Here is a 62752-nt window from a genome sequence, read left to right as displayed (position 1 = left end):
GATATAAGCCTATGGTCGTTGATCAACTTATTGCATGCAATCTCTGACTATGTATCTATCAATCCAATAAAACATTTAAACTCTCTCTTGGACATTAAATCAAACACTTTGAATACTATCTTTTCTCTTGTATTCCCTTTGACATGGTTGAGACATAAAATGCCTCTATAATATACAACAAAGTGTAATAATACATAACATGAATCAAGTGAAGGGAATAGCACATTAAAACCATTGAAACACCATACATATATTATCATGTGAGCACAAGAAATGAAATTCCACTTACAACACTTGCAACACTTGCTACTATACTCTTGGTACACAACCTACAACAATAAACCATAAATAGAACCATCAATAACCCAATAAACACAAACCCATAACATTTCATCCATAAAACCAACACCATCAACAAACCCATGATTTCCCCAACACCAAAATCCAACAATAAACTATACCACAAGCTTACCTTAGCTTCTAGAACCAACCAGAACCTTGATCTCACTTCAAAAACCCAAAAAATAGCTTGAATCAAAGAAAAGAAATGAAGAAATGAAGAAATGAAGAAACCTTAGTCTCCCAAGAGCTGAAGAATCGAGAATGAGGGGAAAGAATGAGAAAAATGAGACCAACTCATCCATTTAAACACTTAAAATCTCGAAACACGCTTCTACTGTTCATGCACCGCGGGTACGCTACATACCTCACCGCGGGTGCGGTGTGCCTTCGGCACCTCAACCAAATTTCTGAAATCGACGACCGCGGGTGCGGTACCTATCCCACCGCAGGTGCGGTGTCTCTTCGGCAATTCCACAAATTCTGCGATAAAGACCGCGGGTGCGCTGCACAAATCACCGCGGGTGCGGTCTGCTCTGGGCCAAAATAATTCTATGCAACGAAAATCGAATCGCAACGCTGATACAACACAACTACCCATTAACTAATATCAACAATACCACAAAACAATAATAACCAACAATACCATGACCCATAATCACAACTCTTAACATCTAAATCAAACTTAATCTTAACCAAATAATCCATAAATATACGAAATCTTAAACTGTTCCGTTCACCAGGCTTGGATATTACAATTCGAGTATCGAGTCACTTGGTATATCCTAAGTCGTCGAATGAATTTTGGGAGTTACACGTATACGATTTGGGACTAGTTTTGAGTTGTCTGTCAAGTTCAATTGCAGCGAACCCGAGAACAATCCAACGAAGTCTAAAAGTTTATAAGTATGATATCAGGTATGACGTGTCTTAAAAATATATTTTCGAGATATTTAACTGTTTTATGGCCACTCATTTTACGGGTTTGGAATCCGGGTATCGTGACCGGTGAACACGCCAAAATACGGGTTAGGAACCCAGAGTACACGTATCTGGCGAACTATCCAATAGATTCAGTTATATGTGTTATGATTGGACATCCAGACCCAGAACTTGGATGATCCTTGCAGGCCTAGTACTATGGTGTAGTTTGATCAAACGATTCATGTGTGCCACAAGTCGAAAATCAGATCTCAATATTATGAACAGTATATTCCAGCCTCACACAGTGTCATGCCAGTTATGTTCTCGTCATATTATGACATATTTATGTTGAGACTACAGTTTGTTCTCATGAAATTATTTTCATGTATAGAAGCCAAGTCATACATATTTATTTATTCAGTTTCAATTTACCATGTTTCAGATATGTTAAAATCACAGGATTTTTATTATGTATTATTTGTTATCCACGTATATGCATGTGGAGTCATTAGACTCACTATACTTGATTGATGCAGATGTTGTCGATGAGGAGGCTAGGGGCGGTGATCAGTGAGTGGTCTCGGACTGTGGCAGTTGAAAACCCGAGGGCCGCCAGTGTTGTATTTATTTATGTATTTTATAAACTTTAATTTGCAGTACTCTGATATTATTAAATTGGGTTGTGTATTGTAAAAATGCTTATTTATATTGCATGAGTGTATTTTATTTTTAGTAACGACTCGAGTTTGTATTAATAAGAAATTTTTATTTTTTCCGCAAATTTTTTTTTTTAAACAAAAGTCTGGGTCATTACAGTTTGTATCAGAGCGGTCGTTCTTAGGGTTTTGTCTACTTCCAGTCACGAGCAACTCATGAAATCACGCCTCAAGTCTGTAAGTTTACGACATTTATTTCATGCACGCTCGTGTTTTAACCAATACTAGCATGCTATTTAAATTTTCTTTCATGCATGATATTTACGTGTGGAATAATTGTGGAACAGTATGCCTCCTAGACACAATGGGGATCGTGAAATTCCTGAGGGAAGAGATCCACCACCACCTCCACCTCTAGATGCGAATACTAAGATGTTAGCTAGGATGAATAGGTTCTTCGCACAGTTTGCGGAGAATGATGCTGCAGCCAGGCAAGCTAGGCCCGAGGCTGTCTATGAGAGGTTCAGGAGGATGAAACCAAAAGAATTTTCTGGGACGACCGATCCCATGATTGCTGAGGGATGGATTAAATCCATCGAAGTTATATTTGCTTTTATGATGATGGATGATGATGATAAAGTCCGATGTGCAACTTTCTTATTTTCTGGTGATGCCCGTCTCTGATGGGAGAGCGCATCTATAGCCTTGGATTTGGCTACTCTGAATTGGGAAGGATTCAAGGAGGTATTTTTCCCCAAATACTTCACGGAGGATGTAAGTTCCAGGTTAACAAGGGAGTTCATGGTTCTGAGACAGGGAGACCTTACAGTTGCTGAATTTGTTCGAAGATTTGAGCGGGGGTGTAATTTTGTGCCCCTAATCGCTAATGATGCAAATGCCAAGATGCGGCATTTCTTGGATGGTCTACGACCTATCTTGCGCAGAGATGTTAGGGTTGCTGGCCCTACTACCTATGAAGTTGCTGTGTCCAGAGCTCTATCTGCAGAGCAGGATTTGAGGGACATTGAGAATGATCGACATGGGAAACGACCCTTCCAGGCGACGCAGTCGCAACAGCAGCACAGGAAGACATTTCAGGTGCCTCGAGGTCAGCAACAAAACAAAAGGCAATTTTTGGGGACATCTAAGGGTCCAGGACCACAGCAGCAAAGGACAAATAACCAGCCGTCCTATGATATTCCTCAATGTCCGAATTGCAAGCGCAGGCATACTGGAGAGTGCCGATGGGGATCAGGAAAATGTTACAAATGTGGTTCTACCGACCACATGTTCAAGGCATGCCCACGGAGGGGTCAGCCTACTCATGGCAGGGTGTTTACTATGGTTGCCGAGGAGGCAAACCCAGACACTACCCTTCTCACAGGTAACAGTTTATTTGAGCACTTAATCAGTATTGGGATTTTCTTGCTTGATTGAATTTTTGGTGATATTAGAATGCTGATTAATTGGGTAATTATCTGGTTGAAAATTTCAATTTATGGGAATTTTAGGATGTTAAATCTGGTGCAATGCTACTAATATTACAGGAAAGATATTTATATCTGGGGTAGCCTCGAAGATTCTGATAGATTCTGGAGCTACTCACTCTTTTATATCAGATGTGTTTGCAAGTCAGCTGAATGTAAAGTCCACTAGAATTGAAGTGAATTACTCTGTGTTAATTCCATCCGGAGAAGAAATATCGGCTAATAGTATGGTCAAAGACATAGATCTTGAAATGCAATGCCATCTAGTTTATGCTCATTTAATTTTGCTGCCAATGCCAAAATTCGATGTCATTTTAGGAATGGATTGGTTGACAAGGAACAGAGTTTCAATTGATTTTCGGCGAAGGACAGTCTTGGTAAGACCTATAGACAGGGAACCGTTTGTGTTTGAGCCTGATAGGTTCAGGAATCTACCTCTAATTATTTCATGTATTAAAGCGAGGAAACTCATTTTCAAGGGGTGTCAAGCTTTCTTGGCCAATATTATTTCAACTCCTGAAGTACCCAGCCAGTCTTTATCAGATGTTCCAGTGGTCAGGGATTTTACTGACGTGTTTCCAGATGACGTTGCTGGTATTCCACCGAAGAGAGAGGTGGAATTTTCTATTGATCTGTTTCCAGGTATTGTGCCAATTTCCAAGGCACCGTATCGATTAGCTCCCAAGGAAATGTCCGAACTCAAGCAACAAATACAAGATTTGTTGAGCAAAGATTTCATTCGTCTTAGTTTCTCACCATGAGGAGCACCAGTTCTCTTTGTAAAGAAGAAAGATGGGAGTTTAAGGCTGTGTATTGATTACCGAGAGTTGAACAAAGTGACGGTGAAGAACAAGTATGCATTACCAAGGATTGAAGATCTTTTTGATCAGCTTCAGGGAGAGTCAGTGTTTTCCAAGATAGATCTTCGTTCTGGATATCATTAGTTGAGGGTAAAGGATTCTGATATCTTCAAGACAGCTTTCAGGACTCGGTATGGGCATTACGAGTTCTTAGTGATGTCATTTGGAGTGACTAATGCTCCAGCGATCTTCATGGATCTCATGAATCGCGTGTTTCATCCGTATTTAGATAAGTTTGTCATAGTATTCATTAATGACATTCTTATCTATTCAAAAAGCTGTGAGGAACATAGTCAGCATTTGCGTACGGTGTTGCAAACTTTGCAAAGCCATAAATTGTACGCAAAGTTTAGCAAGTGCGAATTCTGGTTGGACAGAGTGACATTTTTGGGTCATATCATTTCAAGTAGTGGCATTGAAGTTGACCCGTCTAAAGTAGAAGTAGTGAAACAATGGGTTGTGCCTAAGAACGCGTCAGAAATTTGTAGTTTTCTTGGCTTGGCGGGTTATTACATGAAGTTTATTCAAGGTTTTTCTTCGATTGCAGTACCTCTTACTTCCTTGACTAAGAAAAATGCCAAGTTTTTGTGGAGCACCGAATGCCAGAAGAGGTTCGATACTTTGAAGCAAGCTCTTATTACAGCACCATTGTTAGTCATGCCATCAGGGCAAGGAAATTTTGTGTTGTATACCGATGCTTCCAAGCTCGGGTTGGGTGCAGTTCTGATGCATCATGACAGGGTAATTGCATATGCTTCTCGACAGTTGAAAGTGCATGAGAAGAACTACCCTACTCATGATCTTGAGTTAGCCGCTGTTGTCTTTGCTTTAAAAATTTGGAGGCATTATTTGTATGGTGAGAAATGTCAGATATTTACAGATCACAAGAGCCTCAAGTATTTCTTCACTCAAAAAGAATTGAATATGCGTCAGAGACGGTAGCTAGAGTTGGTAAAAGATTACGATTGTAACATTAGCAACCATCCGGGGAAAGCTAATATAGTTGCAGATGCTTTGAGCCAAAAAATAGTAGTCGTAGCACAGTTGACAGTACAGAGACCTCTTTACTTGGAGATGCAGAGGTTGAACCTGGAGGTTTGTTCTAGTGACAGAATTCCTAGATTATCCACACTGATCATTCAGTCTTCCTTGACCGATAGAATTCGTAATGGACAGTCTTCTGATGATCAGTTGCAAAAATGGAGACTGAGAGGTGAATCCAAGGGCAGAATTATCTATACAGTGGTTGATGGGATAATTAGATATAGAGGTAGAATGTGGGTGCCTAGTGTTGATTTGATCAGGAGTGATATTTTGTCTGAGGCACACATGTCTCCGTACTCAATTCATCCAGGGAGTACAAAGATGTATAAGTATATGCAATTGCTCTATTGGTGGCCAGGTATGAAAAGAGACATTCGACGATTTGTATCTGAATGTCTAACTTGTCAACAGGTTAAAGCAGAGCATCAAAGACCAGCAGGACCTCTCAAGCCACTTCCCATTCCCGAGTGGAAGTGGGAGAACATTACCATGGATTTTATAGTGGGATTGCCTAGATCAGTGAGGGAATCTAATGCCATTTGGGTGATAGTCGATCGACTTACGAAGTCTGCTCATTTTATACCGATTAAGATGACTTTTACCATGACACAATATGCAGAGTTATAAATCCGAGAAATAATCAGACTCCATGGGATCCCAGTTTCGATTGTGTCTGACAGAGACCTAATGTTCACATCATATTTTTGGAAGAGTTTGCATACAGCCATGGGAACCAAGCTACTCTTCAGTACAGCTTTCCACCCTCAGACAGATGGACAATCAGAGAGGGTGATTCAGATTTTGGAGGACTTACTACGTGCTTGTGTGATCGATTTCCATGGGAGTTGGGAATCGAAGTTGCTTCTAATAGAGTTCACCTACAACAACAGTTTTCAATCGTCGATAGGTATGGCTCCGTATGAATCTTTGTATGGGAGAAAATGCAGATCGCCAATTCATTGAGATGAAGTTGGCGAGAGGTCAGAGATTGGGACAGATATTGTTCAGCAGACTGCAAACATGGTAGTACAAATTCGAGACAGGATGAAGACTGCACAGAGTAGACAGAAGAGTTATCCTGACAGAAGGCGGAGAGATCTTGAATTTGCTGTAGAAGATCATGTGTTTGTAAAGATAGCACCTATGAAAGGTGTTATGAGATTTGGAAAGAAAGGCAAGTTGAGCCCGAGATTCATAGGGCCATTCGAGATACTCAACCGGGTGAGGATACTAGCTTATCGTGTAGCTCTACCGCCGAATCTGGCTGGAGTGCACAATGTGTTTCACGTTTCTATGTTAAGGAAATACATGGCGAATCCTTCACATGTTTTGAACTTTGAACCGTTGCAGCTTACTCCTAACCTGTCTTATGAGGAAAGACCTATTCAGATCTTAGGCAGACAGGAAAGGAAATTACGGAACAAAGTTATCAATCTGATCAAAGTCAAGTGGCTGCATCATTCAGATGAAGAAGCTACATGGGAGTCAGAAGCCGAGATGATAGCTCGTTACCCCGAGTTATTTGGTAAGTTATAATTTCGGGGACGAAATTCAATTTAAGGAGGGTAGATTGTAACGGCCCGAAAATTTAATAGTACACGTAAAAATCAAACATGATGTATTTATATTATTTTAAATTATGCATGCACCATATTTTAATTGTTATAAATATATTTATGCAATTACATATTATTTTATTCATATATATATTTAATTGTATTATTTGAGTTCCAGTTTTTCAGGCAAATACACGAGATCGGACCGAGGATAGGATATTTGAGATATTTATTTTTGAGCCAAATTCACTGCCCAAACATTATTTTAAGTTATGGAGTATTTTATTTTATGACAATTAGTATTTTATTTTCCCTTAATTGTTGTGCAAATTTTGTAAATTTAGGAATATTTTAAGTATCAGTTTTCAAGCCTCGAGTAGTCTAAAATTTTATTTGGACTACACCATATATTGATTTATTTGTTTAAACCTAATCAATATATTTAAATTATCCCTAAAATACCCTAAATCCACCCCACTTGCCTCAAATTTCAAGACTTTGGCCAAGTCTTCTCCGGAAGAAACTTCACATGCCAATCAATTCTCCTCCATTTCACCTCATTAATACCCTTCTCTCCTCAAGTGTTCTTGAGCTCCATTTCCATCGGTTCTACCATTTGAGATTAGCAAGAAGCTCCAAATTTATTCCTCGTGTCCGGATCATCGAGATTTGCGAGATTCTTTACATTTCAAGACCAAAGGCATGTATATTACGTTTCTTTTCTCATCAATCAAGTAACAGTTTGGATTTTCAAGCATTCATGTTTGTGAGAAACATTTTCATGCAAGTATGTTCAAGATTTATGTTCATGTCAAGATTATACAATTGTTTCTCACGTTTTCATGTTGTAGGCGACGTTGGATGGTTTCGGGCTAGCATAGCTGCTTATGATCATGTTCATATATGTTTTAGACCCATATTGGTATGTTGGTTGAGGATTTATAGCACTTGGGTGGTAAGAGTTGATAGCATGAGTTCATTGTGCAGTGGGTTTCTGGGTGTGTATTTTACTTTCACTATTTCGAAAACTGGTATCTATCCGTCCATTTTTTGAAAATTCTTTCAACACAAAAATTGTAGTTTATTGTGTTATCTTTGATTCAATATAAAATTCGTAATTTTTGAATAAGAAACGAGGGAGATATGATTTTTCTTGCTAAACCGCACAATCTGTCAGAAGAATATTTTTGACAGCAAGCTCTTGAAATCTGTTCTTTTGTATTTTTAAATACTGGTATCTATCCGTCCATTTTCTGAAAATTCTTTCAACACAAATATTGTAGTTTATTGTGTTATCTTTGATTCGATATAAAATTCTTAATTTTTTAATAAGAAATGAGGGAGATATGATTTTTCTGGCAAAACCGTACAATCTGTCCGAAGAATATTTTTGACGGCAAGCTCTTGAAATCTAATATTTTGTATTTTTAAATTCTGGTATCTATCCGTCCATTTTCTGAAAATTCTTTCAACTCAAAAACTGTAGTTTATTGTGTTATCTTTGATTCAATATAAAATTCGTAATTTTTCAATAAGAAACGAAAGAGTTATGATTTTTCTCGTAAAATCGCTCAAGCTGTCTTAATTGTGCGAGAATATCTTTGTTCAAGTTTTTGGTGTGTGTTCGAGTTTGAGATCAAATTCTGAGTGGTTTTGAGCAATGTCATGGTCTTAATAAGTGTCTTAGGGTCGAGTCTAAGTTTTTGTTCGAGGTTGATTCGAGTCGGTTTGTGTTTAGAAATTTTATTGTTTCCGTAAGCTGTAAAGTGCCATTTCTTGGGATTGGCTAGAGTCGTAAGCTTTCTTATTTTATTTTGGGTTGTTCGAAAGTGTTTGGGTCATGGTTTGGGTTTTTCGACAGTAAGTAACATGTTGTTTAAGGTTGATTCGAGTATCGAGTCACTTGGTATATCCTAAGTCGTCGAATGAATTTTGGGAGTTACACGTATACGATTTGGGACTAGTTTTGAGTTATCTGTGAAGTTCAATTGAAACGAACCCGAGAACAATCCAACGAAGTCTAAAAAGTTTATAAGTATGATATCAGGTATGACGTGTCTTAAAAGTATACTTTTGAGATATTTAACTGTTTCGTGGCCACTCATTTTACGGGTTTGGAATCCGGGTATCGTGACTGGTGAACACTCCAAAATACGTGTTAGGAACCCAGAGTACACGTATCTGGCGAACTATCCAATAGATTCAGTTATATGTGTTATGATTGGACATCCAGACCCAGAACTTGGATGATCCTTGCAGGCCTAGTACTATGGTGCAGTTTGATCAAACGATTCATGTGTGCCACAATTCAAAATCAGATCTCAATATTATGAACATTATATTCCAGCCTCACACAGTGTAATGCCAGTTATGTTCTCGTCATATTATGACATATTTATGTTGAGACTACAGTTTGTTCTCATGAAATTATTTTCATGTATAGAAGCCAAGTCATACATATTTATTTATTCAGTTTCAATTTACCATGTATCAGATATGTTAAAATCACAGGATTTTTATTACGTATTATTTGTTATCCACGTGTATGCATGTCGAGTCTTTAGACTCACTATACTTGATTGATGTAGATGTTGTTGATGAGGAGGCTAGGGGCGGTGATCAGTGAGTGGTCTCGGACTGTGGCAGTTGAAAACCCGAGGGCCGTCAGTGTTGTATTTATTTATGTATTTTATAAACTTGAATTTGCAGTACTATAATATTATTAAACTGGGTTGTGTATTGTAAAAATACTTATTTATATTGAATGAGTGTATTTTATTTTTAGTAACGACTCGAGTTTGTATTAATAAGAAATTTTTATTTCTTCCGCAAATTTTAAAAAAAAAAGTCTGGGTCGTTACAAATTTAGGTATAAATTTTAAAGTATCACATTTTAACTTCACAAATGACAAATCAAAAGTCACTCAATATTACTTGAAACTGTATTTTTTTTCTCAAAATAATCAAAATTGTGTCCTAAAAGGGTAAAAGCAAGTATATGTGATATCGACTTAGGTACCATTTGTACCAATTGGATACCACATTTTTAATTCACAAATCTCAACATCAAAGATCACTCAATATTAACTACAAACTACATATTTTGGCAGATTCAAATAATCAAATTTGAGTATTTAAAGGATGAAATCAAATATTTGTGGACTCGAATTATGTATTATTTTTATTTAGGTATCACATTTTTGTTTCATGAATGTCATCATAAATGTCACACAATATTAACTTCAAACTATATTTTGAAATCCCTAAAAAATTGGATATGAGTATTTGTGGAGTAAAATCAAGTATTTGTATATTCGAATTAGATACTTTCTATATCAATTTTAGTTTCACATTTTAACTTCACAAATGACATCATCAAAAGTCATTCAATATTACTTGAAACTGTATTTTTTACATCCCAAAATAATCAAAATTGAGCCTTAAAAGGATAAAATCAAATATATGTGGAATAAAATTAGGTATTGTTTGTACCAATTTAGGTATCACATTTTTGATTCACAAATCTCATCATCAAAGGTCACTCAATATTACTTTCAAACTATATATTTTGACATCTTCAAATAATCGAATTTGAGTTTTTAAAGGGTAAAATCAAATATTTGTGGACTCGAATTATGTCTTATTTGTATTAATTTCGGTATCATATTTTTACTGCACGAATGTCATCATCAGTGCCACTCAATATTACCTTCAAATTATATATTTTGACATAAAAAATTAATTGAATTTTAGTATTTATGGAGTAAAATCAAGTATCGGTATACTCGAATTATATACTCTTTGTACCAATTTAGATATCACATTTTAAGATATCTCATTTTAACTTCACAAATGACACATCAAAAGTCACTCAATATTATACTTGACACTGTATTTTTTATCTCAAAATAATCAAAATTGAGTCTTAAAAGAATAAAATCATGTATATGTGGGATCGAATTAAGTACTATTTGTACCAATTAGATACCATATTTTAAATTCACAAATCTTATCATCAAATGCCACTCAATATTACCTTCAAACTATATATTTTGGCATCTTCAAATAATCGAATTTGAGTATTTAAAGGGTAAAATCAAATATTTGTGTGCTCGAATTATGTACTTTTTTTAATCTAGGTATCACATTTTTGTTTCATGAACGTCATCATAAATTCCACTCAATATTAAATTCAAATTATATTTTGAAATCTTCGAATAATTGGATATGAGTATTTGTGGAGTAAAATCAAATATTTGTATATTCGAATTAGATACTTTCTATATCAATTTTAGCTTCACATTTTAACTTCACAAATGACATCATCAAAAGACCACTCAATATTACTTGAAACTGTATTTTTTTACATCTCAAAATAATCAAAATTGAGCCTTATAAGGATAAAATCAAGTATACGTGGAATAGAATTTGGAATTGTTTGTACCAATTTAGGTATCATATTTTTAATTCACAAATCTCATCATCAAAGGCCACTCAATATTAATTTCAAACTATATATTTTGACATCCTCAAATAATCGAATTTGAGTATTTAAAGGGTAAAAACAAGTATTTGTGGACTCGAATTGTGTCTTATATGTATTAATTTCGGCATCATATTTTTACTTCACGAATGTCATCATCAGTTCCACTCGATATTAACTTCCAACTATATTTGGACATCTCCAAATAATTGGATATGAATATTTATGGAGTAAAATCAAGAATTTGTAGACTCTAATTAAATACTTTTGTACCAATTTAAGTATCACATTTTAATTTCACAAATTAAAAAATCAAAAGTCACTCAATATTACTTGAAACTCAAGTATTTCTTACACATTTGAAGTATTCAAATAGCCAAATCAAAGATCTGGAACCCCAAAATAGGTACGTTGTCGGTCAAAATAAGCACCTTTTCTAATTCCATGATGAGTGAGAAACTATGTTTTTTTCAAAAATTAGATGATATGAAGAAGTCATCTTAAAGCATTTTCAATGAAAAGACCAACAATGACTGAATTTATGATGATAGCTCGAAAATCCAGTATTTTCTTACATATTTGGAATATTCAAAAAGGCAAATCAAGCATCTGGAACTCCAAAACTGGTACTTTGTAGTTCAAAATAAATACTTAATTTTATTTTAATGATGAGTGATGAACTATGTTTTTAAAAAACTAAAAATAAAATGACATGAATAAATCATCCTAATGCATTTTTGAAGAAAAGACAAAAAATGACTGAATTCGTGGTGATTACTTGAAAAAGTAATATTTTCTTAAACATTTGAAGTATTCAAAGAGCGAAATCAAGTATTTGAAACCGCATAATAAGTATTAATTTTGTAGATAAAGAAGACAAAATTATTTTGGTACATAAAATTATATATTTATTTAAATAATAAAAGGGCTAAAACGTAAATTTATCATTGTAGGGAGTTAAAACGAAGTTTGTAGTGTTGTCATGTAAGGTCCAAAATACGATAATATAATCCAACTGCATGCAAATCTAGGGAAAATAGAAAATCACTAATTAAATGATTTTAATGGCATGAATTAATTATGGTGTGCATGTTTACATGTGTAAAATATGATTGAATGTTAGAATGCATAAAACTGTATTTTAAAGGTTATTCGAGATGCGATCGAGAAACAGATGCCGGGGACCATATGAGAGAAATATTTTATTAAATAATTATTTTTAATTGTCTAATGTGTGGTATATTTTGAATGAAATTTTGGAAAATGAGGTGTTTTTATATTTGGAGTCGTATTTTAAAACAATAATCGATTTTCGATAAAAATAGGGAGTTTTTAAGAACTTGGCTATTATTTTCACAAATTTCCCTTAATAAATATTTTAAATATTAATTAATGGGCTCGATGGGCCTATTATACTTAATTAATGAGCCTAAACTTGCACATTGTGTTTTAATTAAAATAAAAGCCCTAAAACCCTACCCTCAAACCCCATAACCCACGCCCCCTCACCCTAAATCATACTAGGACTCTCTCATCAGCCAAGTTTCACACACCACACATAAATATTGAGAGGGAAGCCACAGTTTTTGAAGGAAATTCAGCATAGGGTTTTCTCTACGTCGACTTCCTCGCATCGCAAATTGTTCTCGTGCGTAATAAACGCAAAGGTACGCCTTAATCCTTCTTTTTTTTCATCTATCACATCATATTATGTGTTTGATGTATGATTGCATGGAAAATTATGTACCCTTTTGTGTATTTTCGTTTTGTCTAAACATGCTCAAAGAACTCATGCTTTCATGATTTGAAACTCAGGATTTTGTGGAATAGAGGGGTTGCCATGGTAAGGACATGAAAGAGGACTAATTTCAGGGTCTTTAAGGGGTTTTAGGAGCCACGGTTCAGGGAGGGGCAATACTAGGGGGACGACCGCAAGATGGGAGGGATTTTACACCACCTAGGTCACGGTTTTGGAGTGCTAGGAAGGAAGGATGCGTGGGGTGTAGTTCAAGCGAAGGGCTGGGCCGTGAGGGTCCTAGCCTTGGGCCAAGGTGGTACACACAAGGCTGGAGGGGCAGGAAAAGAGGAGGCGCACGACTAGGACTTTTCCTAGCCGCGGCCGCGTGGTTGGGACGAACCATGCACGTTTACATGCATGGGCCACAGGGGCTGGTATAAGGGGATCCTAAAGGGTTGTGTCTAGGTCCTAGGAGGGTTGGGCAGGGGCTGGTCCAATTGGTTAGGGTCTAGGTTCGAAGGATTTGGCATGTTATGAACTAGGGTTTCGAAAATAGGAGCAAAAAGGTTCAGTAGGTATTCTAGGCTGGTACAATAGTTTAATGGGCTTGAATTGGGTTGTATATGGTCCAATTATGTGTTAATAAGCTTTGGTTCAAATTCGGTAAATTTTGGTTAAGTCGAGTCCATACGAGTCAAAACCGAGATGTACGTCTAAGTTTAAATACGAATCGAGAAATTAGTCGAGAAGCTTAAGTTTACATCTAAGAAAAATTTATGGGTGTATTTTAAGGTGTTATGTTAAGTTTGGAATGATTTGGGTCCTCGTTTTAAGGTCTAAGGATAAATTGACAAAGTTAGGGTTCTAGGGGTAAAACGATCATTTTACACCTGAAAAATGTTATACGTCCTGACAATGCCCCGAATGCTGTAATTAATGTTAAAATGTTTATTTCAATGTTTATGGAATTTTAAGATGAAACCTTAATGCTAAAAGACATGTTGTATTCTTGGTTTAAAAGAAAATGATTTATATATAGCATGAATTTTTATAAGTGATGCAAATATAAAAAGTTGAAGGAGGTGAAATGGTGAATTGATTGTGACTAATACGATGATAAGGCCAAGGCTCAGTTGACAGGTGAGAGTATCGCTGATGTCCTCGTCGTCTGGTACCGTGGTAATACGTAGATGGATCCATCGACCTACAACTAATACGAAATTCACAATTGATGATCTGAATTCAATAAAAAGATAAACGTATACATATATGATGAAAGAGAAAAATCATATGATGAAAGGAAAAATGTTTAAGTTTATGCATGATCATGAAAAGCTATTTTCGTAAAAGTAGTTTCACTGTTGCTTGTGAATGTATATGTATTACTTGCTATTATGATTAAGGTTTACTGAGTCAATATACTCACTAGGTGTGATCTATGCAGGTGAGCTTGATATTGATGGAGGTATTGATGGTTGAACTAGCTGGACTGAAGGTGTACACAACCCGAGTACCGTCTCTAATTTTCCGCAAATAAAACAATGTTTATGATTTATGATTACTTAAAGATTTTTACGACTTATAGGTTTTTGAGATGATGTTAGAGTTAAGTCTATTTTTGAAAAAAAATGTTAACTTTAGGTTTGGCTGACGTTTATGATTTTATGTCTTGAATTACTTTCTTTTGGATTTTCGAACAATAATTGGTGAGTTTATTTTAAATGGAGTCAAAAATATTTATATAAATATATGTATAATGATTTCGGCCGAAAGGTGGGAAAAAAATTTCTAGTATATTTTTAAAAAAATGATTAGTGGATGTTTCAATAATCTTTACAACTTTAAATTTATATTAAAAACTTTACTTGCTTTTGTAATGTTTAGGAAATTCGAACAACGTAACCTGACTGCTTGCAATCTAGGGTTTTTCTAAAATATGTGTTTAATTATTTTTACAGCATTAAATGCTTGATTATTGCATGGATAGATGTTTTATTCCATGGTTTATTAAATTTCATGTATTAGGGCTTTTATTAGTATTTCGCGTTCGAACAAGGAACATAGACCAAAGATATTAAAGGAAAATTATTTTTTTAAAATAATTATTTTTAATTATTTAATATATGGTGTAACTAAAAGTGATTTTCTAAAATGGGTCTTGGTAGGGTATTTATACTCACCGGATCATATTTTTAACTGGTACGCAAGTTTTATCAAGTCGGATGATTTTTTCAGGGTTCGGGCATTATTTTCAAAAACATATCTAAACGATATTTTTCAGGAGTGTTTTTGGCCTTAATGAGATTATTTTAAGCATAATGGGCCTAAAATTCTACTTAATCTCATTAATTTTAATTAAAGGCCCATTATACTTATTATATTTTACCTAAACCTACATTCAAAACCCTAATCCTCCTACACTCACCTTCGGCCACCCCCTCCCACATTCTCCAGCAGCATTTTTGAAATACACTAGTAGCTAGCCTTCGAAATTCTCTCAAGTTTTTCAAAGAACTCCTTCCCCGTCTCTTTGGTACAAGTTTTACGCGAATATCTAATAGGTTTCTAGCTTATATACGCAAAGGCACACACTAAACCTTGTTTTTCTCATCATTCACATCATATATGCTGTTTTGTGTTTTTTTTCATGAGAAATTCATAGATCAATCGTGTGCATCGAATTTGTATGGTTTTTACATGAAATATGCTTATTATTCTTCATGTACCTCAAGTTTTCTATGGTTTTGTGAAAGGGGCTGCTAGGTCTAGGTTCTAAGAGGCTAAACACGTCAAGGTCTATGGAGGATAAGGCTGAAGGTGCATCGGTTCAGGTCTAGAGGAAGGGGGCCAATCATTTGAGTCCTAGGATGCACATATTGGCTAGATGGGGTTAAGTGAGAGGAGTAGCCTTGTATGGCTCATTCCATGGGATAGTGTGGGACTTGAGTGGTCCGTGACAAGGCCCTGGAGTGGTCCATGATCGGCTGGTAGCGTGAAAATGCATGGATCGAAGCTAGATGGTGGGTTATGGCAAGATGGTGGCTAGATCGGGTGTTTCATGGTGAACCGAGGGGTACGCGTGCATGGGGCTGAGAGCAGTGGCTAGGTTGGTCCAGGAGGGTCCAGTGGTGAGCTAGGAGAGGTTGGTTTGAGTCTAGTTCAGGTTGGTTGAGAGTAGGGTAGAATTTGGCTTCGAATTTTGCTTAGGGTTTTGGTCGCAAGGGGTGGCACCGCGGCGCTGCTCACATGGCACCGCAGCGCCTGATGTTCTGCCTTTGTAGTGCCGCAGCGCTGGTGTACGACGCCTAGGCGCTAGTCCAGTATATGAGGGGCATTAGTTTTTAGCGCTATTGTCTCTTTTTGGTATTGATAAGTCGTTCTGACTGAGTTTAGTGAGGGTTAAATTGAGTCATACAAGGCTTGATTAGGAGTCTTTGAAATATGGTTTAAGCTTGGTTGGATTCGGGTCGAAATTTTGAGGTCCATGGGTAAAATAGTCAATTAGGGTTTCCATGGGAAAAATAGTCATTTTGCACGTGGGTTGAGTTAGCCGTCCTAACAGTGCCCTGATAAAAAAATTGACATGTAAATGTACATGTAATCATGAACATGACTTTTTATGGAAATACGAAAAATATGTTGCATGATGGACTTGAAAGAAATTTACGTATATGCATGATTTTTACAAGTGATGAACATAATGATATGTTTTGAAGGATGGGAGTTGGTAGTGACTAAACGAACACAAACACGAACATGTAAAGCCAAGGCTCAGTGGATGTGTAATACTGTTGCTGATGTCCCCGTCGTCGGGTACCGCGGTTATACGTAAATGGATCCATCGACTAGAGCTGATACAAAAATCACAACTAATTATCTGAATACAAATAAGAAAAATGAACACGTATATGATTACATGACGAGATATGTTTAGACTATGTTTACGTTACGTTATGTTTACGCTCATGCTTTTAGGATCGTGAAGTTTATTTTAATTACAGTACCTTTCACTGTTGCATGTTATGTATATGTACTTGTTATAAAAATTCATGTGTGTTTAGTCTTTAGATTCATTAGGTGTGAATGATGCAGGTGAGCATGATGATGTGGAGACTGGAAGAGCTGAATACTGAGTAGACAGAGCTGGGTGTGAGTACGTGCTCCCGAGGACCTTGTATTTTTCCACACTTTATGTTTATGAGTCAGGGTTGATACATTATGTTTTTACTTTTCGCATCATTTTACAAGTTGAGGATTTGTCAGGATTTCGATTATTGCCTTGACGTTATTTTAAAACAGTAGTCTAGGGATTTGATGATATTTAGATTTTTATTTAACTATAGTATTTTTTTCAGTAGTTGAGTGACTTTTTTTAATGTAGGACTGAAAGATTTTTTTTGTGCATGGCTTAGATTATTTCGAAGAGAGCTTTTTCAAAAAAATTATAGCAGTATTTTAGTAGTGGTCGTTACAGTTGGTATCAGAGCAAGGGTCTTGTAAAGGGTTGTCCACCGCCAGCTTCAGAAGCTCAGTCGTCAATGTCACGCCCCGAGTCCGAAGCATTGGTGACATCCGGCATTGTTTAACAATTATATTGAAAACAATAAAGCCTCGTATCGAATCAAACCAGTCTTTTTCATAAATAGAGTATTGTCTTAGAATGACAAAGGAATAAACTTTTACATCAGAGTTTGCAGAAACTAAACAAAGGAAAAGAGTACAAATTCTCGATTTCCTGATCTTGAAATCCAATCACCATCCCCAAAACGCTTCTTGTTCTTCCTCGTTCACTTGCTCTTCATTTTTATCTGAAATTTGTAAGGGGTGAGTGTTTGGGAAACACTCAGCAAGTGGGGATCGATCGATTCCAAAGATACATATAGAATTTAATTCTTTAAAAATTTCTTTTAACATATTTTCAAAACTCAATATTCTTATCTTTACACAATAGAAACGAAACTAATAAAAGGCGGAACTTATCAAATGATTCAGAACAAAACAGAGGCAATTAATATCATTTCAGAACAGGAAAAACACACTGTTACTCATCTCATTTCCATTGTCAAATTGTCCCTAATATGTTAGTCCTCTAAGGGGTGAGGCCAGAACATGGTTTTATACCCACCAATGGGGGGCAGAACAGAACATGGTTTTATACCCACCAATGGGGGCCAGACAGAATTACAATTCTCGTCCCATTTCAAATTCGAATAATAACAGTGCAACATAATTCAGAAGTAACAGACAGCAGTTTTCAGACATTCAGATTTCAGAATTTTCCTACTGACACAGCGGAATCAAAGAATTCGAAGCACAGAACAAAACACATAATCGATCGAAATTTTAAACAGAACATACTATTATTTTCGAAAAAGGACACACCTTCATGCATGTGACATTATTTATATCAAAGTTTAAAATTAGAAAGAAGTTACGTAAACCAAAAGCCCACTTACCGTATTTTGAAGGAAATTTCTTGTTGAAAATTGGGCAACACTTCGACGCTATTTCAACAACTGTGATCTCTAATTGAGCAGCACTTCGATTATAACTTCAAGTAGACTGAGTCGTGATTTTGACAGCACTTCGACTTCGACTTCTCCTTGCCTTTGACGAATTTTGGAGAGTTTTGTGGAAGAAGGATTTTGTAGGGTGAGGAAAAAAAAAACCCGAATTTCTCTCTTGCTTTTGGGATGCCTTTTTCTCAATCAATGGGTAGTATTTATAGGCACACAAAAATCCTTCCCCCTAGCCCCATCATGGCCAAAATCTTGGTCTCCAAGATTGGCCATAATTGTACTACACTTTTCCATGCATTCTTCAATTCCCATGCTAGCCATTATTGCACTCCAAATTTCCATGTAAGCTTTAAGAGTCACCTTGATTTTCTAAAGGGTCACTTCTTGCATCATTATTATGTCCTAGCTCTTAGCTCCTCCCGCAGCTCCTTCATGGGTTAACTCAAAGGTTATTTCTTGCACATTTAATTTGTCCAAACTCTTGGCTCATCTTGTAGCTCCCTTATTGTTCTTGTTAGGACAAGATTGGTTGAGCTGCTTTCAGCTGACAAATTGAGTCCTTGAGCTGGGGTTTTATTCCTCCCGTGACAGTACTTCAGTGGATACAGTTACTTCCAGTTTGGCCTCCCGTTGAGTTATTCTCCGAGCTTTGAAGCTGTTTCTTCGAGTTAAATTTACTGAAATTTGATTTGTTTCGGATTGTAAAATCTCGGGTTCTCACATCCCTCCCTCCTTATTGAAAGTTTCGTCCTCAAAACTTGCATTAGCTTGATTTCTCGAATAGATGAGGGTATTGTGATCGCATCTTCTCTTCGAGTTCCCACGTTGCTTCCCTTTCAGTGTGATTTGACCACTGTACTTTGACATACGGTATTGTCCGGTTTCTCAACACTTGGTCTTTTGAGTCCACTATTCGGGTAGGGGCCTCTTCGTATTTGAGTTCTTCGTTGAGGTTTCCTTCAATCATCAGTGGTGCAACTTTGAGTATATGACTCGGATCTGGGACATACTTCCTCAGCTGAGAGATGTGGCAAACGTTATGTATCTTGGACATATCAGGTGGTAATGCTAATCGGTAGGCTAAGGTTCCTACCTTCTCCAGTATCTCAAACGGTCCCACATATCTCGGGTTCAATTTTCCGAATTTACTGAATCGCACTACTCCCTTCATAGGAGAGATCTTGACATAAGCCTTTTCGCCAATCTATAATTCAAACGGTCTTCTTCTCAGATCGGCCCAACTCTTTTGTCTATCTTGGGCTGCCTTAAGTCTTTCTTTGATCACAGCTACTTTGTTAACGGTTATTTACACAAGTTCTGGTCCTGTAACAGCTTTTTCTCCAACTTCGTCCCATTATAGAGGCGACCTACACTTTCTTCCATACAAAGCTTCATACGGAGCCATCCCGATACTACTATGATAGCTGTTGTTATAGGCGAATTCGATCAGGGGTAACTGTTCATTCCAATTTCCAGAGAAATCCAGGGCACATGCTCTCAGCATATCTTCGAGGGTTTGAATAGTCCTTTCACTTTGACCATCAGTCTGAGGATGATAAGCCGTGCTGAGAGTAAACTTGGTTCCCATAGCTTTTTGGAAACTTTTCCAAAATTTTAATACGAATCTTGGATCTCGGTCAGACAGTATACTTTCTGGAACTCCATGTAGTCTCACTATGTTGTCCATATACAAAGTGGCTAATTTATCCAAATTATAATTCATTCGTACTGGCAAGAAATGGGCAGACTTGGTCAATCTGTCAAAATTACCCAGATTCCATCATGACCTTGTCTTGATTTTGGTAGTACAACTATAAAGTCCATGGATATGTTATCCCATTTCCATGTTGGTATTTCCAATGGTTGTAAAAGTTCTCCAGGCCTTTGATGTTCTGCCTTGACTTGTTGACATGTTAGGGATTTTGAAACAAAAACAGCTATGTCTTTCTTCATTCCATTCCACCAGTAATTGTTCTTCAAGTCTTGGTACATTTTGGTGCTTCCTGGATATATTGAAAATCTTGACTTATGTGCTTCGGTCATTACTTCTTCTCGAATTCCATTGATATCGGGCACATACAACCGTCCTTCATCCAAAGGATACCGTTTTCGTCAATTTGAAACTCTGGAAGCTTTCCCTCTTAGATTTGTTCTTTAATATTAAGAATGGAGGTGTCTTGAACTTGCTTTAATTTGATGGTTTCTCGAAGTCCTGATTGTACTGACAGTGAGGATAAGTTTATCTTTCCAGGGTTCTTTCGACTCAATTCATCTGCCACTTTATTTGCCTTACCCGGGTGGTAATTAATTGACAAATCATAGTCTTTGAGAAGTTCCATCCATCTTCTCTGCCTCATATTTAATTCCTTTTGGGTGAAAATGTACTTGAGACTCTGGTGGTCAGTAAAAACTTCGCATATTACTCCATAGAGGTAATGCCTCCAGATTTTTAGTGCAAACACCACCGTAGCTAGTTCAAGGTCGTGAGTTGGGTAATTTTTCTCATACGACTTTAATTGTCGTGAGGCATAAGAAATTACCTGACCTTCTTGCATTAGTACACACCCTAGCCCTCCTTTTGAAGCGTCATTATAAACTGTGAAATCCTTGCCATCTTCAGGGAGAATTAATACCAGTGTAGTTGCAAGTTTTGTTTTCAAGGTTTCAAAACTCTTCTCACATGCTTCATTCCAAATGAACTTTGAGTTCTTCTGGGTAAGTTTTGTAAGAGGAATGGCAATTGACGAAAATCCTTCCACAAATTTTCTATAATAGCCAGCTAAACCAAGAAAAATTTTTACTTCAGTCACTGTCTTTGGTTGTGGCCAATCCTTGATTGCCTCTACTTTCTATGGGTCTACTGACACTCCAAGCTCGGAAATTATATGGCCTAAGAATGCCACACTCTTTAACCAAAATTCACACTTCTTGAATTTGGCATAGAGTTCTTTCTCACGTAGTGTTTGCAGAGTGAGACGTAGATGTTCTCTATGTTCTTCTTCACTTGGTGAGTATACCAAGATATTATCTATAAAAACAACCACAAATCTGTCGAGGTATGGTTTGAATACTTGATTCATCAGGTCTATGAATGCTGCAGGAGCATTTGTCAGACCAAAGGGCATTACTGTGAATTCGTAATGTCCATATCTTGTTCTAAAAGCAGTTTTAGGGATATCTTCTGCTTTGACCTTTAACTGATGATATCGTGATCTTAAATCAAGCTTTGAGAAAACTTTGGCTCCTTTTAGCTAATCGAAAAGATCATCTATTCTCGGGAGTGGGTACTTATTCTTTATGGTTATCTTGTTCAACTCCAGGTAATCAATACATAGCCTCATGCTCCCGTCCTTTTTCTTTACGAATATCACTGGAGCTCCCCACGGGGATACACTTGGGCGAATCTGCTTCTTGTCTAATAATTCCTGGAGTTACTCCTTTAACTCCTTTAATTCTGCTGGAGCCATTAGGTATGGTGCCTTTGAGATTGGTGCAGCACCAGAGACCAAATTGATTTCAAATTCTACTTCCCTATCGGGTATCTTCCCCGGTAATTCCTCAGGGAAAACATCTGGAAATTCTTGAACAATTGAAATATCGTCTAACTTTAGGATTTCTCCCACTTTGACCTCATTGATTACTGCTAGATAAATCTCTTCACCTCCTTTTATGGCCTTCCAGGCTTGTGAGGCAGATAGTAGAGATTTCCGTTATTTGGATTTCCCGTGGTATATGACTTCCTCTTTGTTCGAAGTCTGAAGTCTAATATCTTTCCCTTGACAGTCTACCATGGCATGGTTTTTAGCCAACCAGTCCATTCCAAGAATGATGTCAAACTCAACCATATTGAGTTGAATCAATTCCGCTTTGAAAGTTTGATTGCTGATACAAATTTTACAGTTTCGATGCACTTTGTGTGATTCAATTACTTTACTCGTCGGTGCCACTCTTAAGGGTTCACTAAGAGTATCATGTTTAAGTTTAAGCTTTTTAGCAAATCTTCAAGACACAAATGAATGTGTGGCACCACAATCAAACAAAGCATATGCAGGCATTTTATTGAGTAAAATGGTACCTGCCACCACTTGGTTGGTATTATCAGCTTCTTCTTGGGTTATCGCGTACACCCGAGCATTAGTCTTGTTTTCATGCTGTTTACTGGGCCCGTCCATTTGTCCTTGTTGTCTGGACAATCTTTAGTTCTATGACCCACCTTTCCGCACTTAAAACAAGCGCCTGTCTTCCGGTAACATTCTCCAACATGTTTCCGTTGACATGTATCACACCACTTTCCTTCAGTGTTACCAGCACTGCCAGAACTTCCTTTGAGAGACCCACCTGAATAATTTGGTTTCTTAAACTTGGGACCATTCTGAGTAGATTGATTGTTCATCGGCCTTTTGTTCTTGTTTTCTTCCTCGCGTCGCTTGATATCAGTTTCTACGCTCATTGAAGCGCCCATCAAATCCGCAAAGTTGTTTGGCTTGAATACTGCCAATGCTGACTAAATTCGACTGTTGAGTCCCTTCTTGAAACGATGCATTTTTAACGTTTCATCCGACATGATCGTTGGGACATAAGTTCCCAGATCGTTGAATCGTGAAGTGTACTCCATTACTGACATGTCTGGAGCCTGTTTGAAGCTGTCAAATTCACCCAACTTCTGTAGTCTAAATTCAGCTGGATAGTATTGCTTCAAAAACTCTCTTTTAAAAATCTGCCATGTGATTTCTTCCACTTCTATCAAAGATGGCGACACAGTTTCCCACCATTTCCTAGCTCGGTCTTCCAAAAATGGTGTTACAACCTCCACTCTCAGTTCTTCAGGTATCTCCAGTAAATGCAATTGTGTTTCGACGTTCTTGAGCCAGTTGTGACTGACTTCCGGGTCTGGGTTTTCATCGAAGGTTGGAACTCGATTCCTTCTTAGAGATTCATAAAGGTATTTAATTCCACGAGGTTGTGGTTCTTGAGGTGGTTGGATGGCGTTAGCTAATGGGTTCACGAATCCTTGCAACGTCGCAACTACGATAGTGGCTATTGTCACATATCTTCTTGGCTGAGGTTTACTCTCTGATGTGGTGGTGGATTTTCATTTTGATTGGCGCCACGAGGGTTACGGTTGTTTCGGGGTGGTCTGCCTGCCATATCCTATAAACATGTATTTTATTAATTTGTTTGCCACAAAGTATAATTAAAATAATTTCATTAAATTTTTGAAATTCATACAAGCAAAAGTTTCGAAACAAATGGTAAATAAAATAATTCTTAATACAATCAATGTCTAGTCTAGAGTCCTCTCTCTACTCGTCTATAACCTTTCCATCGCCTACTGCCTTGTTAATTTCTTCTTCCATCGGGTTTTCTTCTAGTTGCTCTACGAGTTCTTCCATGTTGATCACTTCATTTTGCAGGTGCTCAATGTAATTCTGCAGTTGTGTGTTGTGATGATCAAGGTTGTTTACTTGATCTTTTAGCTCATGTATTGTTGATTGGCTTACTTTCTCAGTGATTTCTTGATCTGCGATCTGTTCCTCCAGACGGCATTGTGTTTTGAGAAGGCTATCGTCCCGGATTTTGAGGGTAAAAATCCTATCCTGAGCTTTGTTTAACTCTTGCTTGGTGATTTCGTGTCGATGTTTCGACTCTAGATGATAAGCGACATAACTTCTTACGTCCTCGCGTAGTTTCTTCTCTTCCTCTCTGGCCTCACGAAGATCCTCCGTCATGCATACATTATTCCCGTCTAACTGGAAATTATCTCTTGCGAGTTTCTCATTTTTTTTTCTTTCAGTGTTTTAATTTCTGACTCCTTTTCCTGAAGTTGATTTTGAAGTTCATTTATAATGCGTTGAAGATCCATGTTGTTTTTCGATAAAAATAAAAACAATTTTAGACATAAAATACTCATCAAATTTTTAAATATGCAATAGAAAGATAATAGAAAGTTTCAAAATAATTTGGTACACAGAGTATTTTCTTAGTCACAAATTTTATTACAACCCAGATATTATAATGCTAATCTAATCGAACATCTCTCCGCCATCGCTGTCACTGGCGCTATCATCTCCGGCCACCTCCATCGGTGCTACCTCCTCTTCCTCCATGTTCTCTATCACCAAATGCAGGTAATTATTCTGATCTGGAAGTCTTTCCATAGTGCCATGAAGCTTCGAAATGTACCGATCCTGTCTGGTGTTGTACTTCTCCTGGCGCTGATGAGCCTGAGCAGCACGTTCTCGCTCTATCTCCACCCTCTCAAGCAAATCCCTGTTAAGTGAAGCTAAGCGCGCGATGCGGGTGGAATCGGTCGGTATCTGTAGGAGCTGGCTCTCAGCCAAGTACAAATGATGAGTCATCTATTGTACGTCAGTCTCAAGTACGTGTCTACTCTCAATAAGTTCCTGTTTCTCCAATTTTTCCCTAGCCAGTTGCGCTTTCAAAGTCGCAATCTCCCTATTCTGATTATCAATCGTGAGTTGGCGCATGCGAAGGGCAGCCTGAGCACGAGTACGAGGAGCAGCCGTTTCCTAGGATAAAGTCGAAGGCAAAGCATCAGAATCGTATCAAAGATAGAAAGGCACAAAATAGAAACAAAGTTGTCGTGGAAAAATTTTGATACTAAAAATTGCGAAGCTATTGAAGAGATACATTTTTGAAGGCTATTCGAAAGTTAGGAAGCAGACGAAAGTTGGATTTCAAGAACAGATGATAGTTGGACTCGAATTGGGATGCACTAAGCTTTTGCCAAAATTTGACTTCGTCAAATTTCGTCTGTCAAAATCCCAGCGGGATTATGAACCTGGCGGCTCTGATACCACTTAAATGTCATGCCCCGAGCCCGAAGCATTGGTGACATCCGGCATTGTTTAACAATTATATCGAAAACAATAAAGCCTCGTATCGAATCAAACCAGTCTTTTTCATAAATAGAGTATTGTCTTACAATGATAAAGGAATAAACTTTTACATCAGAGTTTGCAGAAACTAAACAAATGAAAAGAGTACAAATTCTCGATTTCCTGATCTTGAAATCCAATCACCATCCCCAAAACGCTTCTTGTTCTTCCTCGTTCACTTGCTCTTCCATTTTATCTGAAATTTGTAAGGGGTGAGTGTTTGGGAAACACTCAGCAAGTGGGGGTCGATCGATTCCAAAGATACATATAGAATTTAATTCTTTAAAAATTTCTTTTAACATACTTTCAAAACTCAATATTCTTATCTTTACACAACAGAAACGAAACGAATAAAAGGCGGAACTTATCAAATGAATCAGAACAAAACAGAGGCAATTCATATCATTTCAGAACAGGCAAAACACAGTGTTACTCATCTCATTTCCATGGTCAAATTGTCTCCAATATGTTAGTCCTCTAAGGGGTGAGGCTAGAACATGGTTGTAACAGATAGAAGTTTTCAGATATTCAGATTTCAGAATTTTCCTACTGACACAGCGGAATCAAGGAATTCGAAGCACAGAACAGAACACATAATCGATCGAAATTTTAAACAGAACATACTAGTATTTTCAAAAAAGGACACACCTTCATGCATGTCACATTATTTATATCAAAGTTTAAAATTAGAAAGAAGCTACGTAAACCAAAAGCCCACTTACCGTATTTTGAAGGAAATTTTTTGTTGAAAATTGGGCAGCACTTCGACGCTATTTCAACAACCGTGATCTCTAATTGAGCAGCACTTCGATTATAACTTCGAGTAGACTGAGTCTTGATTTTGACAGCACTTCGACTTCGACTTCTCCTGACCTTGGACGAATTTTGGAGAGTTTTGTGGAAGGGGGTGGCCGAAATTTTGTAGGGTGAGGGAAAAAAGAAAACCGAATTTCTCTCTTGCTTTTGGGATGCCTTTTTCTCAACCTAATGGGTAGTATTTATAGGCACACAAAAATCCTTCCCCCTAGCCCCATCATGGCCGAAATCTTGGTCTCCAAGATTGGCCATAATTGTACTTCACTTTTCCATGCATTCTTCAATTCCCATGCTAGCCATTATTGCACTCCAAATTTCCATGTAAGCTTTAAGAGTCACCTTGATTTTCTAAAGAGTGACTTCTTGCATCCTTATTATGTCCTAGCTCTTAGCTCCTCCCGCAGCTCCTTCATGGGTTAACTCAAAGGTTATTTCTTGCACATTTAATTTGTCCAAACTCTTGGCTCATCTTGTAGCTCGCTTTTTGTTCTTGTTAGGACAAGATTGGTTGAGCTGCTTTGAGCTGACGAATTGAGTCCTTAAGCTGGGGTTTTATTCCTCTCGTGACAGTACTTCAATGGATGCAGTTACTTCCAGCTTGGCCTCCCGTTGAGTTAATCTCCGAGCTTTGAAGCTGTTTCTTCGAGTTAAATTTACTGAAATTTGATTTGCTTCGGATTGTAAAATCTCGGGTTCTCACAGTCAAGCCTCAAGTCTGTAAGTTTGCATGTTTTAAATGTTTTGAATGATTTAATATTATCACCTGCATGTTTACATGACAATATTCTTACAGTGATTTACAGTATATGTTTAGCTGTTTACATGATTTAAGGACTAAATGTTTTGAAAACTAGATTAAATTGCATGATGGTTTACGTTTAGAATTTGGACTGTGTTCAGAGACGATGCCTCCCAGACGCGCACCTAGCTTTGACATGCAGGATTGTAATCCTGGAGGAGATAGAGGCTTTACACCACCACCACCACCTCCAGGAGACGCATCTACCCGAGTCCTTGAGAGTATTGCGAGATTGATGGAGCAGGCGCAGCAGTCTCCGAGACCCCAAACAGATATCTATGTGAAACGTACCTACTTCTAAATTCATTTAATTTACACTAGTTTTTTTTCTAAACTATGCATAATTAATTTATCATAAATAAACTAGCATAAATAATCAATAAATGAATTCCATAATATCCAAAATCATTCATGCGGAATAAGTAAATAAAGCGGTAAAAGTCTATATTCAACTCCATAAATTCTAGCATCTTAACTGTCTATAAATAAAAGCGATAATCCATAAAATTATCAAAAGTCTTTAACATATGCAGAATTTCTAGGTTCTCGGGTATGCACTGCGCTTCCCGGATTACTCGATAGTCCGCACCTCACGATTCAACATCGTCATCACCTGCAACCATTCTAACCCAGTGAATCTAATGACTCATCATGTTCAAACCTAATTTAGAAAATACGTAGATATACACTCACATGCATAAAAATTACTTTTATTAAAAATAGATTTTTCCATGCAATCATGAAACCTTCAAAATATGAAACTTTTTAAACCATGCATAGATATGAACATTTTCCTTTTAAAATTATCATTTTTAGGTGAAGTCCGATCCTCAAAAGTGACAACATTCATTTGATTAAACAATATATAAACCATAGTACTAGGCCCCCGGGTTCAACGTTCACTTATTCGATGATCTCACCGACTATCATAAATATAAATTCATCGTTCACTTGTTCAACGAATCCATTATCATTGAGATTCCCACCACCGTTTTCGACCGTTCACTAACTTTTTTCATTGCAAGTTCACCGTTCTCGTTTTCAACGGATCTATTTCTACTTTTACGTCACGATCAATTCACATTCCTCAAAAATATTTTCCTTTACTTTATCATTTCATAAAACATTTATAACTTTCCATATTCTTTAAAATTTCCAACAAGATGCTTTTCATCTTCATATAAGTCGAGATTGCTGAAAAAAGCAAATACATGCAAATACATTAAAACTTCTAAAAATAGCATATATCAATATACTTTAAAACTTCTAGAAATAGCATATATCATGCATATACTTTAAGAATTCTAAAAATAACATTTAACATGATTTGAAATTGTTTTAGAAAGTTGCAAACCGCCCTAGACTTTTCTCGAACCGACCGAACAAGATTCAACTATACTTACCCGGGCGACCTTAAACTTTGACTCAAGGAGACAACTCCATTTCAAAACATTAAAAACACCCAAAAATATACATTAGATTTCTGGAAATTCAATCTTAGGACATACGTTTCAAAAACGACTCGATTCGCTTACCGGATGGCTCATTTACCACCATTTTCACGTTTTTGGTTAAACAAATGACCAAACTACCCTTACGACTCGAACCAACCCGAGACCAGACCTTTATTAACATCCTAAGACTCAATAAAAGTTGTTGGAAGTCCCCAAGCCCAAGCCAAAACCGAAAACATGGATTTAAAATTTAACATAAGCTCAATTTGACTCTTTTTTGACACGTTCGAACAATTTACGACCCCGAACAGACCACGGCTCGAAATGACCTCAAACCAGGTGCTAAACCCATTTCTTAGACACTAAATAATACCATGTTATGGCCGTTTTGGACAAATAATAGACGCTCAAGGCTCCAAAACCTTCGCAACAGCATCCCATCGTATGGCTCTTTATGTGCAGCCGAGGAACAAATGCTCCAGCGGCCGTGGCTGCCCTTGGCTCGACTCTTGGCTCACACTAGACCCTCACCAGGACCCTAAGGCATGTCCCTAGCCCCTGTACCGGCCGTTGACACAACCCCTTAACCCATAGAATCATGACACACCAAAATAGCCCCCATGAGTGCAAGTTCTAGAGTTTCAGTTCCAGCCCTAAACCGACCTGTCCATGCCTTAGCCAAACCCATACTAGACCTTATTAGGACCCTTACCCTTACCTCAAGACCACGGACAGGACCCCATGCAGCCCCATGACCAATGGGGTCCCAAACCGCAGGACTTCCCCCTCTCAGCCTCGTGTGAATTGTGTGCAGGGACAGCAGCCCCTTGCCACTCCCTATATGACTATTGTCCCTTCCAAAACTTACCCTTATCGACTGGATCCTCACTTGCAACTAATTGTTTGCATCCCTCCTTCAACAATTCCTCAAAACGTCAAAAATTCTTTATGTAAACATGAGATACACATGTAGAAAGCTTAAAACCATAATCCTTACAAGTTTTTCACACAAAATCAAATTCATAAAATACTATGGATTGAATGGTGCAAAAAAAAAGGTTTGAAAACATGCCTTGATCTTTTATTCTTACGAAATACAGTAGACGTCGCGACGAGAGACGAACGAGATGCAAAACTTTCCTCCTTCCCTTGCTTCCTCTAAGTTTCGGCCACTTCTAGAGTTCTAGTGTGTGTCAGTGTGTGCTGATGGTGAGGGAGGCTTGGGGTTTTGGGGAGTGGTAGGGTAGGATTCTATTTAATTAATTTTAGTGGGCTTAAGTTTACTTAATGGGATCTAATTATTTAATTAAATGTTTGCTAATCTAGACCCAATTAAAGAATTAATTAAGTACTTAATTAATCTTACTAAAAATTCTCAACAATATTTAAAAATATTTGATGCTACTCGTTTCTAGTATCGCACGTCCGAAACTACTCATTTTCTTCATAAAAGTTCGTTACCGATTAAATTTGTCCCTTATTATAAATAGATTGCCGCTTTCCTAATTTGGACTAACTAAATATAGAGTTTCTATTTACAAATTTCTAAAAGTAGAAACTTTATCAAAATCGTCCTCGGTTCTCTCACATTTATCGTACCTCGCGTATTCGACTACAAAAAGTTCACATTCATAACGTTCAATAAAATAATCATTAAACCATGAAAATACTTAAACATGATTCTAGACCATTCTTTAAATAAAATCAAATAAAATTTTCATGCATGCATGTGGTTAGTGTGTTCGGGTTTTCTGGCGTTATACTATGAGCAGCTCAGAATGCACAACCCGAAGGAGTTTGGGGGTAATACTGATCCTTTTGTGGCGGAGGGTTGGATACGATCACTGGAGCTGTACTTCCAGTACTTGGATTCGAGAGATGGCGACATGGTCAGGTGCGCCACGTACATGTTGTGGGACGATGCATCCCTTTGGTGGGAGGGAGCCCCACACAGGGTGAATTCGGCTATCCTTTCATGGAATCACTTCAAAGAAATATTCTACAACAAGTATTTTTCAGCTGATGTCAGAGGACGCCTAACGCGAGAGTGTATGAGTCTCCGACAGAGAAATTTATCTGTGGTTGAGTTTATCAAGAGATTTGATAGGGGCTGTCACTTTTTGCCCCTTATTGCCAGGGATGCAGCGGAGAAGCTGAGGCACTTTATGGATGGCCTCAGACCCACTATTTGTCAGGAACTTATGTTGATGAGGCCGGCTACCTATGATTCCGTCACTGCCTGTACTTTTCAGGCAGAACAGGCCTTCTGGGATATTGACGCGGAGATGCAGATGAAGAGGCATCAGGCCCAGCAGAGCTTGCAGCCATAGAAGAAACAATTCACCGGGCCACCCAGGCATCAGGGGCAGCAAAAGCCCCAAGTTCAGTTCAAGAGGCCCGGACAGCAGAAGCCACCACAGACTTCAGGGGCTCCTAAGCCGGAGGAGGGACAGTCGTGCAAGCAGTGCAACCAGTTTCACTACGGTAGGTGTATGTGGAGGACCTTCAAGTGTTTCATTTGCAAGGAAAAAGGCTACAAGGCAACTGATTTCCCTAGGAACAAGGGCTCCATTACTAGCAGGGCCTACGTGATGCATGCCGTGGAGGCGGAGGCTGAGCCAGACTCGACACTGATCACCATTAACATTTTGCTTAAAATTTTTATTTCTCGACTCGATTTCTTGTAATATTATGTTGTTGTTAGAATTATTTTTGGGATTGAGAACTTATAATAAAATAGGTTGCATGTTCTAATAGGTGGGCTTAATAATTGAATTGACAAAATTAATAGTCGTAAGGGCCAAAATGTAATTACTGAAAAGTATAGGGACCTAATTGTAAAGATCAAAAGTTGGGGTATTGTTTTCCATTTTTTCAAAAATTTGGGATCAAATTATTAATTTTCGAAATTTTATAGCCTAAATTGAGTAAATTCGAATCTTTTTTGGGGCTAGACAATAATTTTTGAAATAAATGAGAAATTAAATCGAGGAAATTTCGAAACTTTAGGGGTGAGTTTGCAATTTCCGGAAGTTTCTATGGGCAAATTTGGTAAATTTTGAAGGAACACTAGGACTAAATTGGATATTTTCGAACATTTTGGGATACTTAATGATAGGAAAATTTCTTAAGTTTCAACACGATCAGAATTGATGGTATGTTTTGTCGCAGGAAGGTTATATATTTCATGTGTAGCCACGTATGCTTTGCTAGATTTAGGAGCTAACATTCATTTATATTCGAGTCATTTGTCAAGCGACTAGGAATCATACCAAAGGCTATGGATTTGGGATTCAGAGTTTTGATTCAGTACAGAGATCAGATGTTTACCTCATAGATAGTGATGAGATTGGAGCTTCGGTTATAGAAAAATGCGGTGCAGGCAGATTTGATTGTGCTACCGTTGCCGGAGTTTGACATTATTCTGGGTATGGACTGGTTTTCTTAGACCGGAGCTGCTATAGATTTTCGACAGAGGTCAGCATCTATCCGACCACCCAGCGGGAAGCCATTTATTTTTGAGGCAGCCAGACACCAGCAGATGCCACACATCATTTCTTGCATCTGTGCGAAGAAGCTTATGACGAGAGGCTGCCAAGCATTTCTGGCAAGTATTGTGCCAAGAACGAAGCAAGTCAGCCTTAGGCTAGAGGATGTCTACATGGTCAAGGATTTTCCCAGTGTTTTCCCGGACGATGTTTCGGGCATTCCATCAAACAGAGAGGTGGACTTTTCTATTGAGTTGATGCAGGGTACATTGTCGATTTTTAAGGCACCCTATCGTCTAGCACCTGCAGAAATGAAAGAACTGAAGGATCAAATATAGGACTTGCTAGACAAGAGTTTCATTCGCCCGAGTTTTTCTCCATGGGGCGCTCTGGTACTGTTTGGGAAAAAGAAAGACGGCAGCATGCTGCTCTACATTGATTACAGAGAATTGAACAGGGTCACAGTTAAGAATAAGTATCCTCTACCTAGGATTTAAGATCTATTTGATCAGCTTCAAGGGGCATCAGTGTTTTCGAAGATAGATCTCCGATCAGGATACCACCAGCTAAAGGTGAGAGAGTCTGATGTCCACAAGACGGCTTTCAGGACACGTTATGGGCACCATGAGTTTATGCTGATGCCATTCGGATTGACGAACGCGCCAGCGATCTTCATGGATATCATGAATAGCGTGTTTCATCTGTATTTGTATCAGTTTGTCATAGTTTTCATAGACGACATCCTGATCTATCCGAATAGCAAAGAAGAGCACAGTCAGAATTTGAGGATCGTGCTACAGGTTTTGCAGGACAGACGGTTGTATGCCAAGTTCAGCAAGTGTGCATTCTGGCTAGACAGAGTGGCATTCTTGGGCCACATCGTATCCCGAGATCGAGTGGAGGTTGATCTCAGTAAGGTCAAGGCAGTCCGAGGTTGGCCAGCGCCTAAGATTGTGACAGAGATCCGCAGATTCTTGGGGTTGGCTGGGTATTACAAGAAGTTTATTCAGGGATTTTCTTCAATTGTGGTGCCCATGACCGCTTTGAAGAAGAAGAATGCCTAATTCATTTGGGGATCAGAGTGCCAGGAGACTTTTGACAAGCTAAAGCAAGCGTTGACTTTAGCGCCAGTTCTAGCTATGTCATCAGGGCAAGGAGAGTTTGTGCTTTTCACGGATGCTTCGAAGCTCGGTTTGGGCGCAGTTTTGATGCAACATGACAGAGTTATAGCACACGCGTCCAGGAAATTGAAGGTCCATGAGAAGAATTATCCGACTCATGACCTCGAGCTAGCAACAGTGGTGTTCGCCTTGAAGATATGGAGGCACTATCTGTATGGAGAGAAGTGCAAGATTTTCACCGATCACAAGAGTCTGAAGTACTTCTTCACATAGAAAGAGCTGAATATGAGACAACGGAGGTGGCTGGAGCTAGTGAAGGATTATGACTGCGACATTAGCTACCATCCGGGTAAGGCTAATGTAGTCGCGGATGCCCTGAGCAGGAAGCATGCAGTGATCGCTCATTTATCGCTACAGAGACCGTTGTAGGCAGAGATTCAGAGGTTTGAGCTTCCAGTTTATGCCAAGGGCGATACCCCTAGCTTTTCTACCCTGACAGTACAGTCGACACTGAGGGACAGGAATCGAGCAGGGCTGACTTCTGACAAGAAGTTACAGAAGTGGAGACAGAGGGATAAATCTAAGGGCCTGAGGTTGTATACAGTTGAGGACAGCATAGTTAGATAATATGACCGACTGTGGGTTCCTAGCGGTGATTTACTGAGAGCAGATATCATGAGAGAGACTCAAAGCACCCCGTACTCCATTAATCCAGAGTACAAAGATGTAAAAGGATCTACAGACTCTATATTGGTGGCCCGGCATGAAGTGAGATATTTTTCGTTACGTATCAGAGCATCAAAGACCTGCAGAAAAGCTGAGACCGCTCCTTATTCCCGAGTGGGAATGGGAGAACATCATCAAGGATTTTGTGACAGGGCTACCGAGGGCAACTGGAGGATATAATGCTATTTGTTTGATAGTTGAACGGCTCACTAAGTTAGCATACTTTCTACTGGTCAAGATGATTTTCACCATGACTCAGTACAAAGAGCTGTATATCGGAAAGATAGTCAGACTGCATGGGATTTCAGTGTCCATTGTGAAGGCCTATAAATCCTTGCTTGAAAATTTGCGAAAAATTAAAAATTTTCTTTTTTAAATAATCAAAATGCCTCATTCATAAATAAACCGATAAACAAAGTTTGATATTCAAAATGGAAGGGGAAGAAAATATTTGTTTGCAAAAAAAAAAAATCAACGTTTTAAGAATATTCAACAACTGATAAAAATGTTTGCTAAAAATGGTAAGTGCTGCAAATGAGGTCCTCAGGTGCCGCTACTGCCGACCCAAGATGGCTCACTGGTCCCCGCCCTCGGCCCTAACCTCATCAGTACCTACAACAATCAAGTCTAGTGAGCCTAAAGACTCAGCATGCATATATCGTAGGTAACGAGTAAATACTAGTAAAATTTTGCATGGGATAAAATATCATGTCATGGGGCATACTGAAAATAACCTGTACTGAGCAATTATAATACGTGCATGACTGAATTAAAAATCATAGTAAAAATGTTGCTCCTTGGAGCCCTGTACTGAAATAACTGGTAATAATTTTCTGTTGAGATTATGGTCTACGCATGTGGCCCCTGCACTGAACTGAACTGATCGGTAACTGGCTACTGGGGGAGTATCAAACTGAACTGAACTGACCGGTCACTGGCGACCGGGTAGTACCAAACTGAACTGATCGGTCACTGGCGACCGAGTACAATAGTGCTCCCAAAATAGTGAATTGACCACAAGCAATATCGCATAAATCTCAAAAATAAGTATTTTCTATTTTCATGCACGTAATATAATTAAATTGCATAATGAAATATCATGTATTATTTTACCAACTGGATTAGATCGTTCCCAGGCTCGCTGCAACCTAAATATGCCATGAGAGATATGCAATAGCTTCTACTTGACCAACTATGCAATTTAAGTTCAAAAAAAATGCGACAATGACGCTCTACGACTTCGTATTTAATCATGACTCCGAACCAACCCGAACCAACACCGAATCATCAAATAGTCATGATTAAAATACGCTAAAAATGATTAATTAATGCTCCTAAAATGATGCAAGTCGAAATCTAGGTGAATGGAGGCCAAAACAAGAAACGCTCTTTCGAGAGTCAATTTGGCACATCGCACCGTAAATTTTCGTACGACTTCAAAAATGATCCGAATCACAAATGGTTAAAAACGCGGCCTTTCTAACTCGATGAGGCACTGTCCAGTCCAAGGCCATAGGCTAAAAGCCAAACAAGAACTCAAACGAGCCTCCGAACCGACACAGCAAGTTGCTGTCAAATTCCAGCAGTAGCAACTTCGCTTGCATCGCGTCGTTTGCGAGACTTTTGGCCATTGGGGCTTGAACCACCAACCAGAGCCTCTCAACAACATCCCAAGGAATGAATTTGAACCNGCTAGGGAAGTGATCTAACCAAGGCTAAAGGCCCTTGGGGCAGCCAAGATCAGATCCTTTTCCTTTGACAGCACACACAGAATTTTCGAAGACCCAAATGGCAAGGAAGAAAAGCTGCTGTCATTTTCGATTTCTGTCATGCATGGGGCTTGTTTGAATGGACCATCACGGTCTTGACCCACCCTAGTATGTGTTTAGATGTAGCCTAGTGAGCCTGGAGTCGAGCCATCCACCTGAAACATCAAAACAAGAGAAAACCCGTGAAGCATGAAATGAAGGGGCCGAAAAATCTGCATGTTGTTTTCTGAAATTTCTTGCTATGTTTCGGTTTGTACATGAAATGATGATCATGAAACATATAAATAATGATAGTATGACTTGATTGAAGAGTCAAGGAAGAAGATATGCATGCCTTGGTTTTCGTTTGAATGAAAAACGAAAGAATACGACGACTCGGCGCGGAGGAGGTGGAGCACTTTCTTATCTTGCTACTTGCTCGATTTTTTTCTCTCTTGTTCTAGGCTAAGAGGGTCACGATTTTTAATCTGAAATGGCTGCTGTTTTCGGTGATGGAGGAGGGGATTAAGTGGTTAGGGGAGTGAGGGGGAGATCCACTAATAAAGGGATACCAAGTCTACCTTTCTTTTCAAATTTGAAATGTTGTTTGTTATCAAAAATTTTGGATGGATAATTTAATGGGTGTGGCCGATTTCTCTAGCTAGACTAGGTTAGGATAATGCTTGTTAATTAATTAAATGGTGCTCCCAAAAATCAAAGAATTATCCTACTACTTAAATACAAAGAAAGGTCAAAGGGTGAGTTGGCAAATGAATTGATAAGAATCTAAGGGGTGGCCGAAATTATCAATTAAGAGGAAGGGAAAAAGGTTATCTAGTTGATAAATTTTAAACCTTTAAAGCCTTACCTATCTTTAATTAATTTAGTGAACTAACCCCTTAATTAAGGAACTTAAATGAATTTATTTTCTACTCACCTCAAGTAACTTAAATAATTCCCTAAACCTCCTTTTAACTTAAATTAACTTACTTGCTAGCTAAAATAAATTCCGGAAATATTTTCTGAATCTTAAATTTTTTTATCTCTAAACTCCAGCTCCAGTCCGGCCTTACTGAATTAACTGAAAAGAATACAATTAAAATGCTGGCTAAAATAATTAACTTCAAAGAAAAGCATTTAAATATTCATGCAATGAAGTCAATTAAATTTAAAAATACTAGAATTATGCATGGCTTATACGCAGTCTAATTATGGGTTCTACATCCATCGTGTCAGACAGGGATCCGAGGTTCATGTCTGCTTCTGGAAGAGTCTGCACAAAGCATTGGGTACCAAGTTGCTATTTAGTATTGCTTTTCATCCGCAGACCGACAGTTAGTCTGAGAGGGTGATTCAGATTTTGGAGGACCTACTCAGAGCTTGCATGATTGACTTCCAGGACAGCTGGGAGCCGAAATTACCTCTCGTGGAGTTCACATACAATNAGAGGGTGATTCAGATTTTGGAAGACCTACTCAGAGCTTGCATGATTGACTTCCAGGACAGCTGAGAGCCGAAATTACCTCTCGTGGAGTTCACATACAACAACAGATATCAGGCATCTACTGGTATGTCTCCATATGAGACACTTTACGGGAGAAATTGTAGGTCACCAGTTTATTGGGATGAGGTAGGAGAAAGAGCATAGTTGAGACCAGACATTTTCAGTCAGACTGCAGAGTTAGTGGTCAAGATCCGGGACAGGATGAGGACCGCTAAGAGCAGACAGAAGAGTTTTCAGATCAGCGGCGCAGGAATCTAGAGTTTGCAGTGGGCGATCATGTGTTCATGAAGGTCGCACCGATGAAAGGTGTGATGAGATTTGGGAAGAAGGGGAAACTCAGTCCTAGATTCATAGGACCATTCGAGATTCTCGAAAGGGTTGGGACATTAGCTTACAGAATTGCATTACCGTCGAATCTGATGGGAGTTCATAATGTATTCCACGTCTCGATGTTGCGGAAGTACATGTCGAATCCTTCACATGTGCCGAATTATGAGCCACTGCAGCTGACGTCGAACCTGTCTTTCGGGGAAAGACCTACTCAGATATTGGATAGGCAAGAGAGGAGGCTCCGAAACAAGGTGATCCGGATAGTCAAGGTCAAGTGGCTGAATCATTTCGAGGAGAAGGCTACTTGAGAGACTGAGACCGAGATGAGGAGTCGCTACCCAGAGTTATTCAGTACGTTTTAAATATCGAGGACGAAATTCTATATAAGGGTGGTGGAATTGTAAGGTCTAGGAAATTCGAATGACGTAACCTCACTACACGTAATCTAGGGTTTTTATAAAATATGTGTTTAATTATTTTTTACTGCATTAAATGCATGATTATTGCATGGATAGGTGTTTTATTCCATAATTTATTAAGTTTCATGTATTAGGGCTTATAGTAGTATTTCGCGCTCGAACAAGGAATTGAGACCAGGGATATTTAAGGAAAATTTTTTTTATTAAATATTTATTTTTTATAATTTAATATATGGTGTAATTAAAGGTGAAAATGGACATTGGTAGGGCATTTTTACTCGTCAGGTCATATTTTTAACCTATACACAAGTTTTAACAAGTCGGAGGACTTTTTTAAGGTTTGGCTTATATTTTCAGAAATGTACCAAAATGAAATATTTTTTGGGAGTGTTTTTGGGCTTAATGGGATTATTTTATGCATAATGGGCCTAAAATTCTACTTAATCTCATTAATTTTAATTAAAGGCCCATTATATTAATTATATTATACCTAAACCTACATTCAAAACCCTAATCCTCCTGCACTCACCTTCGGCCGCCCACCTCCACAATGTCCAGCATCATTTTCAAAATACACCAGCAGCTAGCCGTCGAAATTCTCTCAAGCTTTTCAAAGAACTCATTCTCAGTCTCTCTGGTGCAAGTTCTACGCGAATATCTCAAAGGTTTCGGGCGTATAGACGCAAAGGCATGCACTAAATCTTGTTTTTATTCTCATTCACATCATTATATGCTGTTTTGTGTGTTTTTCATGAGGAATTCATAAATCAATCGTGTGCATCGAATTTGTATGGTTTTGACATGAAATATGCTTACTATTCTTCATGTACCTCATGTTTTCTATGGTTTGGTGCAAGGGGACGCTAGGTCTATGTTCCAAGAGGCTATACATGTTGAGGTCTATGGTGGATAAGGCCGAGGGTGCATCGGTTCAGGTCTAGAGGAAGGGGGCCAATCATTTGACTCCTAGGATGCATATATTGGCTAGATCGGGTTAAGTGAGAGGAGTAGCCGTGCATGGCTCATTCCATGGGCTAGTGTGGGACTTGAGTGGTCCGTGACAAGGCCCTTGAGTGGTCCATGATTGGCTGGTAGGGTGACAATGCATGGATCGAAGCTAGATGGTGGGTTAGGGCAAGATGGTGGCCAGATCGGGTGTTTCATGGTGAACCGAGGGGTACACGTGCATGGTGCTGAGAGCAGTGGCTAAGTTGGTCCAAGAGGGTCCAGTGGTGAGCTAGGACAGGTTGGTTTGAGTCTGGTTTGGGTTGGTTGAGAGTAGGGTAGAGTTTGGCTTCAGATTTTTCTTAGGGTTTTGGTCGCATGGGGTGGCACCGCAGCGCTCGATGTTCGACCCTTGTAGCGCCACAGCGCTGGTGTATGGCACTTACCAAGCGGCGCAGCACTACACCGCCAGCGCCTAGGCACTAGTCCAGTATCTGAGGGGCATTAGTTTTTAGCGCCATTGTCTCATTTGGGTATTGATAAGTTGTTATGATCGAGTTTAGTGAGGGTTAAACTAGGTTATACGAGGCTTGATTAGGAGTCTTTGAAATATGGTTTAAGCTTTGTTGGCTTCATGTCGAAATTTCGAGGTCCAGGGGTAAAATAGTCAATTAAGTTTTTCAGGGGTAAAATGATCATTTTGCACCAGGGTCGAGTTAGTGGTCCTAGCAGCTCCCTGATCGCGAAATTGACATGTTTTAAATGTTCATGTAATATTGAAAATAACTTTTTATGGAAATACGAAAAATACGTTGCAAGTTTTATTTTAAGAAAACTAACTTATATGCATGATTTTTTTAAGTGATGAACATGATGATAAGTTTGGAATGATGAGATTTGGTTATGACTAATATGAACACAACATGTAAGGCCAAGGCTTAGTGGATGGGTAATACTGTCCCTGATGTCCCCGCCGTCGGGTACCGTAGTTATACGTAGATGGATCCATCGACTCGAGCTGATACGAATGTCATAACTAATGATCTAAATTCAAATAAGGAAAATGAACATGTATATGATTACATGACGAGATATGTTTAGAATATGTTTACGTTACGTTATGTTTACGTTCATGCTTTCAAGATCATGAAATTTATTTTAATTACAATACCTTTCACTAATTCATGTTATGTATATATACTTGTTATAACGATTCAGTTGTATTGAGTCTTTAGAATCATTAGATGTGAATGATGCAGGTGAGCATGATGATGTGGAGACTGGAGACGCTGAAGACTGAGTAGGTGGAGCCAGGTGTGTGCATGTTGACCCGATGACCTTGCATTTTTCCGCACTTAATGGTTATGAGTTAGGGTTGATACATTATGTTTTTACGTTTCCCATCATTTTACATGTTGAGGATTTGTCAGGATTTCGATTATTGCCTTGAAGTTATTTTAAAACAGTGGTATGAGGATTTGATGATATTTAGATTTTTATTTAACTGCAGTATTTTCTTTAAGTAGTTGAGTGACTTTTTTTAATGTTGGATTGACAGCTTTTATTTCATGCATGGATTTTATTATTTCGAAGAGAGCTTTTTTTAAAAAAAAAAATTTCTAGCAGTATTAAGTGTAGTGGTCGTTACAGCTTTTATCCAAAAAAATTCCTTATTTGATTTCTTAGATCATGGTTTATTTATCCCAAAATTAGGCTTATCATCAAAATTCTTATCTCCCAAAAAAAAATCTAGGTTTCACATCACTCCTACCTTATTGGAAGTTTCGTTCTCAAAATTTGGTTGACTTGATCTTTGAATAGATAAGAATATTCTTCTCCCATTCTTTTTCCCACATGGCTTCTTTTCTACGTGATTATATTGTTGTATCTTGACATAGGGGATGGAGCGTCGTCTTAGTCCTACAATCTCTGTGAATCTCAAATAGTCTTACTTGTAGGTGCTGTTATTCTAAAATACTCAACTAGTTTCTCCGGCTCATGTCATAATTTATTAGCAATTTCATAGATATGAAAGAGTGTGTAGTGCCACAATAATACGTAGGCAGGAACTTGTACATTAGGACGGTACCTAACACGACGTCGTATGCGTCGTCTGCCTTTTCTTTCGTCATGGCAAACACATGGGCGTTTGGTTTGTTTTCTCTTGACTTGTTGGGATTTGCTTCCGCTTTTGGCTCGTTCCTTTGTTGGGTCCGGCTATCGTGTTGGCGGCTTCAGGATAATTTGCGATGCGGTGTCCTGGCTTCCCACAACTGAAGCAAGTTCCATTTACTTGACGGAAATCTCCATTGTGTCGGAGATGACAGGTGGGGCACTGCATAATTTCTGAGTGGCGTACAAAGGTCCATCGATTTGTCCGTCGGACTGGTTTTGCCTCTTAAATTTCTGTTCATTCTGAGAAGGTTGGCCATTAAAGGGTCTGTTGTTCTTGTTTTCCCCTTCCCTTCGCCGAAGGTCTGTAAACTTAGACAGCTACGCCCATCAAATCTGCGAAATTGGTTGGCTGATAAACCGCTAAAGTTGATTGGATTTGGATATTCAATCCTTTCATGAAGCAGTGCAATTTCAGGACCTCATCTGCCATGATCTTCGGGGCATAAGTTCCTAGCGCATTGAAATAAGAGGTGTATTCTACCACCGACATCTCTGGAGTGTGGACAAAATTCTCAAATTCAATGAGCTTTTGCATTCTCAATTCTGCTGGGTAGTATTTCTTAAGGAAAGCATCCTTAAACTGTTTCCACGTTATTGCTCCAGCAGCAATCGTGGCAGGTGAAACTGTTTCAACCACTTACTCACCTTGTCCTCCAGAAAAGGTACGACCACGTCCACTTTGATTATCTTAGGGATTTCGAGCAGTCGTAGTTGCGTCTCTACGTTCTTGGTCCAACTTTGAGCTGCTTCAGGATCTGAATAACCCACAAATACTGGACATCTATTCTTTCGTAGGGATTCGTAGTGGATTTTGATCCCATTCTGAGGTGGAGCAGGTGGTTGGTTAGGATTCTGATTTCCTAATCCCAGGAGGGTAGTTGCTACGATCGTGGCAATAGCCATTAGGTCCACGTGGCTTAGATTGTATCCGAGTGGAGGTGGATTCTCATTCCCAGTCTAGCTATTGGTGTTTTGATTGCGGTTGCGGTTATTGTGATTGTTCTGATCCATTACCTATACAAGCACAATGGTTCGAAGATTGCTGTAAAAACAAGGATACTGCGATAATAAAATTTTCGAGATTAACACATTGTTGAAAGAATATGTTACATGGAGTTCAGAACAAGTGGCGGAACCGAATTTGGAATTTCATATGAAAAGTTATTGGCTCTACGAAAATTTCCTAAAACACGATTTCCAAGGCCTAGATCATCGAATTAGTAATTCGAGAAAAAAATTTCCCATCGAGGTTATGAACCTGACGGCTCTGATACTACTTAAATGTCACGTCCTGTGATCGGTGTTAGTGGACATCGGCGTTGCTCAACAATGACATAATCGTCAAATAACAAGCTTCATAGTACATTATATATCAAAAACAATTTATTTCTCATAATCAACAAAAAAATCGTCTTTACAACTTAAATACCAAAATAAACCGAGTAAAAATTTTTTAATAGTGCGGAAGCAATAAACATAAACTAAGCTTTAAAACTTTTGGGATAACTAGAGATCTTCTATCATCCCCGAAATTGCTCTTGCTCATCTTCTTCCATTAGCTCTTCATTCTTATCCGGGAGGAGGAAGTAAGGGGTGAGTATTTTGGAAAATACTCAGAAAGTTCGAGACATGTAGCAACATATACATATACTTGAATTCAAATTTTACATAGCATATCATAACTTGAATAGTAACGAATATTCGTGTAAGGTCTAGAAATTCGAACGACATAACCTGACTTCATGCAAATCTAGGGCTTTAATAAAATAATAATTTAATAAAACCACTTTCCAGGTGTGGGATATTCTATGAGTGACGGAGCATAAAAATAGGCTACGACTCATGCTGGACCATCCTAATGACCCATGACCAGTGGTGGTGCATGGGTATGGGCCGAGGCCCATGTTGGTTCAGCCTAATGGCCCATGATCTTCACAATTCGTACTTCATAATCATAACATATCATACTCGTATAACATTCTGTTTAGCATTGAAAATCATCTCATTTCCATGATTTCCTGATATCAGTCTCCTATATGTTAATCATCTAAGGAGTGAGGCCATGTCCAATATGTTAATCATCTATTGAGTGAGGCCGTACAACGGTTACTGAAACGACCTCGATTTTTTTTTTCCTAATATCTAAACCATAACTTCTAAATTTCTAAATAAAATAATTTAACATAATCATGAATCCTAATAAAGTAACAATTTAAAACTCAAGTGCATAAAATAATTCCTAAATCATCACCTAAACAAAACATTCTAAATTGTCCTTTGAAAAGATCACTAACAATAAAAATAAAGCATAAGAATTCTCTAATAAAAATCATTAACATAAATCTTTAAATCTTAAATCTAATAAACTAGTGCGGAAACATAAAGGCCCTCGGGTGTGTACTGCTGCACTCGATCGACTCAATCGTCACCGCCTCCAAAAATCATCAAATCCTGCATCATACAAACCTAGTGAATCTAATGACTCAGCACGTTCTAAACATAGATAACAAATAATACATATACAAGCACATGCATTTAAAAATCCTATTTTTATTTAAAATAGCTTTTGAAAATAAATAAAACATTTTAAAATCATATAAAAATCATTTAAGCATAATAATATCATAAATCGTAAAAACATTTTAAAAATAACTTATAAGAATAAATAAATCCTTAAAACAAATCATTTAAAAATAAGCTTTGAACATAATTAAATCATTTTAAAAATTGCTTTAATCCTCATTATAATTCATATATCATAAAAATCATTTTTATCATAAGCTTTCAATCATATAACATTTTTGGGTGAAGTTTGATCCTTGAAAGTGACTAGCTTTTATCCTTTGGTCGACTGATCAGTCTTCAGCTCCACATGGCCCATGGGGGTGTGCACTAGGCTCCACCGTGGAAATACGTTAGTCGGGGCTCCCTCGGGGGCCTTCTCCCATAGACGGGCTCCTTCTGGGGCCTTTTCCCACGTATGGGCTCCCTATGGGGCCTTCTCGCGTAAATGGGCTTCCTCTGGGGCCTTTTCCCCTCACGTTATTCCCACAAAATCATATATCATAAATCATATCTTTTATCACAGTCAATTTACATCACTCAAAATATTTTTCTTTTTCTTTAAAAATCATGAAATAGCACAACTTTCCAAAAATAGCATTTTAAACAGTAAAATTTGCACAGCTTTACCAAAAATCATAAAATAACATATTATCATCAAAATAATCATTTTAAACCATAAAATATCATTTAACATGCGTTATGATCCTTCGGGACGCTGCCAAGCGTCTTCGTGTTTTCCTAAGTGTAAAAAGACCGTTTTGCCCCTAGACGTAAAAATTCTTGAATTTATCTTTTTCTCACTTTTAATGACATGAGATTATTCTAAATAATTATTTAAGCTTATAAAAATTTTCTCCTACTTTTATTTGGACTAAATCGATGACTTTTAAATTAATCTTTAAATATAACATATTAATGAGTTTTAATCCCGAATAAAACCAAACCTTAATATAAAATTCCCAATTTAAAAACTTAGACTTTTAATAATTATTTAAGCTTAAACCTAATTTTTCATAATTTTATAAAGCTTAAAACTAGGTGTTTCAATTAATTAGTTAATAAACGTTTCGAGCGGCGATTAAATCCCGGAAAATTCCAAAACTCGTTATTTTGATCCCAAATTTTAAACATAACATTTTTAGTATTTATTATACCATTCCAAGTCATGAGCCACACCCGTGGAACCATGGATTCAATTTTAGTTCTTTAATTTTCAAAATTGACACATAATTGAACCGACCGAGCCATCTCCCAAAATACTCGAGCCACGCCCGAGCCACCTAAAGCCAAACCCAAGCCAACCCATCTAGGAACCCTCTTGACCAAGCCCAACCCCTGGAACCTATCCCAAACATGCTTAAACTCGCCTGGAACCTGACCCAACCTGCACATGGCTTGAACTCACGCCTATAGATTCCTAGTTACACTAGGACACCTCCAGCCGAGCCACCACCAAGCCCACCTGACCCTAACCATCCCTAGACCATGCCCAGACCCAGCCCAGACCAGCCCAAGCCCTGGAGCCCCAAGCCCGAAGTTCTGAACCAGAAAAACAGCCTGCGCGTTTCCCTTGTTTTTTTTCACGATCCCATGCTTCGCTCGACCAGCCACTCCAGCCCCTGGCACGACCCCTGCCCATCTCCCTTGGACCCTGATGGACCTACCCAGCTCGCCCTTAGCCCCGCTGCAGGCCCCTGTACAGGAACCGAACGCTAGAATTGCTTGGGGAGAGTCCTAACTTTCGTGGACTCCTCCCCAGCCTGAACCATGAGTCCTAGCCATGCTAGGACTCTTCCTAGGACCTAGCCACGACCCTTAGGACCCAACCCCTAGCCCTGGTCGAGCCCCAAGACCCCATACAAAAGAACCGACCCCATGACCCTTGCACATACAACAAACCTTCGGCCCCTTTCTGTATGTTTCCTTTTTCGATTCCAGCCTTTGGTTTCATTTAGAATTCTCATATTTCCTTCATATTAAATCATATATTGGCAGCCTTAATCCCTCGGAATCATAACGTTGTTGATCAAGCGTAAAAATCATGCGAACTTTGAAAAATAAACTCAAATACGTAAAATCCTTCGAACGTAAATATTTTTCAAGCATAAACAATCAAAGCATGCATAATATGATTTGTATGATGTTAAAGAGGGTTTAGAATATGTGCCTTTGCGTTTATAACGATCGAATTTTCAATCGTCGGCGAGGAAGGACGAACGGGCGACGAAGAACACAAGCTTTCTTCTCCTTATTTTTTTGAAAATTTTTGTGTGTGCTTGTGGTGTTTCACGGCTGATTGAAGGTGTATTGTGAGGTTTTGAAGACCTAATACACTTATTTATAATTTAATTAACATACAAATGGGCTTTGGTTTTGGGCTTGTATGCTTAAGGGTAATTGGACCTACTTAATTAATTAAATTGGGTCCAATAATACTTAATTAATTAAATAATAAAAGTTTATAAAATAAGTTTCCATAAAATAATATTTTTGATCTTTTAAAACTCCTTGTTTGCCCAAAACCGGTTTCCCTGGAAAAAAATCGAGCTTGACTCGTAAAATAATTCGAACTCCAACATTTTTAGAAAATTTAAATCATTTTTAATCATATTAAGAAGCATTACCACTATTTAAATAAAAATACATATTCTTGTCTTGGTCGTCCCCGGTCTCCTTTCCCTGCCTATTATCGAATATTCGGGTAAAATCCTTAATGTCATGAAAACATGTCACATAATCATTTAATCATGCAAATCATACATTTAATTATATTATAAATATCATGCTAGTAATTAAAATCAATTAAATAAAACAATTAAGTAATTAAAATAATTTTGCATGCATGTGGTTTACGTAGGTTGGTTTTTCGGACGTTACAGTTACCATGCCACCGTATAAAGGTCATAGTTCGGAAATCCTTTCCCGTATCCAATCGAATCCTAACAGTGCTTTGAACATATAATTTGACAAATCTTAAAGAAAACATATCGTGAACAAGGAATTATGCTCAAACGAACTTTTTAAAAAAACTGAAGGGAGATTCGTACACAAATTATAATATAGCAAAATCCCAATTACGAAAGAATATATGCATAACAAAAGCACACTTATGAAAGACAAGTGTGCAAATTATAGTATAGCAAAAACCCCCTGACCTTGAAAATTCAAAAAATGAGATATGGTGATGGTAGGGATTTCAAAACTGAGCCTGGATCTGGACTGCTGTAGAGCTTCGATACTCGGCACACAAAGAGAGCAAAGTCTCGAAAATTCCTAGGGAGAACTAGAGAGAAAATTACGAAAATGTGGAGGTGTGAATTTCAAATGGCATGGATCTCTATTTATAGGAGTTGGCTGCTATCCTGATCGTGTATTTTTCTTGCGTTTGAACTTTTGAATCGAACTTTAAATCTAGGATAATTATCATTTTCTTATCCATGATATTGGATAATTTCGAAATGTATATATCCATTCCTTGGATATATTTTCGAAATATTCTCTTGTCCAAGCCTGCAAAATTTCGAATTTTGTATCTACTTCCCAATATTCGGTAGTTCTTTTATTTTCCAGTACAATTAAATCCTTTCTCTTATCCAAAAAATATCCTTTAGAAATTTAAAATTTTGTGTTAATTTATCCCAAAAATAATACTATTGATTTTTCCTAAAATCCTGGTAGGCGAACTTTTAAATTTTCCCATGCCTGCATTTTTTTTCGTGTTAACTTTTTCCTATCTCCATAATTTCGAAAATCCTAATTAAATACTCCAAGATTTTGAAATTTAGGAATCATATTATCCTCTTGCTTGATCAATGTATCAATATCATATCAAATCTTATATCTTTATTTGATATAATCTTTCTAACTTTGAATTTATATAAAAAACATTACAAGCTTATATCAAAAAAAATTCCTTATTTAATGTTTTAGATCTTGGTTTATTTATCCCAAAATTAGGCTTATCATTAAAATTATTATATCCCAAAAAAAATCGGGGTTTCACATTTTCACACATATTTTAGATTAATTGATTTTATTTGTTTATTGGCTAATTTCTCATTGGTTAGCTACTACCAATAGGAGTTTTCCTATATGTAAATCTATATATCTATTAATTGTAAATTTATATATATATTTATTTATTATATTTAGGGAAATTTGGAGAAAAGTACATCTGACCATTATTTATTTAAGATTCAGTCTCCATTAGTATTTTTTTGTGTTTTAATGCCTGACAAAAGTTCAAGTTACTTTTTACTCCATGTTTCATGCGTTTTTACATTTTTATCCTTTTTAAATTAATAAAAAATTGTATAAATCTCTATTTTTGTTGGTCATCTTCCTTTTCTACTCCTCTTTCCCGCTTCATGCTTCCCACTCCTCTTCTCTTCTGTGGTGCGAGCAACCGTTTTTTCCTTCAATTTCCTACCCGCCATTATCTATGAATTAATCGACCTTTAGTAGCATTACATTTTTGATAGCCATTTTTTGTTTGCTGTTTTGACGTGATGGTAAGACTTATCGTGCGTTGATGGCATGAAAATTTTTTTGTAAACCAACACTGAATCTGTTCAATTTACAAATATTAGGTAGTATTTGAGGTTTGTAATGAAAAAGACTACTGTGTTGCTATCAAAATCAATTGCTTGAATGAGATTGGAAAACTTTATGCCGTTGAACAAAAGATCGGATTTTATGTTTGTAATTGCAATTTGCATATGCGTTATGAAGTGATTATTTCTTAATCATTAAACTGTTTTGTTCAATTATATTTTCGTAAATGTTGTAATTTGTTGTGGTTTGTTATCATTACAAACATTCCATTGCAAATTTTTCCATGAATGTTTTGCAAAAAATACTCACTTTTAAGCTTCAGTACTTATTTTTCCCTAAGTGATACCCAAATTTGTTGTTACTTAATATTATAAATTGAAATATCAATTTTATGCATTCTCATAATATTCAGTTATTATTGGTGTTTCAATGGAACATTTGGAAAAAAAAACAAATTCGCAACTGAGCATGAAACATTTTGAGGTATTTACTTGTACTTGCAAAATACCTAATTTCAATTTTAAAATACTTGATATGTTAAATGCGATACTCATAAAATTTAATAAAATACTGGATATTCGAGTAAGCAATGTAAGTTCACAAAGTGCTTGCATTTTCATCCAAGATGCATTTGGATGAAATATTCATTTCATTTAAATATTTTCTTTATTTTTTTTTTAAAAAAAAACAAATTTGCAACGAATCATAGAACATTTTGAAGCACTTACTTTTACTTGCAAAATACATAATTTAAATTTTAAAATACTTGATTTGGTAAATGCAATACTAATGAAATTTCATAAAATACTAGATATTCGAGTAGACAATGTAAGTTCACCAAGTTCTTGTATTTCCATCCAAGATGCATTTGGATGACATGTTCATTTCATTTAAATATTTTCATTATTTTTTTTAAAAAAAAAATTCGCAACTAAGCGTGGAACATTTTGAAATACTTGCTTTTATTTGCGAAATACCAAATTTCAATTTTAAAATACTTGATTTGGTAAATGATATACTCATAAAATTTAATAAAATACTGGATATTCGAGTAGGAAATATAAGTACACAAAGTGTCCACATTTCCATCCAAGATGCATTTGGATGACATGTTCATTTCATTTAAATATTTTCTTTATTTTTTTTATAAAAAAAATTCGCAACTAAGCATGTAATATTTTGAAATACTTACTTTTACTTGCTAAATATCTAATTTCAATTTTAAAATGCTTGATTTGGTAAATAAGATACTCATAAAGGTTAATAAAAAACTAGATATTCGAGAAGGCAATGTGAGTTCACCAAGTGCTGCACCCGCGTGCACAGAGAAGTACTACCCGTCCAGATGCTTGCGTGTGGCTACGCCAGATCACGCGCAGCCGCGCGCGCTGATGTGCAACAGGTAGGCAGAGGCGAGCGTGGCTGCGCGTGATCACGCGCGGCCGTGCGCAGGGCAGATGCAGAAAAAACTTGCGTGAGGAACATTTTGCATTACTTAGTTTTACTTGCGAAATACCTAATTTCAATTTTAAAGTACTTGATTTGGTAAAAGAGATACTCATAAAATGTAATAAAATACTGGATATTCTAGAAGGCAATGTAAGTTCACCAAGTGCTCGCATTTCCATCCAAGATGCATTTGGATGACATGTTCATTTCATTTAAATAATTTTTTTATTTTTATTTTTTAAAAAACAAATTCGCAGCTAAGCATGAAATATTTTAAAGTACTTACTTTTACTTGCGAAATACCTAATTTTAATTTAAAAATACTTGATTTTGGTAAATGCTATACTCATAATATGTAATAGAATAATTGATATTCGAATATGCAACATAAATTCAGTCATGGTTGGTTTTTCCAACTAAGATTCATTAGGATACTTATTCATGTCATTTAAAGAAATGAACACATTTCATTACTGATCATGGAGTAAGAGTAAGTTGTTTGTAGATCAAAATAAGAACTTACTTTTAACAAAAATATAGTAGCATACTTGTCACGGAGTAAAAGTAATTTCTTTCTTTGTATAGAGAAATAAATTGTTATTTTTATTTCATGAGGAGTGATGGACAATGTATTTGTTAAAATTTCAATTACGTACATTGAAATTGCATCATAATGCATATTTGAATAACCGGTATTTTATTACCTATTCCGAGTATCTCATTTATGAAATCAAGTATTTTGAAACTGAAATTAGATACTTATCAAGGAAAACTAAGTACTTTAAAAGTTTCATGCTTAGTAGGGAATTTGATATTTTTTTTACAAAAAAGATATCACATGAGAATAATTTGTCATCCAAATGCATCTTCCAAGGAAAGACCAACACTTGGTGAACTTACATAGCATATTTGAATATCCAGTATTTTAATATCGATTATGTAATATCCAAGCCTGGTGAACGGTATAGTTTAAGATTTCGTATGTTTATGGATTATTTGGTTAAGATTAAGTTTGATTTAGATGTTAAGAGTTGTGATTATGGGTCATAGTATTGTTGGTTATTATTGTTTTGTGATATTGTTGATATTAGTTGATGGGTAATTGTGTTGCATCAGCGTTGCGATTCGATTTTCGTTGCATGGAGTTGTTTTGGCCGAGAGCAGACCGCACCCGCGGTGATTTGTGCAGCGCTCCCGCGGTCTTTATTGCAGAATTTGTGGAATTGCCGAAGAGACACCGCACCCACGGTGGGATAGGTACCGCACCCGCGGTCGTCGATTTCAGAAATTTGGTTGAGGTGCCGAAGGCACACCGCACCAGCGGTGAGGTATGTAGCGCACCCGCGGTGCATGAACAGTAGAAGCGTGTTTTCGAGATTTAAGTGATATAATGCAAGAGTTGGTTCATTTTTCTCAGTTCTTCTCCCATTTTCTCGGTTTTTCTCTCAATGGGAGGTTAGGGTTTCATTTATTTTCTTTGATTCAAGCTACTTGTTGGATTATTGAAGTGTGATCAAGGTTCTTGTGGGTTCAAGGAGCTAAGGTAAGCTTGTGGTATAGTTTATTCTTGGTTTTGGTGTCGGGAGAAATCATGGGTTTGTTGATGGTGTTGGTTTTATGGATTTAATGCTATGAGTTTGTGATTATTGGATTATTGATGGTGCAAATGATGGTTTATTGTTGTAGGTTGTGTACCAAGGGTATAGATTCAAGGTTCCAAGTGTTGTAAGTGGAATTCATTTCCTTGTGCTCACATGATAATATATGTATTGTGTTTCAATGGTTTTAAAGTGTTATTCCCTTCCATTTGATTCATGCTATGTATTAATACACCTTGTTGTATATTAGAGACATTCTTATGTCTCAATTATGTTAAAGGGAATACAAAAGAAAATAGAGTCTTCAAAGTGTTTGTTTTAATGCCAAAGAGAGAATTCAAATGTTTTATTGGATTGATAGATACATAGTCAGAGATTGCATGCAATTAGTTGATCAACGACCATAGGCTTATATCCCTCAGAGTTATCGATGTATATCGATGGGATATAGGTACAGAGACAGAGTTACTATATAGATATCAATCCAACAGAGAAAAGAGAAATACCATCGTTATTGTTATTCATTCTATGATATTCATGTTTCAGAGTTGATGGTATTTAATGTTTTCAAAGCCATGTTTTCAGAGTGTGATATGTACATTGTTATGTAAGAGTTCCACTTGCTGAGTTTTATACTCATTTTAGTTATTTCATGTGATGCAGATAAGAGCGACGAGCCGGGACGTTGATTGAGGCCGGAGTCATATGCATATAAAGATGAAGGAAGGAAAGATTATTTTGATAGCATTTTTGGACATGATCATAAAAATGATATTTTGTTTTTGATGTATCATTTGATTGATCATGTGTATACTTTTGACTATATGGAAATGTATTTTAAACCTTCTTTCCTTCTAGAAGAAAACTTTAAATTCCGCTGTTATTTTATGAATTCGGGTCAGAGGGTTACATTTAGTGGTATCAGAGCACCGTTCTTCGGACCAATGCATATGACTTCGTCTACTTTCAACAGTCCGGGTATGTCTTCTTCTACATCTAATTATTGTTATTGGTTGATATGTATTATGTGAGCACATTGTAGGAGTATGCCTCCTAAGAGAAAGGCTTCAGAGGGTGAGGATAGTTCTTCCTCTAGAGTTGTCGATGAGTTCGGCAAGCTACTGAAAGAGCAAGCTAAGGTCCATAGTGAGCAGATCCAACAGTTGTTACGTTTGCAAGGAACAGGCCAAGGTAGAGGTCAAGGGAGAGGCCAAGTGGCTCAGGCAGTTGGGACCGATGGGATCTTTACTGCTTTCAAGAGAATGGATCCGCCGGAATTTGCAGGAAGCACTGATCCATTGGTGGCTGTAGAGTGGGTCAAAGCTCTTGAGGCGATTTTCGATCATCTCAACTATGAAGATAAGGACAGAATCAGTTGTGCAGTGTTCATGTTAGTCAAAGCTGCACGCATTTGGTGGAATGCTACCAAGGTAAGTGTTGATGTTCCAGCATTGAAGTGGCAAGAGTTCACTGATCTTTTCTATGACAAGTATTTCCCAGATGCACTTCGAGCTCGGAAGGTGACTGAGTTTTTAGAGCTTCGTCAAGGAGGTATGAATGTTGATGAGTATATTCTGAAGTTTGAAGAGGGCTGTCTGTTTGCTCCGTATATTGCCTCCAATGACAAAGACAAGGGTGCTCATTTCATTAGAGGCCTTCGAGCAGAAATCAGAAGGGACATCAATATGTCGAAGGCGGTGACATTCAAAGAGATTGTGTCTAAGGCTTTGTTGGCCGAGCAAGATGAGAAAGACATTGCCAGAGAGAGACAGGCGAGGCAGCTGTTTGTTGCTCAAAGAGGTCAAGGTTCGAGCCAAAGAGGAAAGGACCATTTTAAAGGGAAAGGCAAGTTGGAGCCGAGTCCTAAACCACCGACAGTTCCATCTGATCTTGAGAAGCCATTGTGTCCCAAGTGCAGTAGACATCATCGGGGAGAGTGCAGATTTGATACTCATACTTGTTACCGTTGTGGCACTGCAGGCCATATAGCCAAGGATTATCCAAGAGGCTCGAGTAAAGAGAAGGTGCAGGGTCGCATCTTTACCATGACAAAAGAAGGTATAAACCATGATTCTTCTGTGATCTCTATCACTATTTTAATTTCAGGCAGAGTAGCTACGACATTGATTGATACAGGTGCTACTCATTCTTTTATGTCTGAACTATTTTTGAGATCTTTGGGTACAGTTCCTTCTGTTATTCCCCTCCAGTTTAATGTTGTTTTGCATTCGGGAGATGTGTTGTGCCCAACATCAATTGTGTATGCGTGCTCTGTTCAAATTGATGGGCGAGTTGTTTATGCCGACTTGATTGTTATTCCGATGGTTGTGTTTGATATTATACTTGGCATGGATTGGCTATCAACTTACCGTGCAGTGATTGATTGCATTGCTAAGACTGTGAAATTTGCAGATGATGGCAATAGGGAAGGTTGGTTTGCCAGTGCAGGTACTTGCTGATCCTTCCTTTTATTTCGTGTCTTGAGGCTGAGAAGTTGTTGTTTAGAGGTTGTGATGGGTTTTTGGGTTCGATTGTGGATATGAATAGAATTGTGAAGTTGAATATTGATGATATTGATAGTGTGAGAGGGTTCTCTGATGTATTTGAGGATGATGTGCCGGGTTTACCGCCGGACAGAGATGTAGAGTTTGTGATTGATCTAGTTCCAGGTACGGTTCTTATTTCTAAGGCTCCGTACAGAATGGCCCCTTCAGAGATGAAAGAGTTGAAGATGCAATTGCAGGATTTATTGGATAAAGGTTTTATTTGGCCGAGTTCTTCGCCTCGGGGAGCTCCGGTTCTTTTCGTCAAGAAGAAAGATGGGTCGTTGCGGCTGTGTATTGATTATAGAGAGATCAACAAAGTGACTACTCAGAATAAGTATCCGTTGCCACGGATAGATGACCTTTTTGACCAACTGCAAGGGGCTACAGTGTTCTAGAAGATTGATTTGCGATCTGGTTATTATCAGTTGAAGGTTAGGGAATCTGATATCCCTAAGACGGCGTTCCGGACCAGGTACGGTCACTATGAATTTCTTGTGATGTCTTTTGGTCTGACCAATGATCCTTCAGTCTTCATGGATCTTATGAATCGTGTGTTCAAGCCGTATTTGGATAGCTTTGTCATTGTTTTTATCGATGACATTTTGATTTACTCCCAGACCAGAGAGCTTCATTCAGAGCACCTCAGAGTTGTTCTTCAGTTGCTGAGAGAGAAGAGGTTGTATTCTAAGTTGAAGAAGTGTGAGTTCTGGTTGGAGCAGATTTCTTTCTTAGGCCATGTTGGCTCGAAGGATGGTATAGCTGTTGATCCAGTGAAAATAGGGGCGAGTCAGAAGTGGGCTATTCCTACTACTGTACCAGACGTACGCAGTTTTCTTGGTTTGGCGGGTTATTATCGTCGTTTTATTTTCGGACTTTTCCAAGATTGCCCTGCCGTTAACTAATCTGACGAGGAAGACTATGAAGTTTGAGTGGTCCAATGAATGCTAAAGAGGATTCCAGGAGTTGAAAGATAAGTTGACGACAGCTCCAGTACTTGCGTTGCCCAGTGGTTCAGAGGACTTTGTTGTTTTTACCGATGCGTCGAAGAAGGGCCTCGGTGCAGTGCTGATGTAACGAGGTAAAGTTACAGCCTATGCTTTTCGTCAGTTGAAGGATTACGAGAAGAATTATCCTACGCATGATTTGGAGCTGGCAGCTGTGGTTTTCGCCCTGAAAATCTGGAGATATTATTTGTATGGCGAAAAGTGTGAAATTTTCACATACCACAAGAGTTTAAAGTATTTTTTTTCACAGAAAGAACTCAATATGCGACAGAGACGGTGGTTAGAGCTTGTCAAAGACTATGATGTGACTATTAGTTACCACCCAGGGAAGGGGAATGTTGTAGCGGATGCATTGAGCCGTACGTCGAGTTCTTCTTTAAGTTCTATGATTCAGCAGCCATTGTTGTTAGATTTGCAGCGAGAGGAGATAGCTTTGCTGGTTCCTGGAACCATTGCTCGTTTTTCGGCGTTGATTATTCGGGCTACATTGACGGACAGAATCCGTAGAGAGCAGGCTATTGATGTTCAGTTGTTAGAGTTGAGAGCTAGAGCAGAGGAGAGAGGTAATTCAGAGTTCGCGACGAATAGAGATGGTTTGGTGACGTTTAGAGGCCGTATTTGCATTCCTGCTGGTGATGATATTCGGCGAGACGTGTTGACAGAGGCACATACAGCGCCATACTCGATACATCCAGGCAGCACTAAGATGTATCAGGATCTTCGTAGACTCTATTGGTGGCCAGGTATGAAGAAAGATATTGCCATGTTTATTTCTCAGTGCCTAACTTGTCAACAGGTGAAGGTCGAGCACCAGAGACCTACTGGGACATTGTTATCATTGCCGATTCCTCAATGGAAATGGGAGGACATTAAGATGGATTTCGTGACTGGTCTTCCCAGAACGCAGGAAGGTTTTAACTCTATTTGGGTTATTGTTGATCGATTGACCAAGTCAGCGCATTTTCTTCCAGTCAAGACGACATATTCCATGAACCAGTATGCCGAAGAGTACATAGCAGAGATTGTTAGACTTCATGGTGTTCCTGTGTCGATCGTGTCTGATCGTGATTCTAGATTTACTTCAGAGTTTTGGAAGAGTTTGCACAGAGCTATGGGTACACGGTTAGCATTTAGTACAGCATATCACCCCCAGAGCGATGGTCAATCAGAGAGAGTTATTCAGATTTTAGAGGATATGCTCAGAGCTTGTACTATCGATTATCCTTGTAGTTGGAATTTAAAATTGCCTCTTGTTGAGTTCACGTATAATAATAGCTACCAAGTGACAATTGGCATGGCACCGTATGAAGCACTTTATGGTAGGAAGTGTAGATCTCCCTTGTATTGGGATGAGATTGGTGAGAGGAAGATGCTGGGTCCAGAGTTAGTCCAACAGACTGCTGATGTTGTTGCTGTTATCCGAGAGAGAATGAAGACAATGCAGTCGAGACAGAAGAGTTATGCCGATGTGCGTCGTAGGCCATTGCAGTTTGAGGTTGGCGATCATGTGTTCTTCAAGATAGCACCTCTTAAGGGTGTGATGCAGTTTGGCAAGAACAGAAAGTTGAGTCCGAGATTTATTGGCCCATTTGAGATCTTGGATAGAATTGGTGATCGAGCTTACAGGTTAGCCCTACCGCCAGATCTTGACAGAGTTCATAATGTTTTTCACGTCTCTATGCTCAGGAAATATGTTGCGAATCCTTCCCATGTTCTTCGCCACGAGCCATTGGATTTGACGCCAAATTTTACGTACCAAGAGATTCCGGTCCAGATTCTGGATCGCAAAGTTAGAGTGTTGAAGAACAAAGAGATCGGCATTGTTAAAGTCCTTTGGAGGAATCATCTGATTGAAGAAGCCACGTGGGAACCAGAGGATGAGATGAAAGAGAAGTATCCTGAGTTGTTTGTGCAGTGACGTCAATTTCGAGGACGAAATTTCCTCTAAGGAGGGGAGATTGTAATATCCAAGCCTGGTGAACCGTACAGTTTAAGATTTCGTATGTTTATGGATTATTTGGTTAAGATTAAGTTTGATTTAGATGTTAAGAGTTGTGATTATGGGTCATAGTATTGTTGGTTATTATTGTTTTGTGATGATGTTGATATTATTTGATGGGTAATTGTGTTGTATCAGCGTTGCGATTCGATTTTCATTGCATGGAGTTGTTTTGGCCGAGAGCAGACCGCACCCGCGGTGATTTGTGCAGCGCTCCCGCAGTCTTTATTGCAGAATTTGTGGAATTGCCGAAGAGACAACGCACCCGCGGTGGGATAGGTACTGCACCCGCGGTCGTCGATTTCAGAAATTTGGTTGAGGTGCCAAAGGCACACCGCACCCGCGGTGAGGTATGTAGCGCACCCACGGTGCATGAACAGTAGAAGCGTGTTTTCGAGATTTAAGTGATATAATGCAAGATTTGGTTCATTTTTCTCATTTTTTCTCCCATTTTCTCGGTTTTTCTCTCAATGGGAGGTTAGGGTTTCATTTCCTTTCTTTGATTCAAGCTACTTGTTGGATTATTGAAGTGTGATCAAGGTTCTTGTGGGTTCTAGAAGCTAAGGTAAGCTTGTGGTATAGTTTATTGTTGGATTTTGGTGTTGGGGAAATCATGGGTTTGTTGATGGTGTTGGTTTTATGGATGAAATGTTATGGGTTTGTGTTTATTGGGTTATTGATGGTTCTATTTATGGTTTATTGTTGTAGGTTGTGTATCAAGAGTATAGTAGCAAGTGTTGCAAGTGTTGTAAGTGGAATTCATTTCCTTGTGCTCACATGATAATATATGTATTGTGTTTCAATGGTTTTAAAGTGTTATTCCCTTCCATTTGATTCATGCTATGTATTAATACACCTTGTTGTATATTAGAGACATTCTTATGTCTCAATTATGTTAAAGGGAATACAAAAGAAAATAGAGTCTTCAAAGTGTTTGTTTTAATGCCAAAGAGAGAATTCAAATGTTTTATTGGATTGATAGATACATAGTCAGAGATTGCATGCAATTAGTTGATCAACGACCATAGGCTTATATCCCTCAGAGTTATCGATGTATATCGATGGGATATAGGTACAGAGACAGAGTTACTATATAGATATCAATCCAACAGAGAAAAGAGAAATACCATCGTTATTGTTATTCATTCTATGATATTCATGTTTCAGAGTTGATGGTATTTAATGTTTTCAAAGCCATGTTTTCAGAGTGTGATATGTACATTGCTATGTAAGAGTTCCACTTGCTGAGTTTTATACTCATTTTAGTTATTTCATGTGATGCAGATAAGAGCGACGAGCCGGGACGTTGATTGAGGCCGGAGTCATATGCATATAGAGATGGAGGAAGGAAAGATTATTTTGATAGCATTTTTGGACATGATCATAAAAATGATATATTTTTTTTGTTGTATCATTTGATTGATCATGTGTATACTTTTGACTATATGGAAATGTATTTTAAACCTTCTTTCCTTCTAAAAGAAAATTTTAAATTCCGCTGTTATTTTATGAATTCGAGTCAGAGGGTTACAGATTATGAGAATCTCATTTTTCAAATCAAGTATTTTAATATTGAAATTAAGTATTTCACAAGTAAAACTAAGTACTTCAAAAAGTTCAATGTTTAGTTGCGATTTTATATATATATATATATAAAATAATTAAATGAAATGAAATGAACATATGTATGTATATATAAAATAATTAAATGAAATGAACATGTCAGCCAGATGCATCTTGGATGAAATGCGAGTACTTGGTGAACTTACGTTGCATATTCGAATATCCATTATTTTAATAACCATTCTGAGTATCCCATTTACCAAATCTAGTATTTTTAAAACTGAAATTAGGTATTTCGAAAGTAAAACTAAGTATTTCAAAAAGTTAAATGTTTAGTTGCGAATTTGTTTTTTTTTAATGAAAAAATAATTAAATGAAATGAACATGTCATCCAAATGCATCTTTGATGGAAATGCGAGCACTTGGTGAATTTACGTTGCCTATTCGAATATCAACTATTTTAATATTTATTCTAAGTATCTCATTTACCAAATCAATTATTTTAAAACTGAAATTAGGTATTTCGAAAGTAAAATTAAGTATTTGAAAAAGTTCAATGCTTAGTTACGAATTTGTTTTTTTTTTAAATTAAAAAATAATTAAATAAAATGAACATGTCATCCAAATGCATCTTGGATGAAAATACGAGCACTTGGTGAACTTACGTTGCATATTCGAATATCCAATATTTTAATACCGATTCTGAGTATCTAATTTGCCAAATCAAGTATTTTAAAATTGAAATTAGGTATTTCGCAAGTAAAACTAAGTACTTTCAAAAAGTTCAATTCTTAGTTGCGGATTTGTTTTTTTTTAAATAAAAAATATTTAAATGAAATGTACATGTTATCCAAATGTATGTTGGATGGAAATGCAAGCACTTGATGAACTTACATTGCCCACTAGAATATCCAGTATTTTATTAACTTTTATGAGTATCTCATTACGAAATCAAGTATTTTAAAATTGAAATTAGATATTTCGCAAGTAAAATTAAGTACTTCAAAATATTCCATGCTTAGTTGCGAATTTGTATATTTTTTTTCAAATGTTCCATGGAAACACCAATAATAACTGAAAGTTTTGAGATTGCATAAAATTGATATTTCAATTTATAATATTAAATAACAACAAATTTGGGTATCACTTAGGGAAAAATAAGTACTGAAGCTTAAAAGTGAGTATTTTTTGCAAAACATTTCTGGAAAAAATTGTAATGGAATATTTGTAATGATAACAACACAACAAATCACAACATATACGAAAATATAAGCGAACAAAACAGTTTAATGATTAAGAAATAATCACTTCATAACGCATATACAAATGACAATTACAAACATAAAATTCGATGTTTTGTTCAATGGCATAAAGTTTTTTCAATATCATTCAAGCAATTCATGAGTTTGATAGCAACATTGTTGTAAACTTAATTTCGGATGTTTGACAAACCGATTATTTATTGGAACTAACTGATCAAATATTCGATCTATACAGCTTGCCTAACTGAAGAGTATCGCGCATATTATCTAAGGCAACCGAACCCAGCTAAACTGAACTTTCGAAGAAAACCAACTGATCAGTTGGAAACTGATCAGTTGAACTTAATTGAATTCTCGAAAACCGCTGACTGATCAGTTGAAAACCGATCAGTTGATATATTCAGCTGTATGCTTCCTTCAACTAAACATGTCTCGGGAAAGAATATTCAACCGACAAAGAGACATAGCAGATTGCAACTAAATACGAAACGCCGCACTTCAATCAATACAGCTTAGAACAACGCATTTCGGTTAAAGCAATTAAGACANATCAATACAGCTTAGAACAACGCATTTCAGTTAAAGCAATTAAGACACCGCATTATAATAAACGAAGCAAACAATGCCCAAGGAATGATGAAGTGGCAATCAACGGATACAAAGATTCAAATATATCTCAAGTTACCGTTGGAAGGGAAGATTATAAATATGACAAAAGATCAGCTGAAAAAATGACGCGCACAGACTCTCTATTCAAAGCTTGCTGTTACTCTGTCAAAATTTTAGCTCACACTCACTTGATTTATTCGTAGCAGTCAAGGCTACAATTTGAGCTCACTAGCACTTTGTACTAATCGTTAAATTCGATAGTGCTAAGATCAGTTACGCACTGAGAACATTCTGTAATACTAAGAGTTTCAGTTTTTGTCAGTGATAAGTCCAAACTGAAGTGGGCCAGTACAAATCTTGTATTCGATCAAAGTCTTTTAGTGGAAATCCTATCCTTGAGATAGAAGGGGTGGCGTAGGAGCAATTGAAATCTCCGAACATCCAGAAACAATCCTTGTGTGTGGGGCCCCGGGTCCGATATCTAATACTAATAATTATAATTGTCACAAACCAAATGATCGAGTAAAATACATAATTTGTGGTTCACAAATCCACATAAACATCGTCAAAATAATTTAATTATCTCAAATGTTTGAAATATAATTTTCAACATGCCAAAATAAAGAAATCTCAATATCATAAAATAGCTCCTAAGACCAGAGAATCCTACTCTAACTCGTATCTCCTCGCCTTGAGCTGGACTCTGGCATCCCAAGCCTCGCCTCACCTACCGTCAAGCACATGAAAACAAGAGGTACCGGACATGCCGGTGAGTATAAACCCAGTATGATACAATCAATCACAAATGAGAGTTAAATTTTCAAATATTTCATATAAATTCATAAAGATGCAATATAATGCAATGCATGATCAGAAGCTGTGGGCTATCAATAAATCTCAAGATCAAGTGAATCATCTGGTCATAGGGTACCCAAGGGAATAGAATCACCCAGCAACATCCACCGACTCATCCGCTCGGGGTGGGGTGCTGTGTTCTACAATCCCAGGACTATGGTGCGCCTATAGAGAGTGTTCAGGCCATAGCAGCGACCTCCGCATACACTATGCCAACTCAACTATAGCCCCATACGTCCAACAAATCAATATATCAAGGCGACCTCCGCCATATCAAATCTGAATCAACAAGTGGCTCAATATGCAATGTCATGATGCAAATCAATATCATCATCTCGATATCATAATCAACTCATCTCAATACAACAATCATCATCAAATCACCAATAGTTCATCAAGCCATAGAGTTTTCAATTTAAAATAAAAATGATACTTTTACCTCGTATGTTATCGACCGTAACATACCTTTCAAATATTACCAAAAGAAGATCAAAATGTGTAGGTGAAAAGTCTTGAACCTTTGAATTCTACTATAACTCAAGGACTTTGATCATCTATCAGAACAGAGTAATTTTTGTTCAAAATTCATAATTATTTCAATACTGCTTTGAATCAAGATCCGTAAATTTCTTAACCTTAATATGCCATAAAAACATTCATTGAATCATTTCATCAAACACATAGCATGCGTGCTAAAGAAATTAGCTCCTATACTTTGCCATTGGCTTCAATTCCATTTTAAATTCAAACCAACACAATTTCAACATCTCAAATATCAACACAAATATCAATTCTAAACTTCATCCCATTTCCAAACTTGAATAAAAATATAACATACTTACACCATCTTGAAGATCTTGGAGAGAGGATCACAAATCTAACTTCATTTCATAATTTTCTTGAACAAATCTCCCATAGATTGAAGAAGAAATTAGAAGATGAAAGGAAAAATAAAGAACCCTAGCTCTAAACCGATGGAGTAGGAAAAAGAGAAAAGAAAATGATACAAAAATCATTCCACAATCAAATATATACCATCCAAACCTCAAAACACGTTTTTTGTACAAGTGCTGGGCGCCATGGCGCGTGATTTGGCACAGGGGCGCGCACCATACTACCCAACAACAAAAATTTCAGCACCGGGCGCGCCATCGCGCGGGATCTGGCGCAGGGGCGCGCACCATACTGCCCAAAAGGTATTTTTATCTTCAGAATTTTCAACAGTGGTAAACTACAAAGTTGTAGCTCTATGTCTTTTCGTAAACCTCTCCAAATTTCAGATCATTTTGAGGTCTGAATAAAAAGTTATGCTAAATCTTCCAACATATGTCATTGTAAGAACGACGATACGCACGGCACACTTTGGGGCGCTTTTGGCTCATCTTCCCTAATGATTTGAACAAAAATCAAAATAAGAAAGTTATAGCCTTATGTCATATCTTTCTAATGGAAGTAGCCTCACATCAATTAGATCAATATACAAAACATTATGCTAAAAACCACAACTACTGCCACATTTTTCATATCGTTTCTGCACTTCCATCACCTATTTAGCTCAAATTCAACCTTTGATTCTACCCATCAATTATCTATTTCATTCTATAACATTCAATACCATTCATACCATAACGTAAAGTCATAAACCATCACAACTAATGCCACAATATTTCAAAATTCGGGCATTACATTGTGTCTTTTATTTCAGTTTTGTATTCTAT

General features: G+C 37.5%; 1 protein-coding gene across 1 annotated transcript; it reads left to right on the top strand.

The window, feature by feature from the left end:
* Positions 1 to 2267: 2267 nt before the first annotated feature.
* Positions 2268 to 30904, top strand: LOC140991174 (uncharacterized). Its single transcript, XM_073461128.1, has 6 exons — positions 2268 to 2565; positions 2623 to 3303; positions 3467 to 4048; positions 4814 to 5007; positions 30347 to 30655; positions 30770 to 30904. Exons 1-6 carry the CDS (start codon positions 2268 to 2270, stop codon positions 30902 to 30904), a joined length of 2199 nt encoding a protein of 732 aa, XP_073317229.1.
* The last annotated feature ends 31848 nt before the right edge of the window (positions 30905 to 62752 follow it).

The sequence above is a fragment of the Primulina huaijiensis genome, chromosome 13 (genome assembly GCF_012295235.1).
Source record: "Primulina huaijiensis isolate GDHJ02 chromosome 13, ASM1229523v2, whole genome shotgun sequence".
Taxonomy (NCBI): Eukaryota; Viridiplantae; Streptophyta; class Magnoliopsida; order Lamiales; family Gesneriaceae; genus Primulina; species Primulina huaijiensis.
This window is presented reverse-complemented; position numbering and strand designations above follow the sequence as displayed.

What these genes read in the sequence shown, in the direction of transcription:
- LOC140991174 (XM_073461128.1), top strand. Translation starts at nt 2,268, where the DNA reads ATGCCTCCTAGACACAATGGGGATCGTGAAATTCCTGAGGGAAGAGAT. An exon ending in TTCTATTGATCTGTTTCCAG is followed by an intron (nt 4,049 to 4,813) that starts GTATTGTGCCAA and finishes CTTCGATTGCAG; the next exon opens with TACCTCTTACTTCCTTGACT. An exon ending in GACAGAGAAATTTATCTGTG is followed by an intron (nt 30,656 to 30,769) that starts GTTGAGTTTATC and finishes ACTATTTGTCAG; the next exon opens with GAACTTATGTTGATGAGGCC.